General features: G+C 35.4%; 10 protein-coding genes across 14 annotated transcripts; 7 read left to right on the top strand and 3 right to left on the bottom strand.

Moving 5' to 3' along the window:
* The first annotated feature begins 237 nt into the window (after positions 1–237).
* LOC125212945 (late embryogenesis abundant protein At1g64065-like) lies at positions 238–1,074 on the top strand. Its single transcript, XM_048113258.1, has one exon. The coding sequence runs from the start codon at positions 330–332 to the stop codon at positions 885–887; it is 558 nt and encodes a 185-aa protein (XP_047969215.1). The 5' UTR covers positions 238–329; the 3' UTR covers positions 888–1,074.
* Positions 1,075–2,849: 1,775 nt separating this feature from the next.
* LOC125216060 (late embryogenesis abundant protein At1g64065-like) lies at positions 2,850–3,680 on the top strand. Its single transcript, XM_048117671.1, has one exon. The coding sequence runs from the start codon at positions 2,932–2,934 to the stop codon at positions 3,556–3,558; it is 627 nt and encodes a 208-aa protein (XP_047973628.1). The 5' UTR covers positions 2,850–2,931; the 3' UTR covers positions 3,559–3,680.
* Positions 3,681–8,868: 5,188 nt separating this feature from the next.
* On the bottom strand, positions 8,869–17,347 carry LOC125210397 (histone-lysine N-methyltransferase EZ3-like). The gene is made up of 17 exons (XM_048109956.1): positions 17,324–17,347; positions 16,923–17,024; positions 15,160–15,425; positions 14,263–14,412; positions 14,066–14,150; positions 13,843–13,995; positions 13,032–13,079; positions 12,879–12,950; positions 12,653–12,765; positions 12,050–12,203; positions 11,613–11,833; positions 11,291–11,422; positions 10,607–10,694; positions 10,479–10,526; positions 10,272–10,400; positions 9,137–9,214; positions 8,869–9,060 (listed from the first exon to the last, which is right to left on the bottom strand). Exons 1-17 carry the CDS (start codon positions 17,345–17,347, stop codon positions 8,869–8,871), a joined length of 2,055 nt encoding a protein of 684 aa, XP_047965913.1.
* A 2,116-nt stretch (positions 17,348–19,463) lies between these two features.
* On the bottom strand, positions 19,464–20,329 carry LOC125210396 (late embryogenesis abundant protein At1g64065-like). The gene has a single exon (XM_048109955.1). It carries the CDS (start codon positions 20,327–20,329, stop codon positions 19,613–19,615), a length of 717 nt encoding a protein of 238 aa, XP_047965912.1. The 3' UTR covers positions 19,464–19,612.
* A 3,908-nt stretch (positions 20,330–24,237) lies between these two features.
* On the top strand, positions 24,238–25,291 carry LOC125216712 (protein LURP-one-related 8-like). Its single transcript, XM_048118473.1, has 2 exons — positions 24,238–24,585; positions 24,822–25,291. Exons 1-2 carry the CDS (start codon positions 24,316–24,318, stop codon positions 25,191–25,193), a joined length of 642 nt encoding a protein of 213 aa, XP_047974430.1. The 5' UTR covers positions 24,238–24,315; the 3' UTR covers positions 25,194–25,291.
* A 6,714-nt stretch (positions 25,292–32,005) lies between these two features.
* Positions 32,006–34,205, top strand: LOC125216959 (E4 SUMO-protein ligase PIAL2-like). Its single transcript, XM_048118750.1, has 6 exons — positions 32,006–32,193; positions 32,503–32,575; positions 32,862–32,927; positions 33,316–33,381; positions 33,470–33,600; positions 33,860–34,205. Exons 1-6 carry the CDS (start codon positions 32,042–32,044, stop codon positions 33,933–33,935), a joined length of 564 nt encoding a protein of 187 aa, XP_047974707.1. The 5' UTR covers positions 32,006–32,041; the 3' UTR covers positions 33,936–34,205.
* A 5,767-nt stretch (positions 34,206–39,972) lies between these two features.
* On the top strand, positions 39,973–47,390 carry LOC125214025 (E4 SUMO-protein ligase PIAL2-like). 4 transcript variants are annotated; one of them, XM_048114864.1, is made up of 17 exons: positions 39,973–40,230; positions 40,622–40,694; positions 40,988–41,053; positions 41,387–41,452; positions 41,535–41,617; positions 42,297–42,348; positions 42,434–42,502; positions 43,522–43,589; positions 43,693–43,741; positions 43,832–43,916; positions 44,008–44,109; positions 44,251–44,323; positions 44,944–44,995; positions 45,139–45,255; positions 45,446–46,240; positions 46,437–46,502; positions 46,605–47,390. In XM_048114864.1, exons 1-17 carry the CDS (start codon positions 40,022–40,024, stop codon positions 47,166–47,168), a joined length of 2,589 nt encoding a protein of 862 aa, XP_047970821.1. In that variant the 5' UTR covers positions 39,973–40,021; the 3' UTR covers positions 47,169–47,390. The 4 variants fall into 4 exon arrangements, with proteins under 4 accessions (XP_047970821.1, XP_047970818.1, XP_047970819.1 ...); XM_048114861.1 differs by having other exon boundaries at positions 41,399–41,452; positions 46,437–47,390; XM_048114862.1 differs by having other exon boundaries at positions 44,272–44,323; positions 46,437–47,390.
* A 1,500-nt stretch (positions 47,391–48,890) lies between these two features.
* LOC125212764 (DET1- and DDB1-associated protein 1) lies at positions 48,891–51,417 on the top strand. Of its 2 annotated transcripts, none has more exons than XM_048113010.1 (4): positions 48,891–49,115; positions 50,570–50,630; positions 51,011–51,072; positions 51,151–51,417. In XM_048113010.1, the coding sequence occupies exons 1-4, from the start codon at positions 49,041–49,043 to the stop codon at positions 51,241–51,243; spliced, it is 291 nt and encodes a 96-aa protein (XP_047968967.1). In that variant the 5' UTR covers positions 48,891–49,040; the 3' UTR covers positions 51,244–51,417. The 2 variants fall into 2 exon arrangements, with proteins under 2 accessions (XP_047968967.1, XP_047968969.1); XM_048113012.1 differs by having other exon boundaries at positions 48,892–49,115; positions 51,157–51,417.
* Positions 51,418–60,249: 8,832 nt separating this feature from the next.
* On the top strand, positions 60,250–62,547 carry LOC125215090 (1-aminocyclopropane-1-carboxylate synthase-like). The gene is made up of 4 exons (XM_048116401.1): positions 60,250–60,554; positions 60,636–60,767; positions 60,858–61,018; positions 61,301–62,547. The coding sequence occupies exons 1-4, from the start codon at positions 60,384–60,386 to the stop codon at positions 62,286–62,288; spliced, it is 1,452 nt and encodes a 483-aa protein (XP_047972358.1). The 5' UTR covers positions 60,250–60,383; the 3' UTR covers positions 62,289–62,547.
* A 6,253-nt stretch (positions 62,548–68,800) lies between these two features.
* On the bottom strand, positions 68,801–70,068 carry LOC125215558 (heavy metal-associated isoprenylated plant protein 39-like). The gene is made up of 3 exons (XM_048117004.1): positions 69,908–70,068; positions 69,464–69,539; positions 68,801–69,304 (listed from the first exon to the last, which is right to left on the bottom strand). Exons 1-3 carry the CDS (start codon positions 69,914–69,916, stop codon positions 69,000–69,002), a joined length of 390 nt encoding a protein of 129 aa, XP_047972961.1. The 5' UTR covers positions 69,917–70,068; the 3' UTR covers positions 68,801–68,999.
* Positions 70,069–70,573: the final 505 nt, after the last annotated feature.

Raw genomic sequence — 70,573 nt, 5'->3', positions numbered from 1 at the left:
TCATGCCACAACACGTTAGTTCTAAACTATCCATTAATGACGATTTAGTTCTGACATTTGAGTTGAAGAAAGTCAGCAAACACGTTTTCGTTAATTATAATTAAAATAGTTGTCTAATGCACAACACGATTATATAAGTACAACAACGCGCATTCGCAGTATTACTTTGACATTTCAGGCAACCAATCTACTTCAACAACTTATTTTCTTTTCCTATATATACACTCTCATTTCTTCATTCCTAACACAAACACACCCAATTTCCTACTTCACTTTCACTTTTCACAATCAAACAAAAAGAAACACTATCTTTCATTCCACAAATTAACATGTCAAAAGGAGAAGGAAGAAGTGGCAAGAAATGCTTAGCATACGTTGCAATATTCGTGGTGTTTCAAGCAGCCATCATTTTACTCTTCGCCCTCACGGTCATGAAGGTGAAAAGCCCGAAGGTGAGGTTCAACGGTATGGTAGTCGAAAGCTTCAGCTCCAACAACAACACCGCAACTTCCATCAACATGAGGCTGCTGGCTCAATTCACAATTAAAAACACCAACTTCGGCCATTTCAAGTATGACAACGCCACGCTTGTCGTATTGTACAATGGGGTGCCACTCGGGGAAGCTGTGATTTCGCGGGGGCGCACCAAGGCTAGGAAAACGCAGAGGTTCAACGTCAACGTGGATGTTAGTACGGATAGAGTAGTATCCGATAGTAACTTGGGAAATGAGATAAACTCTGGAATTTTGAAGCTCAGCAGCCAAGCGAAGTTGAATGGAAAGGTGCATTTGATGAAGATCATCAAGAGGAAGAAATCTGGGGATATGAATTGTGATTGGAGTGTCAATTTGGGTAACAGGCAGGTGGAGAATTTGAGATGTAACTAGTTATAATGTTTTAGGACTTTATATGTTGGTTTGGGCTTTTATTTACTTATTTGTTGATTCCATTCTTGTTGATTCCATTGTTGTGGATTCTGATTTATTTATCTCTGTTTACATGTTAATTGTTATGAGTATAGATTTTAGCTCTGTTTCATACTACTATAATTTAGTCATATTTTTTTGGATTAAAGCTGTTTTATTTGTGTGAGCTTGCTTGACTGCTATGTGCAAAACGTAGACTTATAAAATTTCGAATAACTATAATTTTGTACTAATATCGCATGGAAAACAGAAATCTGGAACATTTGTTTTAATTATTTTCAATGCGCATCCAAGTTACTATAAGAGAGTAGTAATGATCATGTGATCATGTCTCTATTTTTCTTTTGCAAATGAACATAAATTTAAATGTTGTATGGTACAATCAACTCGAACCTAAGATATTGGGCTTTAAATATTATTATAGCTTTATCCTAGGTCAACTCACACATAAAAAATATATATAATCATGTCTTTTTTATTTATAGTACTCTATTTTAGTGAAAGTGGAACTCATATCATTGTGTAGTAGAGAAATTTTCAAAAATATTAGTAGTATAGGGTATGTTAAGATCCTTGTCATGTCTCTTCTATACAAATCGGACACCGCTTTTGATTCAGTTCCAACATACGACGTCGGCGACGCCAATAACATCAATTATCTCGGGATGACTTGTACTCCCTCCGTCTCGGATAATTCGTCCCAGTTTTCCATTTCGGTCCGTCCCACATAATTTATCGCATTTCACTTTTACCATTTTTGGTAGTGGACCTCATAACTACTCATATTTTATTATTTTATTATAAAACTAATATATAAAAGTAGGACTCATATTCCACTAACTTTTTCAACCCACTTTTCATTACAATTCTTAAAATCCGTGCCCGGTAAAGTGACCCGAATTATCCGGGACGGGGAGTAATACATATATGTTGGCTTGTGAAACATGCTTGAGGCCAACAGACAAACTGTTTCTTCTATATGTTTGGTCATTCTTGTGACATGTTTGCATCACTCTTTCCACTGATTTTTCATTTCAGATTATTTTATCGACTGTGATGTCAATACCTAAATCTTTTCATATCACTGAATATCCTCACTGAAGATGCCTGAAAATTAATTGGGAAAATGACGCACAAATGTGAATGTGTGTTTCTGAGCAGACGGCTTAGTTTTTCAGCCAAAATTTCAAGCCGCCACTAATAATAGCAAACACCTTTTTCTTCCATTTGAAATCGTCCGACAAGTACAAATAATCCACAAAATTCATTGACCTTTTCCATTATCTGTCCATCGTTTATCATGATGTGTTTTTGTTTTAATAAATCACTTTAGAATTAATTCGGAACAATATATTCCCCCTTCAATAATAACAAACTAATCGTACAAAAATGAAACTATCGAACTCCCCTAATTAATATCCATATATCTAGCTTTTATTTTTTCTATCGTTTCAAAAAATATCTTCTAGAACTCTAGCTACTATACCCAAGAAGGTTAAGAAATAAATAAAAAATACAATCAAAGTACTATACATTATGTTAAGCGCGTAAATTCAAATTAACGTATTTGAGAGAAGACGTTATTGCTAAGTCGTACACGAGTAGTTCCACTAGACCATCAATGGGTCCCTATTCACGATTTGAATATGATATAATCCCTAAAATCATTCCACATAGTCACAACACAAGAAAATAAGAGATGTATACACTACAAATTCAATGAGAAGCTTCTATAAATTAACTATTATAACAAAGACCGTTATGTCCGTACTCACCTTGTCACACACCAAGAAAACCTCAATCCATTTTTGAGGTCAAAATATCCAAACCCAATTACTCGTTTTCACCCCAATTTTCAAAGCCACATTTTCCAAGAAACAACCCATAAATAACCTATATATACCACATTCTCCCCCTCACTCAAATATCTCAATTTCTTTCACATTCAACAAATATCTTCGTGCCTTTTTTCCATATTCAAACCCTATCTATACATATATTGAAAATGACAGACAAATACCAGCCGGAGGTCCAGCAAGGATACCCTTTGGCCCCGGCGACAGTAGTCCCGAGGAGCGACGAGGAATACGGCCGCTACTCCAGCCAATCTGAGGCGGAGATGAAGAAGAAGAAGAGGATGAAATGCATTGCATACATCGCGATTTTCGCGGTTTTCCAAGTGGCGGTGATCCTAATTTTCTCCCTCACCGTGATGCGCGTGAGGACGCCAAAGGTGAGGCTGGAGAATATCGTCATAACCTCCAGCCCTACCTCCAGCGACCTAAGGCTGAGTGCGCGGATCACGGTGAAGAACACCAATTTCGGGCGTTACAAGTATGAGAGTACGCTGGCTAGTATTAGGTCTGGCAACGGAGGAGGCCCGGTGGCGGAGTTTGCGATCGAGGAGGCGCGTGCGAGGGCGCGTTCGACTAAGAAGGTCAATTTTGTGGCGGATTTGGGAAGCAGCGGCACTGGGAATGCGTCGGGGACGATGGATTTTGTGGTGGAGGCGAGGATGAGAGGGAAGGTGGAGCTGATGAGGGTGATCAAGAGGAAGAAGACGGCGGAGATGGCTTGTAACTTCACTGTTGTTTTGGCGAACAATGGTGTGCAGAATTTGACATGCAAGTGATGGACTTCTTTTATTTATTTGATTGTATATTGATTTTGTTTTATTGTGCTGTGTTGTGGTTATATTGGTTTTGAACTTTTGATCATGTTGTTTATAATAATAATTTCATCTATTTTTGCTTATTTAATGAGTTTGGTTTTGATGATGATTACTTTGATTTGTGTAAATAGGAGTAGTATATTTTTGTTCATGTTTGATGTAAATATCGTTTTCATGGTTTTTGAGATTTTTGAATTGGTACAGACATATTGTTATTTTCTTATGACATTTATGATGTTATTTTCAACTTGTGAAAAAGATTGTTTTGATTTTAATTTTATTCGCTATAACAGAGAAGAGAAGATGATGCTTTGAAAAAATTAGTTGAACGTGGGTCATATTTTTATATATTAGTTTTATAATAAAATGTGAGTATGAATGAGTTAGTGGAATATAAGGTCAACTGCTAAAAATAGTAAAAAATGAAATGTGATAAATTTTATGGGACAAACGAAAATGAAAAAATTGGACAAACTTTCAGGGACGAATGGGGTATATAATTTCACAAACACACACACGTCTATATATATATTTATATTATATATAAGGTGGATCATGTAGTATCCAAGCCTTATTTAGTTAGTGTAAGTATCCGATCGCATCCATTCATTTTACATATTCTACTATCCAAAATTTTCATATGTTTAAAGCTTATTTTGTGGTGGCAAGGGCTAGGGGCATTTCCGTAATTAAATTTCTGGTTAAATTCGTAACAGAAGGCATATTGTTAAATAGAAAATTACTACATAAATTGAACACAACTTCATATACTCACTTGGTCTATAAAATATTGTCCAAACTTGACTCGACACAGTTTAAGAAATATGAAGAAAAGTGAGTTGAAAAAGTTAGTGGAATGAGGATCCAAAATTTATATATTAGTGATACGCTCAGATTTTGCACTATTTTAAGGCCATTATTTGGTCCGTTTTTAATGTCAAAATCACTCTACACGTCCAATAATTGCATATTTTATACATTTTGGTATTTTGACGTGTTTTGTGAGAAATGTGCATATTTGAGCCGAAAAAGGGAGTCGAAACGCAAAGTCTAGAAATCTGTAGTTCAGACGGCGACCGTCGGCGCCAGGTGGTCAGTGATCTGTAGCGGCCCGCCTCGGAAATCCACGCTTGGAAACGAGTCTTGCCCGGCAACCGCCGAAGGTCATGCGGCGGTCCGCCGCCGAAGGTACCGAGACTTTGGACTGCAACGCGGCGATCACCGGCCAAGGTGCGGCGGCCCGCAGAAGAAAGGCAGCGAATCCGAGAGCCCTAGATTCTGCACCAAGATTTACCATATTTTGAAGATATTTTTCTTCTACAATGAGGAATGACTTTTTCCTATAAATAGGACCTCAAGCTTCATCAAAAGAGAGCTTCTTTTTGCAACATAAATTCCCAAAGATTAAAAGCTAGACAACGTCATTGTGCAAGGAGTTGAAGAAGGATTTCAAGAACGACAAGGATTCAACATACGGGTTTTATTTGTTTTAGTTTTATGTTCAAATTGTCTTCCCTTCAATCTATGGTTTAGCTTATTTCACTATGTGTAACTAAAATCATAGGATTACGGGGATGTGTTAGTAACGACTTTGGTTATACAATTCCAGTTTTCTATTTAATATCCGTTTTGTTTTTACTTTGTTTCTTCCCTAAGTAATCTTGATGCTACATGATTGAGTGACACAATTATATATGATTTAATACAACTTGTTTCATAACTGTGACAGAGTTCTAGCGAGTTAGGTCCACTTAGTAGACGCTACAGTTAGCTTCTCTTAAAACGGCAATTTCAGTTTTCTATTTAATATCCTTTTTGTTTTTACTTTGTTTCTTCCCTAAGTAATCTTGATGCTACATGATTGAGTGACACAATTATATATGATTTAATACAACTTGTTTCATAACTGTGACAGAGTTCTAGCGAGTTAGGTCCACTTAGTAGACGCTACAGTTAGCTTCTCTTAAAACGGCAATTCCAGTTTTCTATTTAATATCCTTTTTGTTTTTACTTTGTTTCTTCCCTAAGTAATCTTGATGCTACATGATTGAGTGACACAATTATGTATGATTTAATACAACTTGCTTCATAACTGTGAGAGAGCTCTAGTGAGTTAGGTCCACTTAGTAGACGTTACAGTTAGTTTCCCTTAAAACGACACTGTTAATTGAGAGTGATGACTTTTCAAGGGTCTTAGGAGCTTTTTGGAGTTACGTATTAGGATTGACAACCCTAAGATTGTAATCAACGTTTGTATCGCATGAGCATAAGCTAAGTGACTCGTCCTATCAATGTAATAATTGTGCTAGGATATTGTAGTTTGGAATTTGTATAACCATAACAGTGAACGCACATCCCTGGAATTCCCCTTATCTTTATATTTTATCTCCGTGATTTATTTGCAATCAGTTTTTATTTGCTTGCTATTGTTTTCTGTTTTCAAAAGTTTTCAAAATCTTTCGGTTTTCCAAATAGTAATTGAGTTTTAGTAGAGGATAGACACTTTGTGTTCGTCTTCCCCGTGTTCGATATCCGGTACTGACCTTTAGCTATACTATTCCTACTCTGTATACGTATTTATAGTGCTAGAAAATAGTGCATCAAGTTTTTGGCGCCGTTGCCGGGGAAGACAACTCACTTTGGAGTGATATCTTCAAACGGATAATTTTATTACTTTGGATTTTACTGCTTTCAATTTTTATTTATTGTATTTTTATTTTATTTTCGTTTTTATTTTTATTTTTATCTTTTTAGTAGTTTCTGCAGGCTTTGCAAACTTGCACGTTTTGTGGTGAAAATAAGATAGGGGAGTCTACCAACCATGATCTTATTGTCGCTCTCCGAAAGGAGGTGGAAGAGATGCGAGCAGAAAGAGCTCCGGCAAAGGTTGTAAAATAAAAACGTGTAAGGGAGGTAATTCCAATTATGAATATGTTTAGTCATGGTAACATTGTGGACAGGATTTTATGCATCTTTATTTTGTGTGTTGGGTGGAGAGAGGAAAGTAAAAGAGAGGGAATAAAGTAGAGATAAAGGCGTTTCTAATTTTAGTAATGAGTCATCTTGTTTGAGACAAACCAAAAAGGAAAGTGAGTCATCTTTAGTGGGACGGAGGGAGTACTATTCTGTATTTAATTTTTATGTTTGCAAATATGTCAAGCAAAATAAATATAAAAAGCACCACAAATTAAAGACAAATCCTACATTTACTTAATTAAAAAAAAAAGTTACAACGATAGAAAGAGGGGAAGAGTGGAAATAAAAACAAGTGCACTACAGATAAGGCTGGTCTAAAGCATTCCCAATTGGTGTTGGAGATCATTGATCATCTTCTTGAGGTATTGGGCTTCACCCGGGTCCTCGCACTGCCTGAGGGTGTTGTGCGTGTCCAACAACGTCCTTTGCATGGCGACCCTCACCAAGTCCCCGTAGGCATGTGCCGCAGGTGAAGCTGGGGACGGGATCAGGGACACGGTCGTGCCGGGTTCTGTGAGGTCGTCGTCTTCCCATTTCCCTTGTTCTTGGCAGCTTTGTTGCCAATGGGACGCCGAGTGGATATAGGTGTGCCAGAGCTCTCATCCTCGAACATCGGCTGGTTAAGGTCCATCGGAGGTGCGCCGCTGTCGCTGCTCGTATAATCACGGGCAGCGGTTTTCTTCGTCCTCTTCGACGCGGACAATATGGGCATAATCCCTCCTTGGAACTTCTGCTTATCCTTCACAGTGAGCCAAGCGGAGTAGTGCTTGAACTCGCCGTACATTGATAAGTATGACGCCAACGCCTTCGTGGACATCAGACACACTCTCGCCGCTGCCCTGCTCTCTCAAGCACTTCATATACTAAGCCGAGAACCAGTTGAGCTGCTTTTTCACCTAATCCCAGTGTTTACGGAGTTGCTCTCTCCTGCGCTTTTACGTGGCCGCCGACTTGGTTTTGTTGTAGCGCTCAGTGATGCGCTCTTAGTACGCGATTTGCCGTTGGTTGTTGGCAAACACTATGTCCTCTGAAATATCAACCCAACACTTTGTCAAAAGAACGTTTTCTTCGGGTTGTAGTTCGTCCTCCCAGAGGCGAATTCTTCGTTCTTTTCCGGAGGTGCGGCAACTTCTGGGCTCTGTACATGGTTCTCTTCTTCCTCTCCTTGGGGGCGGAGGCCGAGGCGGGGGCGCGAGCGCAGCTAGGGGACGGCTCCATACATTCCATATGAATCCGTGTTGAAATCCTCATACTAGGTGTTGGCCTCCTAGTTAGACTTGATGGGACCCAATGTATCGAAGGGTCAGTATTCGTCCGGGTTTGTACCCGGCTAACGTGCACCACCGGCGAGTATCGTCAATCTGTAGGGACTATTCGGATTTGGGAAATCACCCGGATTCATTAATTTAAAATAGAGAAAGAGAAGATAGAAGAGTGATATAGAAGTGGTAAGTGTGGTATATATATATACATTTTAGAAAAAATAATTAAAAAAAAAAGGAAAACGCGTTGCATCGTCCGTGTGACCCGCAATGGGGAGGACGATATCGCGGATGATGCGTGTTCTGAGGCATATCATCCGCGGACGATGCATCGTCCACCTTGCTACAGTGGCAGAGTGGCAGAAGATAGCACGCCCGATGCATCGGTGGACTATCGTCCGCCCCACTGTGGATGCTCTTACATTGCTAACGCTTCTTTAAATTGTTAACTACAACTAAATAATATGCATTAGATCTTCAAATCATAGGCCAAGATTATTCAACTCCGAGTATCAATACATTATACAAAAAATGTCAATAAGGGTATTAATTACAATTAACAACAAATTAGTTATAACTAACTTTTGAAAATTATCACAAAACTTTAAATGCATATAACTATCACAATTTAAATTATTTTTGCACACAACATATATCAAATGAAAGATAATTTTATAAGGATTCTAACTGGATCTCACTTGTATATATTCCGATGTCAAATTTTGAAAAAATATTATTCCATTTTCGTATTTTTATGGAGCGGTTTAATGTCAATGTAACTACCATAATATGTCAACATAATATGTAAAAAATATTATTTCGAAATTGTGTTGACATATTCAAGACATAAACGAAATTAAAAATACTGTCTAATTTAAATTTTAAACTACTTAAAAATATTTTCCAATTTAAACTACAGAAACGATGTAGTTATAGATTATGCATAAAAAAATTGTACTTATAGATTATGCATCAAAAGAATGTAGTTATACATTGTGCATAAAGAAATAATAATGACGACAAGACCGCCACCTTAACTAGATTTGTGCTTCTTTGCTCGGCCACGAGGAAGTGGCAAACCATCTTTCTTTGAAAGCGTGGGCTTTAGGGCCCAGGCAGGTGATTCATCAGGACCATATCGATAATCAAAGAAAATTTCTTCTCCAGCTTGGATTTGCTCATTAGCATAGATACCAACACGGTGATCACCAGCCACCAGCATTACCTATATATTAAATCCTATTTTAATAAAAAACAGAAGTATACATTTTTATAGAAAACAATCAACGGAAGATGAATACCCTCGCGTAGCAGTTTGGATTTGATGAGTGGTTTGCAAATTTCAACTTGTCTCCCTTGCGGTATGCATCAATGACATACTGAAACAAGACAACTCTATAAAAATGTTGTACACGGCCACCAAGATTTTTCATATTGCTTAACAGCAGTTTCTCAATCGAGAAACACACAACAGACATACTAAAAATTGTATTTCGGCCAAATGCTACACGCTAGGCTTGACACATTCGAACTAAGGTTCAATGGACATTAGCTGCCCTTAGCTTACAAATATTGAGTTTACCTAAAAGATTGGTTAGTTTATTTCTCAAAGAGTAGTGCTTCATACATTCAAATCAAGGTTCAACGGGAAATAGTTGCACCAAGCTGACAGAATCTATTTCTAAATATACATCCAGTTATTGTTTGTTTAAGCAAGATTTATTAATCATAAATAACCAGTTCGTTCAATTTGCTCATTTACTCGTGGTAAGCAAGGTTTTATGTTATCCTATCATGGATATTAAGAAGAGTACAAATACGAGAATAGTGATATGCAATCTTCCTCTATTACTATAGTATATCAGTGGAATAAAGAGGCTACTTGGTATGGTAGAATGAAATGAGTCAATGGAATGATATTCTTACCTCCATTCCATTCATTTTCTTGGTATTATTTTTTTTTAGGAATCACTATTCCATTCCACATGGGAATAGTCATTTCATCCATTTTGCTAATAATGAACATTCCTTTTCATTTCATTCTCTTTTCCTTTTATTATAGATTTTAATAAAATTATAAAATATATTATATTTTTAAATTCAATATCACTCAGGTTAATAATTTTTAAATTTTATAATAAAACTAAAATTTAAGATTTTTTAATTATTAAAAAAAATCCACATTGCACACACATTGCACACACTACACACATTGCACACACACGCACTATGCACACTATATGCACACTATACACACACTACATAAATTACATACACCACACACACTACACTTAATTTACCCACACTAAACAATCTTCCTTCCATTCCTTCCTTATTTCATTCCATCATACCAAGAAGCCCCAAAATGATTGAAAAAAGAAGTGGTATAGAGATAAATTAAAGCAAATGTGGTTTGGTCAAGAAGATGCTGCTTACCTTGTCATTCAAGTTAAAGAGGTATGACATATCGGCACGATCATATATCTTTCCTCGCCTATCTGCTTCTTGATGGGAGATCAATTCACCGGTATATTCTCCAAGGTAATCATCTTTGTTGACAGGATTCTGAAATTACACATCCCATTGTAACTAACCATAACACGACTACAATCATGATGATAGAAGGCTGCATTTATTTTGTACCTTAACAAATGCTCCCCAACCAACAATATCTGACTTTGCTAAGAGGATCTATCAATGGAAAAAGTAAGTAGTTTTCTAGGCAGAGTCAATTACATGAGAGAAATTAGATGTGATCTGAAATCAGTTACCCTTTGATGTTGCCTCAAAAGGAGCACCATGTTGGCACACTGACTGTTTCCTCGTCTTGGCGGCCCCCTCAACGAACCGTCACCACAACTGCACAAAGATTGAATTCTTTGCTCAGGGCAGCTAAATATTCTTATTTTTCTCTTTGGATGTATTTAACATACACACAAACAAAAGGGAACCTCAAAAGTATAATGTATGGGTGAAACGGAAGTTCAAAGAGCACACATCAATATGTACGTGCCCATGGAGGTTGAATGGATAATATTGGGGCAAGAATCAGTATCACAACAAATTTCGCAAAATAGTTAGTTTCACAAAAAAAAGTTACTAAAACCTGCTTTATAACTTTGAAAATGCACGAGCATCAGTAGTAGGTCACGAAGAACATAATACTGACATTATTTATTCAAAAGTTTCTCCATGAGGAAAATAACATATTTTAGTATCACAAATGCATTGTCCTTTTTCAATAAGACCATCAACACTTGTGTTTCTATCTATGTGAGTAAAATAACTTTGAGATGTGGGATATTAATTTAAACCAAAAAGAGATACTAGGGGAAATGCAAGCCATGGTGGAGTGGGAAATAGAGGTGAAGCCAGGGTATTCAACATAAGTGAAAAAATGGATGGTATAAAAAGATGTAAAAACGAGAGGAGATTATGACACTAAAACTCAATACCTAATCCAACAACTCCGGCAAACATCTGGATCACATTCACGTTTAGCTGCAAAACAGGGGCATTGTTGGCTTTTACATTGACCTTTAGCACAATAGCACCCTCTGAAGCGATTTTTGCACCTTTTTGAGCACCTGAAAGTAGATAATAAAAGAATAAATGAAGGAACCACAACGCAATAAGATTTTTGGATATTCAACATGTAGAGGAACACCTATGTATGAATACATCTAGTCAGCACAAATGTGTCGCATTAATTCCTGAGTATGGAACTATACACATTCGCAATGCTGTTGAATAAAATTGATATGGAATTTAGAGTACCCGCAGTATTTCTCACAACAAGCTCCATTCTGGAGGCAAGGACACTGCTTCCCACACGTTGGCTGGCAAATACATGGAGAATATTGCTTATATGGGATGTCCTTTCCCTCCACAATCATTCTCCACAAGGACTGACGGTACTTCCTTGAAGACTTAACCTTGCCCTTGCGCACTCTTCCCCTTTTACGACTTATTCTTGATTTGCCCGGCATATCTGGCTCCTGATGTATCCTCAGTAAAATCATTATACATTCAACAGCTCAACCCATGTTTCCAAGAATGGATCATCAAAAAAATTATTAAGTTGTTCAACCACTTTCAGAACACAGTAATAGTAGGTATAGTTCCTTTTTCATTTTATCTTCAAACTTAAAAAAGACCTCTTAGATGTATAAGGGCCATTAATTATTAGGAAAAGCTAAGAAAAGACTACAAACCATAAGATCCATGCCATCCCTCCCAGCTTCAACAAAATTTGAGTTTACCTTAGCTGAAGATCCACAAGGCATTACGGCTCCATCACCAGACATGTAAATAGATACTTCTTCGCAAGTTTTCAGACCAACGAGCAAATTCCGAGCTATAAAACAACTATATGAACAAGACATTTGTATTAACTTTTAACAATATTGCAAAAACAGATTCAGAAACGAGGTTTAAGAGTTCCTAAAAGTACAAGAAACGCATATACATCAAAATATTTGTAAATAGATAGATTAAGAAGTCTTAGAACTCTTAGAGCAAAAATATTATTAGGAAGCCTGAATACTCCCATATAATATATTCTAGATACGTGACTGCAATCTTGTTCCTCTGCATTAGACTCAAACTGGACCATGACTCACCTGATATACTCTAAATTTTTATTGGTATCAGATTAATCAAGATATTCTGACTTAAACGAGTATACAGTTGATATGTTGAAATAAACCTTTCTAAGCAAGTTCAAATTTAACTTCAAAGACCTCTGATCCAATAAATTCAAAATATCAGATACAATCAAGGTGATATTCTTGACCATAAAAACAATTTCCACATACCTATTTCTTCCAAATATTTGTAATCCCTTGAGGTATAAGTCTTTTTCCAAAGGGCTCCAATTGCTCCATTTAAGTGAAGCTTTGATTGAATTTCCTGTAGATTTGCATGTCTGCTTCACATAGATCTCAGTCATATTCGCATGAAATAATATTGAGATAAAAGATGGAACATAGTTAAGTCTTATATGGAAGATAATCTATTATACTGGATATTCTTTGACAATACCTGAAGATAACATTGATCTCCACACGGCTTATGGTCCACTTCTGTAACAAATTGACCAATTTGTTTTTCATTCTGCCAACCATAACTTATTCAAATCAACATATGAGAATATATCAAGCAACTGAAAATAACCCAAGCAAAACTTTTGCTTACATGACAAGTTGGAGCTTGGGAACAACAATGTAAACGACAGTTAAACACCTGCGACGAAGAAAATGTACATACATGTAATAAAAAAAATATAATGTGAAACCCAAAAGCTTATTAAGACCCATACATACTGCAAATTACATATTCTGAAGTTTAGCTTTAGCACAGTGCGTAGCCCGAACTGAACCAACTTGAATATTTATTTTTCAACGGTTAAAATTGGATGATACACTACTTGGTTTTTACAGTACCATTGAGCGGTCAATGATGGAGGATTAGTCAAACGATATTTAATGATATTTGTATGTGTATTCAATATTTTTTGCAACACATACTGAGTTAAACAATTTTCACATACCATCTATGTGAAATGAACCCCATGATTTATGTATAAAAAATTTTGATGGAAGAGTATAAGTGAAGTTGATATTATGTGGACTGGGCGTACTGACATGGGCATAAGAAGTCTGTGTTTCACTGTTTTGCATTCTCAATGTATAGAAAATATAAATAAGCTCTGTTTGGTACACAGAATTGTAGGTGTGAAATTGAAGTCTTTAATTCCAAATCTAAATCTAGTGTTTAGTAATACTTGAATTTGGAATTGAATATTCCAAATACTTTAATTCCACGATGTGAATTTCATATCAAAAGTAGTGGAACTCCAAATATTTATAAAATTACACAGGCACACACTGCACATATTCATACACTGCACACACGTTGCACACATTTACACACACTGCACATATTCATAAACACACACAAACTCACACATTTGCGCACACTGTACACACAAGGCAAGACCACATACCAAACAACGACGACAAAATAGATTGTCAAAAGAATCTAAAGCAGTACTGAGGCTTTGGCCCAAGTACATATTATCTCCAGATATCTTCTCCTTCAAAGGTTTCTTCTGTATCTCCATTTGTTGATCTGTTTCCATGAGCACAGTGCAACGCTCCTGCATATCACAGGAATGAATACATCACAACAATAGAAATTACGTGAAAGGTTTTGCACAGAGAAATTACTTGAATTTCCTGAGAGGATCCTCCAACAAACTGGGTCAACACATCAACAACTCCATTCCCTATCCCACACTCTGAAAAAGCCATGCTGTGATTCCAAATAAACATGCCATAATTTAGGAGTTCTTAAAGAAAATAACATGCTCACATCAACAAAAATAATTTAAATTTCTAAAAACATATCAGTATTAAAAACTGACCGAATAAGACGATCCTCCCCATCAGAAAATTTATGTTTCTCATCCTCCAACTGCACTAGATCATCTTCGTTGTCGCTACAGATCAGTGCCTCATTGCCATGATGATCATAATTAATGTGTCTACGCCGATCATCAGCCATTATCTTATTTCTGTGTTGTGTGAACAAAACTCAAGTAAAAAATAGCATGAACAAGTTTATGTTAAAAGACGAACAATTGCTCCAAGGTATGGCTCTTGTTAAACCCAAAAACTAAGGGGCTTCTTGTGCTTGGTAAGCGTAAGAAATACAAAAGGAATGGAATTTTTATTCATTGATTGATTCCATAAAAAATTATTTATTCAAAAATATTTTTGCCAAATATTTTGGATCATACTATTATTTTGTACTATACATGTAAATAAGTGCATGTGTGTGTATGTATGTGCGGATGTGTGTATATGTGTGCTGGTGTGTGTGTGTGCGCGCATTGTGTGTGTATATATGGTGTGTGTGTATTTGGTTCAGTGTGTTGTACGTGTGTGCATGTGTGTGGTATTGTGTGTACGTGTGCAAGTAAACCCTAAACTCATTTTTGGGGTAGACAATTTCTACAATCATACACCAAACCAAAACTCATTTTTGGATTTTATTTTTTTTTTCAATAGAAGAACACCATATTTGGCGTTACTGCAAAATTTTTGTGAGACAAATACCCAAAAAATAGTGTAAATTTTAACTATGGTGTAAATGGTTGGAGTAAAACTACTTTTTGTGTGACACATACTTAAAAATGGGTTTGAGTTTGCTGTAAATGGTTGGAGATGGCCTTATAGTAGTATTATGGAGTACTTGAGAAGAAAAGAAACACTATTATCGGCATTAAGGAAAGGAAGAGTAATGACGAGAATTTTGGTACCTATCCAAGAAAATCCACGTAGTATAGGAAGGTATCCTCTCGATAAGAGGAAGTTTGGTTGTTTCAGAAAACACAACTTCTTTCTTGTTATCGGTATCGTCTTCAGATCCTTGAACAAGTCCACTGAGTTTACTGAGAGGGTGGTTCATCCTCAAAGAAAGGTGGTTGCCTGAACTACTCGTTGTAGAATCAACCCTTGATGCAGCCAATTCTTTGAGGTGAGAAACATAAGATTCAATGTTTTTGCTATTGTTTTCAAGTTTTTCCTACAAAGAATAGTGGCTATCAATCATTAGTGCTCGCACAACAGACAATGGAAAAATCATCAAAATAATTCACTCAGTACATCTAGATTTAAGGATGATAACTCAAGATTTAAACATATTTTATTATGATAATAAAATAGAAACAACAATTAGAGCATCCACACGCTGCCACTCGGAAGAGCCCAGCTCATGCCGTCGGCACGGCAAGCGACCAGCTCACCGTTGGGCTTGTGCCGACTCGTGCGAAGAGCGTGCACTCTCTGCATCGGCTCAACGCGCCCGCCCACGTGTCGCGACGTGGGTGAGCGGTGACACCCACTCGCCCCAGCGAGTGGGCATCATTTTAATAGTTTTATTTTAAATCATAAAAAATCTCAAAATGTTTTTTTCCACTTTCCAAAATAGCTCTTTTTTATGACTGTTTTTTCAAAAAAAAATTAATTTTTTAAAAAAAATGTATCTCCAATCCATCCAGATTATCTATAAACACACCCATTCATCACTCATTTTTTTTTACATCAAATCAAACTATGCCTCACTCATACTTCGCTCACACAACTATTTTGCATCAATTCAAATATTTGGGGGCGAAATTCAGCAACGAGTAGTCGGTTCATCTAATCGAACATATATCGGCTTGTATTTTAAATTTTTAGGAGTTGAAATATGTAATTACTCCCTCCGTTCCGCTTAAGATGACACGTTTTCCTTTTTAGTTTGTCCCAACTAAGATGACACATTTCCTTTTTTGATAACTTTCTCTCTCCAATTAATACACTCAACCACTTTTTCTCACTCCTATTAAAATATTCATCTTTCTTTATCTCTCTACTTTAATACTTACACCCACTCTCTCTCTCCAATTAAACACTTTAACCAATAACTCCTAAAATCTCGTGCCGGCTAAGCAATGTGTCATCTTAACCAGGACGGAGGGAGTATTTATTTTTTTAGAAATTTGTACTCCCTCCGTCCCAATTTAGGAGTCCCGATTGAGTTCGGCACGAGTTTTAAGAAATATAAAGGAAAGTTGATGAAAAAAGATAGTGGAATGCGGGTCTTACTTTTTTAAATTAGTTTTTTAATAAAATGTGAGTGAAAAAATGTTAGTGGAATGTGGAGCCTAATGCCATTCATGGAATATTCTAACCGGGACTCCTAAAGTGGGACACCGAAAAATGGTAAACCGAGACTCCTAAAGTGGGATGGAGGGAGTAATATAATTTGGAATTTTTTAATGAAATTTTATTATTAATGAAATGCTTTTAGTAAATGTATTTAAAATTGAATAATAGAATAGTAGGACCCATGAATAGTGAAGAGCATGCTATTGGAGAAGATCATGGTGGTGGGTATTGCGCCTTAGCTAAGAGCTGAGAATAAAATATGAATGAGTAGGGGCGGGCACGGGCCCATGAATAGTGAAGAGTGTCCTCTGTTGTGGATGCTCTTAGATTAATATGGACTTGTAAACAAGAGAAAATAGGTCAAACTTACTTTAATTGAGACAAATCTTTCATTTTGAATTTGCATTTTCATATATGAGAGTGACGAAGCCAAGTTTGCTTTAGAATCAATCCCATGTTCCCCGATCTGTTTCTGTCAAAGAATGAGTATAATTAATACACAAAAAATAAGACACACTACAAATTCACTAATCAAATCAAGTATTCAACCACACATTTCGATCGTAATTAAGTTACTAACAAGACTAATCAACATAAACGAAATTAATTCCTACAGGGTACACATATGTTACAAAAGACGTATCGCTCTCCTGCACTCAACACTCAAAATAGAGGAAATAATCAAAAGATAATTCACCTCGTACATTCTTCCCCACTCTCAGTAAAAGAGTACAAAATAAATAAAAAACATGAAAAAAGACGAAGTCGAACCTTGAATTTAGATATGGAGACCATGACTCTGCTTTGACGATGATTTTTTTCTTAGATCGAGAAACAGAGAGTGCGATCGAGAGTCAGAGTGTAATAGTGAGAAATAGAGAGTGAGATATTAAAAGATGAAGTGGCGATGAAATTCCGTTATATAGACAAGAAAGTATAATTATCTTAGTTTCACTTTTATTATCTTAGTTTCACTTTTTTTCCATTTTTACGCGTCCTCTGGTCATAAAAAGGGCGTGGAAATTTTTTAACTCCCTACTATTTTCCTTGGTAAATTAGTGTGAAATCACTTATTTAGAATTAAAAAATTAATAAGATTTTAATTGCCAAAATTTTAAAATAATAAATGAAACATAATTAACATTTGACTCGTTAAAGAAAATTTTAACTAATTCGTAAAACATAGTAGTTTGAATCAATTAATGATTAACCACTAGTATTTTTATTGTTAAGAAGATAAGAGAGAAATAGTAAAAAAAAAATTATTACTACAGCCCATATCTTTAGTTTGGGTGTATTCAAATTTCAATGAAAAAATATGTTGGCATTATCAGATTGAATAAAAATAAATTCTAGTAAGAAGTGCGGTGGCTTATTAATACCCATATCTTTAGTTTGTATATATTCAAATTTCAATAAAAATATGTTGGTGTCATCGAATTGAATACAAATAAATTCTAGCAAGAAGTACGCTGGCATTGTAAATGTGAAAAGCATATTTCAACGGAAAGCAGTTTAATGTAAACAGTGAAAAGCGTGCTGGCATATTAAATTGAGAAAAAGAACCTCGCAAAGAAAAGCACAATGGTTGAGAAAAAGAATCTCAGCGGAAATCACAATGACATAGATATTTAATTGAGGAAAAAGTTTAGAGTTAGTCTCGTGCATCTCACTTAAAAATAATCAAATTAAATTATGTTTAAATACAATAATTAACTTCATAAATATTGCAATTAAAGTTTCATCATTCTAGAGATATAACAAATTTATAGAATGTCTCAATAAAAAGTTTCATAATTCTAGAGACCGTTATGTCCGTACTCACCTTGTCACACACCAAGAAAACCTCTTTCCATTTTTGAATCCAAAATACCCAAACCCAATTACTCGTTTTCACCACCATATTCAAAGCCACATTTTCCAAGAAACAACCCTTAAAAAACCTATATATATCCACATTCTCCCCTTCACTCAAATATTTCAATTTCTTTCACATTCATCAAATATCTTCGTGCCTTTTTTCCATAACTCAAACCCTATTTATACATATATTGAAAATGACAGACAAATACCAGCCGGAGGTCCAGCAGGAAGACGAGGAATATATAGAGACTTATATTGTTGAATGAAAACAAGAATAAATACAAATATGCATATAAAAATAAAATAAATGTTTACGTTTACAAACACCAAATATAGACGACTTTGACTAGCAGATGAGGCCCGGAAAAAGTGCCTTGAATAATACTTGAGGAATTATATAATGTGATGAAGATGTATGCATTCATCATATCTAGCAATGAAAACGTGGGTGCAGTGGTTAATGTTACTACTTCTCGAAAGTTAAACGTAAAAGCATCATTCATTAAATGTGCGTTGGGTTTGAATTGTTAAATGCTGAGATGCTATTGGAGGGTGGTAGCCCGCCATGCATATAGTCACGCCTTGAATTATTTGTGTTTTAAGGAAATAAAATAATTTATTTAAAAAATTGATAAAATTGTACGCCACTATATTTAAATTTTGCATAACACCTTCTTTTTATATCTAGTTGGCATGAAAGTTGTCAATTTAAATAAGACAAGTGTGAGTTTGAAAACTATTATCAAGCTAATCTTAATCATTCTTTGCGAATGAATTTAGAGCTCATCTCATTAATTTACAATATATATACCGACCCATATATATAGTCCAAACTTGCCAGACTAATTATAATTATCATTTGGAAGTGGCTGCCTTATTATTTAATTTTCATTCCATACGAGGGTGGGCTCATGTGAAGTCATTCACATGGTGCACATAAATCTGACATTCTCAATTTTGTTAAATATAATCGACAATATTTTTCTATTGATCTTTGCAATCATTTTCAGAAACGAAATGAAAAAGGGAATTGGGAGGCTACCAAATGTAAATCAACGTAAATAATGAATAAGAGATCACTAGTTACACAAGTAAAAATACAAATGTAAAAAACCTAAACTATAAAAAAATACAAACTCAAATGAAAGCAAAGAGAGATCAAATTAAACTTGAAAAGAAAGTAAAATAAATTAAATATCAGTTGCAGTTCAAATTTTCCACCTGCCTAGTGCCCAAATTGACATCCCAATCACATTTCATTTCACCAGATTTCTTCTTCTTGATAACCTTAAACAAATGCACCTTCCCACTCAATTTTGCTTGGCTGCTGAGCTTCAAAATCCCTGAATTGATCTCACTCCTCAATTCACTACCCGATGCCTTGGCCGTGCTCACATCCACGGATATCTCAAACTTCTGCGTTTTCTTGGCCTTGGTGCGCCCCTCGGGGATGACATGCTCCCCGAGTGGCACACCCTTGTGCAGTATGACGAGGGTGCTCTCGTCATACTTGAAATGGCCGAAGTTGGTGTTTTTAATTGTGAGCTGCGCGCGCAGCTTCATGTTGATGGAAGTGGCGGTGCTGTTGCTGGAGCTGAAGCTTTCGACAACCATAGCGTTGAACCTCACCTTCGGGCTTTTGATCTTCATAACTGTTAGAGCGAAGACCAAAATGACGGCTGTTTGGAACACTATGAATGCTGCAACGTATGCTAAGCATTTCTTTCGGCTTCTTCTGCCTTCTCCCATTGATATTTCTTTCTTTTTTTGGTGATTGGTTTTGGAATGAATTTGTGAGCTGTGATGAATAGAATTTGATGTGTGTGAATGAGATGATGAAACTAATGGATGGTTTGTGTATGTATATATAGAGAGTTGGGTAGCTGAGTATTGAGTAGTGGATACATCATGCATTATAAAGAAATACAATTTGAGACACCCAAAAACGTGGTTAACTAACGTAGAGTGAAGACGACTTTGACTGCCATGAAGATTCCTAGAATATATTGTAATCTTCCTATTCTAGTATTAAATTTGGATACCATGTCACAATTTTGACTTTAAGGTCCAATTTTCTATTCACTGAAATGATCAATTGCGCCAATGCATAAGCTTTAGAAATTTACATGTCACAACGAAAACACAAACGCAGGAATGTTCGTGTTTTCACGTAATACAAACTGGACTAATACGCTGCACAAGTACACAGATTTTTGCATGCATGTGTACTTGCGACGAGGGAGGATTTTTTGGTTTTATTAAATTTTGTAATAATAATTTGGTTGTTCATAAAAAACGAATATTTTTAGGGATAATAGCTGGTATATTATTGAATTTGACCAAATTCGAATTTTGTAAGAATTTGCTTGAAATTATTCATTTTTATCTGATTATGCTTGAAACTATGTATTTTAGATAATAGGAGTACAATTTCAAACACCCAGAAACGTGGTTAACTAATTTAGACGACTTTGCGTAACAAATGAAACGAGGTGCCAGGAAGGTTCCTTCACTATTGTATGCTTAAAATATACTGTTCCATTTCGGGAATTAATTATACCATAAGCTCGTGAAAATATCTGCATTCGTATCTTTTCAATAAAATACAATGATTGTGAATTACAAATGAAACGTGTTTATTTTTTAAAAAAAGATCTTGTCGAAGTTATATGCTCAATTTCCACAATTATAGTGCAAGTAAGGACGCCTACTAATTTCCACGATCGAAGTTTATCAGCTGTTCTAAATTTCAGTAAACAACTAGGATAATAATTTTAGGAATACATTGAATTTAGAATTTGAAGGAGATACTGATTTATATCAAAATTATTCGTTCTCTCAATTATTAATCCTTTTTAGCCATGAGTTGCTGTCATGCTTGTTTTTTAGCTGGTTGTTATGAATCTTATGATTATATTTTATTTTTGGTTTAACATTTGAAAATAATTAAATTCCATCCCGATATTCAAGTGGATATATAGAAATATATAAAACTAATTTATTGTATGATTGTTAATTTAACGATAAACTTCGTTCCAGAAAAGTGTTCTCTGTTATGATCGGGTTATATAGTTAAAATTAAATCGATCATATCATAGGATAAAATTTAAAATTTTAATTGAATCGATCAAAGTGTGCGGTTCGACTCGAATGAATTCAGTTGTGATTCGGACTGCACTCAACTTTATTTTTTCTTCCCCCAAATTTCCTCTAATATATAAAAAAACAGTATAGTAAATATTTTTGGCCCAAGTTTACAATACACGATATCCAAGTTAGAATTTCGGCCCATTTACAATAGACGTGATGGGGCCTATCAGTATTCAACAGCCCATTTTCAGCAAAAACATCTATTTTTCCCACTGCATAATCGGCCCACGAGAGACCCACTGGTGACAGCAAATTTGCTCGACGCAGAAAAATATAGAATTTCTAATACTATGTTGATAAAATAAATACAAAATGAAATTAAATAAGGATTTTTTTACGTTCTCTATATTATCCTCATTAGGTTATTATAGTTTAAGGTTTCCAAAAGATTAAAAAGATGGATATACGACCTACGAGTTCAAAGTTATCATGAAAACTACTGTAAATAATTGTCAAGAGAATATATTTTAGCAAGGTTGGCAATAATCAATATCTACATATCCATTAATCTAAAAATATGTGCGTGGTTGATACGGATCCTCATATTTTAAATGCAAATATTTCTATTAATTCATTAGTTTTGTAGCTAATAAGTACCCAACAAATAATAAAGTAACCTTTGTTTTTTCAAAAGTCACATGTGTCAATCCAAGATTTGCAGACAAGCATAAAATTTGCAATAAATTTCCGACCTCTTTGTCTTATTATACTAAGAGTCTTGATTCACTAGATATGCGACAATATCTTGTCACCAATTTCCGAAGATGTGTTTACTATTTTTTTCATTTACAGATAGATGTATTTATAATTTATCTACTATTTTATTTTATTTAAAATGATTAATAATGGTTTTATCTATTCTTGTGTTGATTTGAATCTTTAATTTATTGAATAGAAGATAAATATTTTACCAATTGACTGTGTTTTATGGCCTACTCTTATCTCCAATATCAGAAGATGCATGTGACTACAGTGGAGTACTATTTTCTTTTCGTTTATAGAAAGATTCATTTAATCTAGTTTAATTACTTTGTTTGTTTATTAAATCAAATTGACGTGCGTGTATACTGTATAGTAAGCTTTTTTACGTTGTCTACAGTAAATGTGATTTTTTCTCCCCTTTTTTATATTTATAAAGTTCTCAATTTATAACCAAAAAGTCTTGATAACTACGTCGTGTTAGAATGATTTAGCCACGTGTATATTATTCCAATTAAGTCCAACTACCAATAAAGAGAGGAGCGTGTAACAATTGGATTGGGGACTATCCTTTTCTGGTAAGTCCAAATTCCGTTTTTTGACCATTAATTTTCTTTTTAGTGGATTTGATTTATAGAATTTTCTTGTGTAAATAAAATTATTTCAGAGAATAATGTAGTATGTAGTAGTATGAGTTTGATCAAATTTGTGATTTTCTACGCTCCATTTCATTTATAATGTGTCATTATGATTTTGTTACCACCAAAGAAACGTCAGAATTGACACTACTAGCTAGTATTCTCACCTCAACATACTAGAAAAGTTCTCGGACAAAATAATCAAATGATTTTCTTTAATTATGATTGTTTGTATATAGTAGAGTATTTTATTTGCTGCTGTGTTATCCTCACGAAGTTTGATTGACATAAAAAAGAAAGTTTAACTTTCTTGAATTTCACCGCCTTTTCCTGTTTATGTAGTTAATTGTTTTTGTAATTTTCTTGAATCTGTTTCCCATATCCAAACAAGTGGCAATTCCCATACACTGCTAATAATGGTACACTTAATCTTGTATTAAAATCAATGTCCAGCTCATAAGCCAATTTCATAGTTTAATTAATATCGCATTCACGTGCATATTATATTATTTTTGCATGTCAATATTTATATAGGGTAGGATTTGGTAGTTTCTTAAACCTTCGATGACAATGCAAAAAATAATCAAGTTCAATTTCTTGAATCGCCAATTTTGTGCTATATCTAATAACCGGTCATTGAATTTGAAACGATGGCAAAAATCCCTTGAAAGGTCTTCCTCAAATTAATTTTCTGATCACATCAATGACATCGAAATCAAAAACTCCAATCTAACTGTCATTTATATCTCAACTCCTATCCAAAGATGTTTAGGACATTTCGGATTGTGGTCTCAATTCTAGCTACTGCATGGTATATTGTATTCTTTTTATCTCACTCTAATTGGTAGTATATTTTTTTTAATGTTCTACTTTAAATGACATATTTTTAAAAATAGAAACATCACTTTCTCCACTCTCTTTCTGTTATTTTATTTTCTGTACTTGATTTATAAAATAACATTATATAAAATCAAATAACATTATATAAAATCGCGTGTCAAAAAATAAATATTCAAAAGTCATAACAAAGAAAGAATTAATTTACAATTTCGCAATACATCATACTTCGATAATGAAAAATTAACATTGATCGAGGTATAAAATGACATCTTGTTAAAGTTTTAAACTATAGATATATGCATCGATAGTAAACAGAGAATAGGTGGCCAGGTGCCACGTGTGCACAAAATCATGCACTAGTCACTTTGGTGGTAGGTTTATGGCCAGGAACCCCACACAATAGCACTTTTAATTTTTACTATAAGATATACATATCATAGCTTGCTAAAGTCGGTTTGATTACTATAAATATACATGTAGAGAGAGACAGGGAAGTGCTAAAAATATACCAATTAACTCCTCTGTCTGTCTAAGTGGTATCATTCAACAAACAGTCAAACTGCAAAAAAAAAAATGCCTCCTTTCTTGAAATCTAGATCAAGAATAGCAGCCCACCATTATCATGAGCAAGACCAAGACTGCGACACCAATATTGATGAAAAATCAGCATATAATTCTCTCACAGTTTGGAGAAAATCACTTATTTTCAGCTGCAATGGCTTCACAGTGATTGGCTCCGATGGCAGCTTAGTCTATAGAGTTGATAACTACTCCTCTCGCCCCAACCAAATCATGCTCATGGATGCCCATGGCTACCCCATCTTCACCATATCTCGTCCTAAGGTAATATATATGTCTTCGTGTTGACATCTATAACATAGACTGTTCGACATAGTTAACAATTAGCAAATAGTACTAGTTAGCAACTGATCACATCAATATATATATATATATATATATATATATATATAAAAGATAATCAAATAATCCTAACTCATTCTTATTCTCATATATGAATCTCCTATGTTCATGATGAAGGCTTTGGTTTCTTACAATATAAATTATTTAATGATGTGCAGAAGTTGAGGTTAGTGGGCAACTACTGGCTTATATATGAAGGAGAAGTGGGCAAGAAGAGTTCCAACAAGCCTATATTTTGTGTTAGGAAAAACATGAGCATCATCAAAGCCAAACCGAGTGTTCTAGCGTATGTTTATGGCGGCGGCATGTCGGGAGAGGGGTTCAAATACACGGTGGAAGGGTCGTATGCGCGTCGATCGTGTAAGATTATGGATGAGTCGAGGAGGGCTTTGTCTGAGATCAAGAAGAAAGTGGCCATGAAAAAAGGTGCATCTTTTGGTGTGGAGGTGTTTAATCTACTTGTTCAACCAGGGTTTGATTCAAGATTTGCTATGGCGATTGTGTTATTGTTAGATCAGATGTTTCCTTGATTTTTTTAAAGGGACTTGTTTCTTGAATCTGATCTCGTTGCTTGTCAAGTGGATGTTGATATTTATGGAAATATATACAATCTTGTCTTGTGCTCTTATCATATGTTCAAGATAAATGGTAGTAGTAGCATAGTGGCACAAAATTTAAGTTCAACAATTTATTGACTCACAGCTTATGCTCCAATACACGTGTAGAGAGCAACAAATATTAGAGGACAACATATTCATTAATAAAAAAGTGAATCACTGACGGCATCCACAGTGGTGGCTCATTTGGACATGCTCGAGCCACCATTTCTTGGGCATGTCCAACAAACTTGATCCTTGTCCTCAAAACTTGGCCATTACAATAGTGGCCCTCTGGCCACCATTTTTTATTATATTTTAAAAATTAAAATTATTTTCATACATTTTTTATTATATTTGAATATTACTAAAATAAAAACTATAAGCTCAGATTAATTTTTAAAAAATGCATAGTTTAAAAATGAGTGAATTGAAACCAAATTTTCGTTGTATTATAGATAAGGGAAAATGTATACGACGAATTTTTTTTAAAAACATTAAAAAAAATGATGACACCGCCCGTCTACTTGGTGTCGTCATCGGAATCCATCACATCTTCTTCACCACCGTCGTTGCCGTCGCCACCGCCGCCGTCGCCCCCACTGCCGCTTGCGTTTCCCGTCTGCGACCTTTCGCCCCACCCCAACTTCGACTTCAGTCGAATAATGAGGTCGTAGTAGAATCTCTTGGTCTCCGGGTCAGTCGACTTCTCGTACAAGGCCAAGCTATCCTGAATTTGCTTCATCATCTGCACCTCTAGAGTATGAGCCAACGCCGGGGACACTTTTCAGTATTGAACAACTGATACGACAATGCTTGTACGTCGGCTTCGGCGCGACCGCTCTCAGCAAGGCGGAGTTGGGTCTCGTATATGCCACTGAACCTCTTCAACGCTTTAGTAATCCTTCCAAACTTCTTTCGGATCTGGCTATGTGTACGCTCGACGCTTCCATCTGGTTTGAATCCATTGTACACGTCTAGAACGCGCTTCCAGAAGCAAACGTCGGTCTGATCCGTACCGATTATAGAATCCGTCGTGACCGCCACCCAGGCCCTGGCTATAGCAAGAGATTCTTCATTGCTATAGAAGGTCGCCCGCCGACCTCCACCTCCATCGCCACCTCCACCGCGTCCGCCTCCACCGCCACCGCCACCTCGACCGCCACCTCCGCCGGGCCCCTGCTGTCCGTCACGGCCGGCGCCTTACCCACCGACTTGGCTTCGCCCCCCACCCCCGCCGCCATTTTTCCCACCGCCTTGACTTCGCCCGCCACCGCCGGCTCCTCTCCCACCGCCACCGCCTTCTCTCCCCATATCCACAGTACCGGATGTCGGGGTATCTGGTGGTGTCCCCATCAGTTGTTCCAACGTGAATCTATCAGATTCAGATAAAGGAGATTGGGTGTAATGGAATTGGGAGGATTGAAATTGCTGAGAAGAATTGTTGATCGCGTCCATATTGGGCCGGTAGTCGCCGAATCCCGATTGGGGACGACCCACGTTCCTCTGCTGGCGGTGTTGGGCTGCCTGTTGCCACGGCGGCGGCGATTGCGGACTCCATATCTGGTTTGGAGGGGGGGTAGGACTCGATCTCCACGGTTAAGAAGACGAAAAGTTGTCAAATCCCAAGTCTCCATAGCCGGGAGAATCATCTCCCCCTTACATTTTGTAGAGTACGAAAATGGTAGAGATTGCAATTTAGGGTTTAGAATTGAGAATGATAAAAAAATGGGAGGAAGGAATATTTATAAAACAATTTTCAAAATAAAAAAAATTTCGAAAATGGGGGAGGGCCGCGGCTCTCGGCCCGTGCAGTCGTGAGCCGCGCCTCCCGCCCAAGGGCCTCGGCCAGGCCGAGAGCTCGCCTCTCTCTCGTCCACCCCCCCTGCCCGACTCCCTCTCTTGCCTCAGTAGTGGGGGGCTGCGCCTGGGCCAACTGCGGGAAAGAGCCGCGGCCCTCCCAATGTGGATGCTCTAATAGATTAGTAAATACATTTGAACTGAAGTGCGTTGTTCTCAAATTTCATGACAAGAAACTTGCACAACTAAGATGACAAATTAAAACATTTCAAAACTTTAGTTAGATTAATGTTCTGTCAATTGTTAGACCACTTTTTTCATGTTCAGCAAAAGTGTAAATTACGAGTGCTTTTTTTAATTTACCTTATTCCCTTAAAGTTTACTACTACTACTTTTTCTTAAAAAGATACTACTATATTCATCTTTTTTTCAAAAAAATAAAAAAATATATCTCAGTCTTTAGGCATTGCTCTAATGCTCTTATAATATAATGGTCATTAACATATCTCACTAATTGAAAATTTAAATACTATGAAACATAAATTTTAATTATATAAAAAGAAAAAAAGGAAAATTAAAAACAAAAGAGAATGGAAAGTGAATAGTACTCCCTTAGTCCCACAAAAGATGTCACACATTCCTTTTTAGTTTTTCCTACAAAAGATGTCACATATCCCTTTTTGGAAAAAGTTCTCTCTTACATGAATATAAAAATTATAATTTTTCTCTCCATTTAACACACAAAATAAAACCTCCTAAAATATCGTGTCGTCCCACAAGTGTGACATCTTTTATGGGACGGAGGGAGTAGTAAACGTCAAAACGATCAATTGTGATCGAAGTCACTGGAAAAGTAAGTTACTCCTCCTAGTCCGATTTCCTATTCATGGAAATATGCAATATTTCTTATACTCAATGTTTAAAAAATTATACTCCTTCCGTCTCATTTTAGGAGTCCCGGTTGAGTTTGGCACGAGTTTTAAGAAATGTAAAGGAAGGTTGGTGAAAGAATATGGGGCCTAATACCATTTATGAAATATTCCAACCGGGACTCTAAAATGAGACGGTCCAAAATGGTAAACATGGACTCCTAAAGTGGGACGGAGGGAGTACTAGTAATACAGAGTATAAGTATATATTTTTCGAGTACATTCATACTTTACTTTATATTCCAACTTTATAAACTCTTCTATTTAACAAAAACACACACGATGTATAGATTGAGATTTATAATAATGCATTTTTTAAATGTGATCGTTTTATTCGTGGATGGCTTATTTTACTTTTTTGCTCCATTTTCTCTCAAGAGAACAAAATGAAAATTTAATTTGATTTTTACATCGGGACTAATCTTTTATATTTAAACTAGTGTAACGTTACGATGATGCACGACTCATTTTATTTTCTTACATTAAAATTATATTGTAATATTTCGTAAGAACATTAGCAATGGTGACCTATCTTCGAAGTTCATTCAGAGTCTATCTCTATTTTTTCCTGTCACGTCAGCTCAGAGCTCATCTCATTTCTACATCATCACTATTTTATTTCACTTTTAATTGTTGATGTAAATTAAAAACAACGTAATATACGGCAAAAAAAATATTTCATTTTAAAAACTAAATAAAGCATAAATGTCTAAATAATAGTAGTATAAATAAAATTACATAATAAATTCATTCTTTGATGCATTACAATATTGGAAAACAGAATACAACGAGAAGCGAATTTAAATAAAATTACAATAAACCATATGTGAAATGGGAGTGAAATTAAAAAACATTTCTAGTGAGAAAAAAATGTGAAGTAGAGAAGGATGTGGGTGTGTGAAATGAAGGAGAGGAGATTAGAGTATTTATAATAGGAGAAGAAAATTAAAAAATTAATATTAAAAAAAATATGAAAATGAGCTTGGCCATCGGCTCGAGCCTCTGCAATAGAGACCCATCGCAGGGCCGATGCGGAGCCGATATGCCATCGGCTAGGGCGATTGATCGGGCATAGGGCAGAGGCGTTGGGGAAGGGCCCGGCGATTGGCTCTCTCCCCACAATGGGAGCCGATTGGAGGCGATCCGGTGGCAGATCGCTCGGCCCTTGCGATCAGCCACCTGCTGATGCTCTAAAGGCCATCCGCATCCATGTCTCTTATTCGTCTCTTAACCGTCTCTTAACCGTCTCATCTCTTAACTATTCATGGGTCCCACTGTACTTTTCAGCTCATCTCTTAACTAAGAGACAACACCTGCATCCCTCCATCTCTTAACCATCTCTTAACTATTCATTCAATTTCATTTTTTATTTTTAATTCCAACAAATTCAATTAATAAAAACACACTTCATTAAATAAAATAAAATTACAATTTAAATACCTAAAAAATAAAAAAAAGACATAATTTAAAAAACTAGAAATTACAAATTGCACACTTAAACTCAAACAAAAAAAAATGGAGGCAAAGAAGCAGAAGAAGGAGTTCTCTAGTGACGATCATCTAACGGTTGCCAAATTTTGCCCAAATGTGCTCCATTAGATCCTCCTGGAGTTGGGCGTGGGCGGTAGAATCACGTGTCCTTGCCCGAATAGACAACCGCTCTTGCAAAGACGGATGCACTCCCGTTCGAGGCGGACTACTTGCGGTTGAGCTTCCCGGGGTTTCAGGGTCGAACCAATTTCCCGCCTCAGGTCCTTCGTCGGCGACAATCATGTTGTGCAAGATTATGCACGTATACATGATGTCGACCATATTCTCCATAAACCACTGTCGAGCCGGGGCTTTGATAATGTTGAATCGAGCTTGGAGAACCCCGAACGCTCTCTCCACATCCTTGCGAGCAGCCTCTTGCTTCTGCGCAAAAAGAGACTGCTTTTCGTTCGCAGGCCTGTTGAACGTCTTCACGAAGGTTGGCCACTTCGGATAGATGCCGTCGGCAAGATAGTACCCCATTTTATACTGGCGATTGTTAGCGATGAAGTTGATGGCCGGCGCTTTACCATTCAGAACTTCAGCGAAGAGGTCGGAGTTGTTGAGCACGTTGACGTCGTTGTTCGAGCCGGGGACCCCGAAATACGCATGCCAAATCCATAGCCGGTAGTCGGCGACGGCCTCGAGTATAACGGTGGGGTGGGTGCCTTTGTGGCCGCTCGTGTATGACCCCCTCAACGCCACAGGGCAATTCTTCCATTGCCAATGCATGCAATCGACACTCCCGAGCATCCCGGGGAATCCGTGCACTTGTTCGTGAAGTCGGAGCAGAAACTGACAATCTGCGGTGGTTGGCTTCTTCAGAAATTCGTCGGTGAAGGCTGCCCGGACGCCTTTGCAGAAGTTCAACAAACAAAGTCTCCCAGTGGATTCTCCGACGTGCAGGTATTCGTCGAACGAATCCGCCGTTTGTCCAGTAGCAAGCTGACGGATCGCCGCAGTACATTTCTGGAGCGTCGTGTGGCTAGGACGGCCAACAGCGTCGAACCCTTCTCTGAAGTACTCTTCCCGTCCCGCCAATGTATTCGCGATATGCAAAAATAGCGCGCGTGACATACGGAAACGGCGACGGAAGTAGATATCTCCCCATACCGGGTTCGGACTGAAGTAATCACGTTCCAACCTTGCGGCGGCTTCCTCCCGGTTACGATGGATGTAAGTCCGGCGTCGCCTTTGAGGAGGCGCGGCGGCTTCCTCCTCCCTACGTCGATCTTCTTCTAGCGATTCTTCCATTATTCGACGCATTTGCTCAAATGGATCCATAATGGATTAAATTTGGGAGAAGAAAAAAAATAAAGGAATGATTTTATAGAAGTGATTGGAGAGGAAAGAAAGAGAGATGGGAGAATAGATGTGTGTTTGTGTGTAAAATGGAGAATGGAGAAGAGTATTTATAGAATAAAAAAAAAATTAAATATGACTGTTGAACGGCCATATTACCGTTTTTTTTAAATCTTTTTTTTTCAAAAAATTGATTTTTTTTTTAAAAATGAATTATAACGTCATAATTCCGACGCCCACTCGCGGGTCGACGAGTGGGCGTCACGCCAGCCGCCCGCGCGCGCCATGTGGCGCGAGGCGCGTGTCTCGCCAGCTCGAGGCCGACCTCGCTGGGACGCGTCACGCGTCGAGACAGCCCGTCTCGTCAGGACGAGACGGATCCCGCATCGCTGTCTGGATGACGAGACGAGATCGAGACCGCATCGCGCAGTGATGCGGATGCCCTTACTCAATCAAATCTCAAATCCCTCCGTTCCTTCATAGTTGAGTCATTTTTCCATTTCGGGAAGTTCCCTCATAGTTGAGTCATTTCCATATATAGTAACTTTTTCATCTCTCTTACTTTACTCTCTCTTACTTTATTCTCTCTACTTTATTCACTTTTTACTTTATTCTTTGTACATTTTTTCTCTTTCTTACTTTTTTATCTATTTATTTAACCCACTCAACATTCATTTCTTAAACTCCGTGCCGAAACCCTAAACCCTACCCTAAACCCTAACCCTTCCGGCTCAACTATGAGGGAACGGAGGGAGTATTTTGTCTTTCATGAATCATGCCTATGCGAAAATGAATGGAATGGATAAGACTCATGCTTTTTACATCCCAAATTAAAGTAATATGATCACAGCTATGTAGTAGTCACGAATATCAATATATCAGAATTTGTACTACTTTAGCAAGACACCCTGCAATATATGTAAGGGATATCAAGCCTAGCCTAGATTAGAAGATCTTGTGCTGTGCAAATCAGCTACAAAATGGCAAAGGAGATCGCTCGATACCCAAAGTGGATAGTGGAGTACTACGTCCTTGAATGATTGATTAAAATCCACCAGTCACTACCAAATTTCAAATGATAACAACTTTATTTATTTCGAATCTATGTTTTAACATGAATTAAAATTATTTTCATGATCTGGACTTCTTTTAAATTTACATATAAATATCCGACATAGAAAAGAGAAACAGAGGCGCACAGACACAGTAGTAATTGGAGGAATGGCAGCGAATGGCAACATCGGCGCCGCCTTGACTCAGTGGGGTTTAAATAACTTCCGAATTTCGGCCGTTATCGATCGTTTGAACCTTCAATTCTCCAACAACATTGCAAACCACACAGGCTTCAAAAATCTCTTCCTCTCTCTCTCCAGGCATTCCATTTCTCCTTTGCTTATGCCTTTGATTTTTCCATTATTTTTTATGAAGATGAGTTAGTTCACCTTATTACTCCATTTTTCATGTGCTTGTATCTGCTCTGTGTTGTATGTGTTTTGCCTATTTTATTTTGCAAGAGCATTAAGAAAGAGGTTTGGCATGATATATTCCCCTTAAATGCATATTCTTTTGGAGAATTATTTGTGAAGAATAGTGCCTTTTGCTTCTAGGATGTCCATGGGGTGTTTGTAGATGGATAGTTTTGGTTTATCACTGTTGATTTATACATACTTTTGCCAATGCAGAGGGATTGATTTTTGCATAGCAAACAATTATGTTCCAAACACATCATCCGCCTTACCTTCTCTTATAAAGCAGGTGATCATTTTATACATTGTTTGCTTAAATTTTCAGTGAAATGTATGATCCTCATTTGGAAGTGTAACTAGATGGGATCATTCAAATGGGGACCTAAAGGGATCTCATAGGCTATTTACACTATTATCTCCATCTGTGAAATGGGGACACATATATGATATGTCATTATGTGTTCTGTCCATGTACATATGAAGTAGAGCTGGTCCAAGGATATTTTGGATTTATTTTCTTCATATATTCCATTAAGTGATGATATCTGATCATGTCTGAAAAATTATGTTGTTAGGTGGTTCAAATTCAAACTGATGCCCAAACACAATCAGCTATTATGGTCCTGATGGTTTCTTTTAAGGTAATTTCTTCAATCACCCAATTTTTTAGTTTTTTCGTTTCAGTTATGCATTGTTAGATCATTTATTACATGTTCTATTGCTCTTATCATATGCATCATTTGTTTTATTGTCTCACTTGTTGAAAATGTGGCTATAGTTCTTGCAAGCTTTTGAATTTGTAAAACAAAAATCCCCTTTTTTCTGATACATGTCTAAAGACCTCTAAGTAATCACATTAATGCTTGATATTTTACAAACCAAACTAGTTTATAAATAGTCATAAGCCTTTGCACCAGAGTAACTTGTCCAGTTCCCTTCTATAAAACAAATGAACATTGCTGTTGAATGTACATCTCCTATTCTTCACTAGTTAAGAAATTATTCATCTCGATCCCGATTTTATGATAGAGAGCTTGTCAGCATGGGTGGTTTCCCGATCAAGACTCTGCAGAGCTCATCAATCTTGCAGAAGAGGTCTGTTGATATTTGTTATTATTTGATGTGATCTATGTATCTTTCAATATATTCTGTATGTAATTTTGGAATGTGATAATATCTACAGGTTGCAAGCAATTTTTCTAGTGCATCAGATCTCAGAAATGAACCAAACCCTTCTCACTCAGTTATCTCAACAGCTATGTCAAGGATGCATCTCAGCAATGAACCAAACCCTTCTCAATCAGTTATGTCAAGGTATAACATGAATTTCCTTTCATTCCAACTTGATGGTTTCGAACCAAAATTTTCAACTTAGTATGTCATGTTGCTAATGCTGTAAAATCTCATTTATTTGGTAGCCTATCAATTGAAACTGGTTCTGCAGCCATAAAGGAACCATGAATTGATTAGATTTCGATTAGGCGATTCACGAGAGATGATCACTTCCTTGCTTTGTTCCTTTGAGATTGGTTTCTAATTCATTTTTTTCCTATAAACCCAATGGTCGGTGCAGTGATACGACTACCATCAAGACAGAACTTAACGAAGAAGGCCCAAAGACTGCAGCCACAATGCATGGGTTGAACTAAACCACTACCCCAGCGTCAAACGAGGCCTCCGGACTGCTATCAAAATTATGTTCGTCATCAGAGTAGTTATCTTATTATTACTAGGTAGAGAGTAGAGCGTAATATAAGCTCTTTTCCGGGTTTTCTTTGTTGGTTATTTCCCGGATCTTAAAAAAGAGTCGAACCAACTAACCAAGGGCTGTAACAAGATCTATTTTACTTTTACGTATTCATCGCAGGAAAATCCTAAACCTACATCCTCCGTCAAAAGGAACTAGTATTTCCCAAGATCTTAAAATTTAGTTGCAAAAGTTATGAACTTATCACATGTGATGAATTTCCACGAATTGAGGACCAGATTTGAAGTTCATGGAAATACTAAATTTCAATAATTTTAGGGATCATTATTTCAAGAATATAGTTATTCTTTTTAAAAGATAAATGAAATATACTATATATTTTTAATTTATCTATTTCAATCGGAATTGCTCTAATGCCCTAATTAGATAACCATATTTTTATACATTTCTCACTAATTGAAAATTTTAATAGAAAGCGTCAAGTTTAATCATATGGAAATAGAAAAGATAAAGAGAAATAGAAAAGAGAATGGAAAGTGCAAATTAACGGTAAACATCACAACGTTCAATTTTTATCGAGGTCACTGGAAAAGTAAGCTCCGAGTTCGATTTCCTAGTCATGAAAATATTACTTAACATTCAATGTTTAAGGAGTAGTATAATACAATAATTTTTCTTTTTTAATACACTCATACTCCACTCTATACTTATATTCCAACTCTATAAACTTTTCTTAACAAACGTATATATTGAGATTTATAATTATGCATTTTTATTTAAACTAGCATCACACCCGCTAATTTTATTTTCTTCGTACTAATTTTATGCTGTGAAATAATTTTACGAAATAATGGATTATGTAAATCTAAAATCGTAAATATAAATAAACGAAGCATGGCTAAGGTGTAATAATTTATAATTCAAATTTACATATTTAAAAAATTGAGGTAAACAGAATACATTTTAGTTAGGTAATAACAACTTCAAAAGCTTCCATGAGCTATATCATTTACAAACTCTCAATCCTTGTTTATCCCTCGTAGAGTCATACCAACTCACCATTTACACCACATCTAAAACTAATTTATAATACATATCATACTTATAAAACAATTTTACTTCAACCATTAGACCAATCTCAAACTCAAAAAAATTTCTCTGTTCACTTATTTTTCTATGCTATTTTCTATTATAAACTATAATAACATAACAATGTATCAATAATTTATATAAATTAATTATTATAAATTTGATTATTGTTATTATATTTACAAATTAAATATACTATCTATTATATATCTACTCATATTGAGGGTTTATTTTAATTTTGTTATATTTGAAATGTCAATCCAATTATCATTTTATTGAATTTTATCATATATATCAGGTATGATTTTATGCAAATAAAATCAATTAAATTCATTAGTCCATAAGGGATTGGCTAGTTAATAACACTAATAATTACATGAAGCAAACATTCATGGATTACAAATAATTACTAATTAAAATTCATTAAAATAATTGGACCAAGTCCATATAATTTATTAAATTAATAAAATAGAGGTAGCTAAATCATCTTAAATTTGAACCTGGAAATCGAAATTCTCTAATTAATAAAACGCGAATTACTGCATAGTAGAAAATATGAAATACAATTGCCTTCACAATGAAATATCATCACGCAAAACTGACTCCTTCTCCAACAACAGCACCATTTTTTGACATATTTCCTGCAAGTGGTGAACTTTTACTAATTAAAATGCAGTAGCAAACATGACAAAATACCATAACGCATGTATTGGCTTAACTAATTTGCCAAAAATATTTAGTTGTCTCATTAAAACCACAACAAAATATTCTAAAGCATTCTTATTTTTTTCGAAATTCTAAGTGATGAATCTTATATAACATACTCACAATGAGAACAACAACAGTACAATTCCAACAATGACTCCTCACTTTTATATTCCTATATAAATTTCTCATTTCTATATTAACCCCTACGTTAATGAGTGTTGATTGAAAACAAAAAATTACTGATTAATTATAACACCAAGCAATGAATAGTTAATGCCATTTCAATCAATAAACAATCTATAGCCAACAACAGCTACTTAGCCACTCTTCAATCTGTTAATGTTTACTCACAAACTCCTAGCAAGTTTGGATCAACAACAAATTATCATGGCAAAAGCAATCAATTAGAAACATAATAAGTCACAAACGGTAAATCAACAAAAAATTTCAGGAACATACTTCACTCAATGGTGGCCTGACAAAGCGCACTGCTCACCAACCCCATCCTACTTATCAACCTTCCACTTCTTAACTCCATGTACAACAACTTTCCACACATTCTCACGCATCTTCCTCTTCTTTTTACCCCCTACATTCTCACTCTTCCCCTTCTTATCCCTCACTTTCCACACATTTTTCTTCCGGTACAACAGCCTCTCAAACTTCCATGACTCGTTAATTGTACATTATAAAACCTCCCACTCACTTTCCTTTTAATTTTAAATTAAATGGCATTCTTTTCACATGTATAACCGACGCCTATTAATTAAGTTGAATAAATATATTCAAACAAAGTTTTAATTAAATTATAAAATTTAATATAAAATGACCAGTTTTGTAAATATCTTCAAAACTCCCCTTTTATATACTGTATAGATTGTATAGATGTGTTAAGGATCAACTTCCTTAACGATCAATCCCACGACGAGAAACGAAAACCGTAGACAATCCGGCGCCCAAGAGGTTTGGGTCGGCGGTGTTTTCCGGCGAGAGGAGCTGAGCGCGAGTGAGTTACTCGACCCGTAGATAAATCCGGCGCCCAAAAGCTTGGGTCGGCGGTGATCTCCGGTGATAGAGCTGAGCGCGAGAAAGATCTCGTCGGCAGCAAAGGATACGAAGAAACGTAGGGTTTCTTCAAGCCAAATAATTGGACAGTAAAAATGATTTCATTCATTGCCTTCTCATGTGCAAATACTCCACATATTTATAATATGTGGGATACAATGATATCCTACGAAAATAGAGTAAATCAAATCTAATAATAACTAAACAAATATGATAAAGATATGGTGAATCATAATTAACTAATTAATTGGGATATGGAAGATACGTGATCGTAACAACTCCCCCACGATTGAAATCCACCTTGTCCTCAAGGTGAAAACCACAAACCAACGACGAGAGTTGAAAGCAAAAGCTTTAGCGAGGCGTTTCCTCCTGGATCATACACATATCGACCAACTGAATGTCTTCCTTTATCACCTCCAAGAATGCTCAAATATGGCATGTCATTCCGCGGAGGGATCAACCTTACATCGGAGTCGAGCAATGTTGATCGATGATTCATACTTGGTACATTACCGACACAAGCAATGACGGGCAAACCAGTGTAAGCACCATCTCCTTTCTTGCTCCAACAGTTTCCAACAACATTTTTGGATGACACTTGAACAACATTGAGTGAAGCGACGACCTTCATCACTTCATTAGTGGAATCGTCCTCGTCTACATCGTTCAACAATGCCTTTTCCTCCTTCTCTGTACTCATATCGGGATTGCGCGGTGGACAGACTTCCACAAAAGACGAAACTTGTTGGTCTTCGAGTCTGCCATCTCTACCTTCCCTAGATCCGCGATTCTCACTAAGCAAGCCATGATCCATGAGTTTCTGTACTGATGTCTCTAATATGGAGTTCTCTGAATCACAAAGCTCCTCCTCTAATATGGAGTCATCTGAATCATAAAACTCCCCATCGCCGTTAAGTGCTGGCGAATGCATGTGAGGAACGACCTCTCCATAACATCTGTCCTCATCAACCTCCCTCCGGTAGCGATGCGGCTGTGGTGGCTGCGGCAAAGGTTGGAATCTGGCACACGCACGGTCAAGGGGCTCCACAAGCGTTGGGTATCCCTGTTGTTCCAACGGGTCCCAGCAGGTAGGCTGACACACGGGCGACGATTGTCGTCGCGGAGGCCAGCCGGTCGGGGCTGGCGGCTCATAAGCCGACGCACGCTGCTGAATACAAGGCAGATTCCAACACGTGGATCGGCGTCTTGGGGCTGGCAGATCCCAGCAAGTCAGATTTTTTGCAGGCAGAAGCTGCTGCTTGGCTTTGCGTACGCAATGTGGCTGTCGGAGTGGCTGTTCCTGCTCTAGAAACTGATCCCCAGAGGTGGAGGCGTTGCGCGGCGGCTGGTGGGCATTCTGTCGGGCAGAATACCGCCTGGAATTAGAGCGCTCGTGCAGCGGCTGGTAGGTGTCTCTAATCACGCTAGGCGGGTCCCAATACGATTGTGGGCTGTACATATCTTCGCTGATATAGAGTGACGGCCCGGAGGTGTAAGGCTGTGTTCGACGCGGCAGCTGACTGTGGGGCAGATAGCTGCGGCGGGTTTGCGCGTACGACGGGGCTGGAGTCTGATGTGGCGGTGGCTCCGGCAGCGGAGGCGCACGAGGATCGCCAAAGAAGCGATTGGCCGCAGCCTCCGGATGGCGGCTGAAATACCCGTCGGGGATGTTGCGTGACCGCCTAGATTGGTGCGGGCTGGGGTATTGTTTCCGACAAAGGTTATCCAGGCGCCGATCTGCTGCGTCAATACGGTATTCCATCATGTCCAATAGGCAATCAAATTTTGCAATAATAGGGTTCATCTAGTGAGGGGGCTGATATCGCATATGATAAGGAAAAGATTGAAGTTGGAGTGGCTTCTTTGCGAAGAAGGGGTTCGGTGTTCTTGTTTTGGTGAAGAACGTCTCCTCTTTTGTTGATTGGTGAGAAATTGATATGGATGAAATAAGGTGATAGGTGTAAGAGAGGGAATTGTAGCTTCTCTTCGGTGGAATATTTGTAAGTGGAAGTATGGAGGAGTAGGTGGCCTATGATAATGGTGAATAATTTGGGGGATATGGATGACAAAGATAGAGGAAGAGTACGGGATGAAAGCACCAATTTGTTAAGGATCAACTTCCTTAACGATCAATCCCACGACGAGAAACGAAAACCGTAGACAATCCGGCGCCCAAAAGGTTTGGGTCGGCGGTGTTTTCCGGCGAGAGGAGCTGAGCGCGAGTGAGTTACTCGACCCGTAGATAAATCCGGCGCCCAAAAGCTTGGGTCGGCAGTGATCTCCGGTGATAGAGCTGAGCGCGAGAAAGATCTCGTCGGCAGCAAAGGATACGAAGAAACGTAGGGTTTCTTCAAGCCAAATAATTGGACAGTAAAAATGATTTCATTCATTGCCTTCTCGTGTGCAAATACTCCACATATTTATAATATGTGGGGATACAATGATATCCTACGAAAATAGAGTAAATCAAATCTAATAATAACTAAACAAATATGATAAAGATATGGTGAATCATAATTAACTAATTAATTGGGATATGGAAGATACGTGATCGTAACAAGATGTCAATTTCAATGTTAAAGGCTGAAATAATGTATAGATACTACGCATGAGGTATTAAAAGTTAGTCAAAAATTTAATGTCATATACTAGTATTTAAACGTATTGAGAATTGTATTTATAAACTTAATTATTTGCACACAATAATGGCAATTCAAATTCAAATACTAATTAAATGAAATAATAAATCCAATATACGTTGATTCATTCCAAAAATAATTGTAGATTTTCATTTTTCACCCCACTTTCGGTTCATCTTATGCTTCAAAGTCATGTTTCTACATATTTTATAAATAATTTACAAACTTGCCTACAATCTCTGTCATAACTTATAAAAATTTAAAATATGGCCAAAACTCACATTTTATACGGATAGATTTTCTCTTATATTATGTGTTCGTAATTTGTGAATGGCTTACTTTAATTTTTATACTCCCATTTTCTCGCAAGAGAATATATCCAAAATTTTGGGCACGGCGATTTGAGATATTTACACCTGGACTTGTGTTTATAATTCAAAAATAAAATCCTCATAAATAGCCGACATAGTAAAAGTGAAATATTCCGATTGAGGAAAGAGGCGCATAGTAGTTAACTGGAAGAATGGCCGGCATAACAGCCGCGCCGGCGACTGGGTTATACACGAATGAAGCCCAAATCGGCGCTGGAACTGCCCTCCAGATCACCGCCTTAACACAGCGGGATTTGAATAACTTCCGAATTTCAGCCGTAATCGATCGTTTGAGCATGCACTTTTCCAGCAACAACAAAAACGACAAAGAGTTCGATAATCTCTGCCTCTCTCTGTCCAGGCATTCCTCCTCTTCGTTTTCTAGTTTGCTTTTGCTTTTGATTTTTTGATTATTTTTTCTGAACATGAGTTTGTTCAGCTGATTTTTTTTTCATGTGTTTCTATCCCTAGAGATAGGTTATTGTTTCTATTAATTCTGTGGAATTTGCTTTTTATGTGCTTATATCTGTTCTGTGTTGTATGTATTTTACCTATTTTATTTTGCTAGAGCATTAAGAAGGTGTCTCTGAAGAGGTTTTGGCATGATATATTGCCCTTTAATGCTTATTCTTTTGGATAATAATATGTGAAGAACAGTGCCTTTTGTTTCTAGGATGTCCATTGGGTGTTTGTAGCTGGATAGTTTTGGTTTAATACTGTTGATTTATAGTAACATATTTTTGCCAATGCAGAGGGATTGATTTTTGCATAGCAAACAATTATGTTCCAATCAAATCATCCGCGTTACCTTCTCTTATAAAGCAGGTGATGATTTTATACATTGTTTGTTTATATTTTCAGTGAAATGTATCCTCAGTTGGAAGTGTAACTAGATGAGATCATTCAAAAGGGGACCTAAAGGGATCTCATAGGCTATTTACACTATTAGCTCCATCTGTGAAATGGACACATATATGATATGTCATTATGTGTTCTGTCCATGTACATATGAAGTAGAGCTGGTCCAAGGATATTTTGGATTTTTTTTTCTTCATATATTCCATTAAGTGATGATATAAATCGTTTTTCTCATTAAGTCTGAAAAATTATGTTGTTAGATGGGCCAAATTAAAAATGATGCCACAACGCAAGCAGCTATTATGGTTCTGATGATTTCTGTTAAGGTAATTTCTTCTATCAGCCAATTTTTGGTACGGCATACTATTTTTTTTGCTTCAGTTATGAATTGTTGGATCATTTATTACATGTTCTATTACTTGTATCATATGCATCATTTGTTGTATTGACTTCTGGTGGTGAGACATGTTGTATTGTTACAGTAATGCTTCATTTTTTATGAACCAAAATAGTTTATAAAAAGTGATAAGCCTTTGCACCAGTGTAACTTGTTCATTTCCCTTCTTTGAAATGAAACAAATGAGCATTTCTGTTTCATGTACATCTCCTATTCTTCACTTATTAAGAAATTATTCGTCTCGATCCCGATTTTATGATAGAGTGCTTGTCAGAATGGGTGGTTTCCTGATCAAGACTCTGCAGAGCTCCGCAATCTGGAAAAAGAGGTTTGTTGATATTTGTTATTATTTGATGTGACTTATATTTCAATATATTCTAATGTAATTTGGATTGTTATGATATCTATAGGTTGCAAGAAATTTTTGCAGTGCATTAGATTTCAGCGCTGACCCCAACCCTTCTCACCCAGTTATCTCAACAGTTATGTCAAGGTATAACATGAATTTCCTTTCATTCCAACTTGGTTTAAAATTCTCTTTTATTTGCTAACAGTTATGTGCTAAGGCTGTAAAATTCTCTTTTATTTGGTAGCCTATCAACTGTAACTGGTTCTGCAGCCTTAAAAGAACCACGAATTGATTAGATTTTGATTAAGTGATTCACGTGAGATGATCACTTCCTTGCTTTGTTCCTTTGAGATAGTTTCTAATTCATTTTTTTTTTCTGTAAACCCAATGGTGGTGTCAATTAAAAAAAATCAGAAGGGATACATTGTCGAAACAAAAATGCGGGCTTAAGTTATGCTTTGTAGATTTTTCAATGTTTATGGATTTTTCTCATGTATCACCCTTCCTTAATAGCATGAATAATTTAGTTCTGCTCAAAAGATTTATTCGAATAAATTGTTCAAGTTTCTTTTGCATGTTGAACTTTTTTCTTCTATAGTTTTTTTTTAGATTAGATAAGAGCATGATATCTAACGTTTCTGAATTTTCACTTTGTTCGGATGAGAAAATTTAAGTATTCCTATTATCCTATACAATGTTCCGATACACAGTCCTTGCATCTTGGTTTTCCATTCTCCCTTTATAGCAGCAATCCTCTCTACATTATTTTGAGTCATGTTCCTTCCTTGCAACTAACAGAGTTGGGTTGTAAACATGTCTGCAGATTCTATCCAAGATTGAGAATGGGTCATATATTTGTTTTTCTTGAAATAAAGGTTGTTATTTCCCTTCCTTTCTGCTGTTAAAGTTCTCATGTAATGTTTCTATGCTGATAGAACTGTTGTGTTTTGTTCAATGTAGCCTGGATTTGAGGCTTATGTCAGTGACTTCCAGATATCAAAGAGAAAGTGTGCCCCAGGAGATAGGATTGTAAGCTTGCAAACCATAAACTCGTGTTATCAATTTCTTATAGCAAGTGTCTTATGTAATAGCTCTGGACATACTTGACTTTGCAACTGCAGCTATTCTTTACTGTATCTCGTCGTATTCCATAATTTGTTGAATTAGTTAGGATCTTTTACTCCAGTCGATGACAATGGGGTACCTAGTGTAGCAACACCTGCAATTAACTTTGAGTGTTGTGTTGGCCGTTGGTACCAGCTAATCATTTGATGTTGTTATATTTAGTTCGTCATATGTTATTACTTCTTTCCCCAAGTAGAATGAAGTATAGGTTTAAACGTCAGTAGAACGGCAAGAATTCAAAGAACTTATTTCTTAAAGTTTTATATGGATCATTTAAATGGTGAAGAACAGACAGACATACATGGAGTACCTAGGTAACAAGTAAATAGGTTGATTCCTGGTTACTGGGTTGCTGGACCCTAACCTGCTACCATCTTGTTGCTCATTTTCCCCCATTCTTACTGGAAAATGGTGTTTGGTGGATCATGTGCTTGCTCATTTTCCCCCATTCTTACAAGTCATTTGTATGATAAAGCATCCAATAATTTCATTTGGCTGAAGAAACAGAAAAAAATGGTGTCACTCTTGCTACAGTAAATATGACCATGTTCAATCATAAATTTATTAGCATGAATGCATAGATTGATTCTTGCTACAGTTTGTGAAATGGGTAATGATGCAATTTGACTTGGCACATTTGAAACTAGTTTACTGCCTATGATGATGCCCTTCATGATTGTCATCCTGTATCATGAAATGAATATGTCTGGTAACTAGCAGCTCTTGGGAACACTAGGTTTTCCTTTAATCCTTTCCACAATTTATCCATGTCTCATATGAGCTGATAACTTATGTGAGGAAATTGATATTAGTTTTTAATGTCTATGATTTCAATTTACTTTACTAACTCATGAAATGATAGGTGTGGATAGGACCTCTTCATGTTGTGGTCTTGTAAATCTAATATTTGTTTTTACCTGCAGAGGTTGTTAGTCGTCCAAACGGATAATATTGACACACCTTCCTGCCTTGTTACTCCCGCCAAAGTAAAGTAAGTTATTCATTTTCAAAAACTGACTAAAAATTGGGATATCTTTTCTTTCTTTTAGGTCAGTTCACACCACTTCCTCTTTTGTTGTTTTCTCATTCTGCAGCTTTCTCTTGAACGGAAAGGGAGTGGAAAGGAGGACTAATCTTTTTGTGGTTTGTTGCAAAAATAATTACTTACAATAGATGTCACTTTGCCTTTGCTAATGGTTTAAATTTGACTTTTAACATTTTATTGGCACTTAGGATACAGGCCCTCAAGTTCCAACAGTTGTGACACCTTTGCTAAAGTATGGATCTAATCTGCTTCAAGCTGTGGGTGAATTTAATGGTATCCTTGACTCATGTCCCCTTTTCTGATATTTTGGGTTTGATGTCGACTGTTTTGAAAGCTGCTTACTTGGAAATTTGTGATTCTGAAGGAAATTATATAATAATAGTTGCATTCATGAGTGAAGTGCCAAACCTTGATAGTAACACTCTCCAGGACTGCGAGCAGTATGCTCCTGCAACTGTGGATGCAGGTGCCCATTCAATAAATCTCCTGAATTGGAGAATATTCATTTTTTTGCCTCTTACCAAACTATAGCTTGATAAAAACATTGTATATAAAAGGTTATTCTAGAGTCAAATGTTTTCTAAATCTTCTTTTCCTTTTATTTTGGTTTCCTTTTTGCTCTATGTAGATTCTGAGGTAATTGAAGGGTCATCACGGATATCACTGAATTGTCCTATTAGGTAACTGTTCATCATATCTTTCCTCAGCGAGGATTATGTAATTTACTGTTAAACTCTGATTTAATTTTGTACCATAAGAAACTTTCATTATTTACATTCTCTATTTATGCTGCATGATAATGATTTGGATGCAAAAGATGACTCATCTGTTACAAGACGAAACCGAGTTAATCGACAACCATATAAATTGCTATATAGTAGAGTACTCCCTCTGTCCCAATATAAGCGAAGCTCTTCTTTGGGTACGGAATATAGGAATTGATATTTAAAGAGTTAAAATAAAGATAGTAAGGTATGAGAGAGAGAAGTAGAGAAGTAAAGAGAGAATAAAGTAGGTGGAGAATAAAGTAAATGAGATAATTTTTTCCTAAAAAGGGAAATGACTCACTTATAGTGGGACATCCCGAAGAGGATATGACTCGCTTATCTTGGGATGGAGGGAGTACTTATTATGACTCAGTTCTTTCATGTCTATCGCCAGACTTGAGGTTACTTTACACCCTCCTTATATGAACTGAACTAAATCTGAATTTTGTTTTGTCATCATTCATTCACATGAAAACTTTTTATTGACCTTGATGTCCTGCTAATTTGTTTATCCCCATTCTTGATCCGAACAGCTTTGCACGTATTAAAATTCCAGTAAAAGGGATTTCATGCAAGCATATTCAGGTAATAGCACAAAGTTGAAGCCCTGAGGACTCTAGAAATAATACTAGTGTGATTTTCGAGCATGATGTTTTTGGCAAACTTTCTTAAGGCTAAATTTTTGTTCTTGAACTTTACCACTGACATACTTTTTGTTTTGTCTGCAGTGTTTTGATTTTGACAACTATGTGGACATGAACTCAAGAAGGCCGTCATGGCGCTGCCCCCATTGTAATCAGCATGTGTGCTTCTCTGATATACGCATTGATCAAAAAATGGTTAAGGCGAGTACCTCTCGTCGTTTATGTTGGGGTTTGCTACAACTTGGAAATATGCAAATTACTCTTATCATCTTTATAGCTAGTAGAATATAACACGATTATTTATACACTCCAGCTTCTAAAGAGATAGATAGGCACATGCTCACCTATACATCAAAGGTTCTGATGTGTGAATTTGATTTTGACTTCTCAGATTTTGAAAGAGGTCAGACCCAATGTCTCCGACATAATTGTCTCCTCAGATGGGTCATGGAATGCTGCGGTGGGGAGTGAAGAAACAACAGAGAAATCAGAGGATAAAACCTTAAATACAGGACGGGACGAGTCTCCACAACCTGAAGAAATACTAGATCTTACTCTGACTGATGACCCGATGGATGTTTTTGATGCTTCTGGAAGTGAAGACAGAAAACATTTTTCAATGGCTAATGCTCATTCTACATCAATCAACCCTCATCTGGCCAGCGCAAATGATGCCAATCAAAGCAGGACCCACACTGAGAGTGACGACTTCTGGTCTGGGGTGCATAGGTCAAGTTTTGGTCAGGGTACATTAGATGTTCGATCAAATGCACAGACTGTCAGTCCCTCTGCATCCACTTCAAATCTAGCCAATGTTGGGGCTTTCCATCATAATGCTGTTGCTACAACTTCTGCACCACAGATTGGAACTCCTATGCCCCAATATCAGCAGTATCAACTTGGGAACTCCCCTGTTATTAGCGACTATGGTAGGCCCTCAGCAGTAAACCGGCATATAACTAGAACGGCTAGTGCAGTTCAGGGTCTTCCTGCCATATCTTCTACTCCCATCCTGCAACGGAGTTCTTCGGCAAATGCAGCGAGCAGCCCCTTAACACCAAATGGTCTTTCTGCAGCTTCACAAGCCTCACTTGCTACATCTAACTTGACATCAAATCATGCCAGTTCACATCAGGTGCCACCAGGCTCATATTCATCTACATTGCCCCAGTATCCCAGCACACAGGTAGTATTTGTTCTAGTTCAACAAAGTTTTGATTCTTAAATATATGAACTTTTCCCCTTTCATTTTTGTTTTCTGCCATTCACTATATCTCTGTGCTTCCTTGCCTGTCTATGTTTCATGTTTTATTGTCATATGTAATGTCTCTGCCCCTATACTCTGATCAGATTCTCAATATCCTTTCTTGAACTTTTGGCAGCAAAATCGTCCGTTCCCCTTTGCTCAATCATCTCCGCAGAATACTGGTTTCCTGGACCCGAATCAGGTGCCCAATATGTATACAGTTTCAAATGAACACCAAAGTTTTAGTCAGCCGACAAATTTCAGGATTCCTCGATCAATGAGTAACTTTTCATCTACGCTCCAGCCATCCGTGCAACCTTCAACCAATGTAATGCGTCACCAGAGCCATGCAGGAGTAGCTAGCACCCAACATCTTAATGTGCCTAGAACAGGTGTAGCTAGTAATAGCACCCAACAAGCTCAATGGCGTTCAACCGCAAATAGAACTGCACAGATGTCTGTTGGTGCATCACGAGCTGTCCCTTCGAACTCCAGTTCGCATAATATCCCTACTCCGATAGCTGATCAAAGGGTCAGCGACAGGGCTATACCTCCACCACAGCCAGTCACAACTATTCAAGATTCTGTAGATCCAAATTGGCGACCTCCTGGCCGGATGCGTGGAGCATTATTAGGGCAGGCTTATGAGGATGCCATGAACCAGTACATCATACAGCCCACTCAGCAAGCTCAAGCCCGACCAATCTCAAATCCCATGGCTCTTCCAAACATCCGGTCAACTTTACCAGCCTTTATGGGTGGTGGAAATGCTCAGGGTTCACGTGCTCCAAACTCGACCTCTGCAGCTCCTTCTGGAAGACCGGCAGGGACAGACATTTTGCCCAGTGGCTCAACAAAGATGCACTGACTTTGACATAAGGGTAGGTTGTGTGTTTGAAACCTCCCCTCTAATTCTCTAAATATTATTTACATATATGGAGCAACATTTAGTATGCGATGAAGTTTGCTGGATGTGGCTGTGGAGGTTTTCTTGTGCACTAACTAACATGCTCAAATTTAACGGAAAATTGCTAGACTGATGCTTGTTTTCCTAATTTCTGCACAGTAAAATATTTTCATCCGTGTCTTATATGTGAGTACTGTTTAAAAAAAGTTTGTTTAGACTTTAGATCTTAATCTTAAACTTATTGATTTATCTATTTATTTTATGATGGAGTGCAATTTATTTGATTAGATAACTCTTTTAGTTAATAGGGCATGAGTTTGAGACTTTGAGTCACCGTAGTCATGGCAAAAAAATAGGGAATATTATTGATTCTTTTAAAACAAACTATTTTTATCCCTGTGAGCCACCCCCTCCAAATGGCCGCCCTCTGCCGCCCTGTGTTTTCTAGTGTGCGAAGGAACGAGATGTTGGAATAGCCAGGAAGATAATGAATTGGCGGTTAGGTTTGGGGCGTACCGGGTACCAAAAATGATACTGTATAAAATAAAGATCAGGTACCATTTGCATGCGAAAGTGAAAGATTAGGTACTATTTATGTAGTTCACTCCTCTATATATATATATATACATGAAAATTGATCATTTTATAGATAGAATCGGCAATCATCATGTCCTATATAATCAAGATATTGTTAATATTTAAAATTCTGATAATATATCATTGAAAAAAATATTCCAAATTTAAGGAATATTGTTAAATAGTCAACATCAAATACTCTAGAGTCTATATAATAGTAGTATTCCATTTCAATTCAGAATCTGATGGTTAAAAGGAAAGAATCAATCTTGCAAGCGAGAAATTTTCAAAATATGATATTGAAACTCTTTTTAAAAGGTTTCATAAACAATTATTGCAGACAGAAAAAAGTATTGACTATCTCTATATATAAAATTGAATATTTTATACTAATATTTAATTTTTTAAAATTTTCAAAAATGAATTATTGTAAGGGTCACAACTCACAAGCCACTAGTGGCATTGGTAATAATAAAATTATCAAAATTGGATTCTAACAACATTCCGTAAGTTAAATTATGACCATTTCAATAAAATTTGAAAAAATAATAAAGAGATATATTTTGGTGATATTTAAAATAACTTTGACTTACTAAAATAACTTTATTTTTTATTACACTAGTATACTTCATTTTGAGCATACATCGTGATTTATACGGATAAAATAATTAAAATAAATTGAAACAAAGAAACAAGTGAAGGATGACAAAAGGGAAGAAGAATGATAATTATGAAATAATACCAGATTTAGTACATTACTAAAATAATATCAGATTTGAAATGTAAAAAGACCAAATTTTTCAAACTCCCAAAATGGTATTTTCGTCACGAAACAGTAAAAAATGAATATTTTTAAGATAAACGCTTAGTCCAGGGTTGTCTGGGAATATTTTAAAAGTCCAGGGTTCATTGGCGAGATAAACGCATAGTGTATTGACTATTTTTTAAGTTCAGTGTTTAATTTAATTCTTATATTGATGATGATTTAATTCAAACATCACGATCTTTACATAAAAAAAGCAACCAAATTATTACGACTGCTATTACGTTAATTATTAACTTAATAAAAGCAAAATCATTAAAATCCTTATTACAAGAAGAGGTATCTGCATTTTCACAATCCAAACGCTTGGAAAATAAATAGGATGAATTGGTGTGCTTTTGTTATGTTGATGTCAGCTCGATCGCCCTCTAGTGTTGCCTAATTCCCTTTCTTCCAAATTTCCAATTCTCATTGATAATTCTGCTGATGATTCAATGCTCGGAAGCTGGCCCTCTCTCGACCCTCACAACTTCAGCCAGTTCAAGTCCAATGATCCCTCCAACCCATCGGTATGCACTCTATTTCTCCATCAAGCTTGCATTTTTATTGCGTTTCTGCACGCCCATTTCCCTCTTTGAACAACTCTTCCGAGATCTGGCCTTTTCAAGTCACCCCATTCGTTAGAAGTAGAAAGTTTGGTTGGGGATTTTGTGTGATTTTATATTAGGGCTCAATGACAATGCTTTAGGAATAATCAGTTGTGGGAGAAATTCATGGATTAAGATGGGATGGGAAGTTGTGCTTTCTCGAAATAGGGATTGTGTTTTATGTGGTAGAAGAGAATTGATTTTCAAATTTTTAAAATTATAACTATAATTAGTGAATGGTAATCAGCTAAGGTTGTTCCTTACATTTCCTTTTACTTATAGCCATTAGATTGTTATGAAAATTTCAGGCGAAATTTGAACTCCACTCAGTGATTTTCTCTGTTTATTTGAAGCAGTTGGTTGTGTTTTAGGGTGTTATGTATTGAATCTCTGTGGCTCTGTAAGGGATAGTACTATATTTTGTTGTGTAACGAGTATCAGTAGCCGTATCTATATAAGGGGAATGACACGTGTACAATTAACACGTCTAGTTTTGGATGTAACGGAGTTTACAAAGCCCTGTTGCTGCATTGCACTTCATTTGTGAGCAAATGGTTGCTCCAGACTTAATTGATATGTTAAACGCCTTCACCTTTATTGGTATCTACATCCCTCTAACTAAAGAATTCAATGATGGAATTCTAAAAATAATTCCGTTGGCACGAAGGAGAAAAACAATAGCTGGCTTGTTAGGCTCCATAAATGATGTTTCTGTCATTTATAAAATGCCGGAGTTGCCTCTTTGTCATATTAAGAGAGTAAATGCAAGCACATTGTGCCTTGTGCTTTGCCACCACTCTTATGCTGTTCCTACTTTTCTGAGATTCTTGTGTTTGCTTATGTGATGCCATACATATCGGACCAACAGATATATGCATGTCAAGACTCAAGATGCTTGAAACAATTAAAGGACTTTATCGCCTATTATGAGTAGAAAAACAGATACATGTCACGATGCTTGAAGCAATTAAACTTTAAGTAGTGGACAGCAATAAAAGATAGGAAATTATGGAGTGGTTACCTTCACAAAATGAAAAGCCTTTGTACAGTTGCACTCCCTTAGGCCTTAGCATTTTTGTCGTTATCTGCGTTAATGAACAATAATGTACGGAGTAATACCTATTGTTACCACTAAAACACTGAATCTTAAACACGTGAGTTCTAGTGGACCTGCCTACCTCATTAGCTAATTTGATTCTAGATTTATTTCAAAAACTATACTGATCTATCAGGAATGAGAGAACATTTGTTTTGTAGTTGTTATATTTGGAGATCTATATGGATTCATCTTTTGTTTGTTGCAAGTTTTGATAAGAACATAATGGTTGCTGACTGCTGTTTCACATCCTGACGCTGTATCGCTTGGTATCTTTCAGAAAATGACACCTGTTACCTATAATCCTACTCATGACCGCACCCTCTCTCCACCTGATCAGGGTAACATAAGCTCTATTTCTTCGTTTAATTTATTCTCCATCAACGTTTCTCTGCTCATTATCAGTTTGATGAAACATGCTCATCTGCTACAGTTAGAAATATGGTTTTCAGCATTAACTTCATATGCATCTCAATGAAGAGAAAGACGTTGGATTATTGGAATATATGTGAAAATCTGATCAATGACAAACGAGAATTGATAATGATAAATAGCATCTACAACATAACTAAACCCTGAAACCGAAATCATTTTGCCTATATCACATCTATAATCATCGTATTCTCTGATGTGAAAATCATTGTGTGAGTTGGATTGTCACAAGAGATCTTGCTTGATGGTCTTGACCAAGTTTCACGCGTTTACTTTTCTGATATCTCAGTTATAGTCCCAGAGGCGAAAAATATTCTTCTGAGGCACTTCTATCAACAGACCGAAGAGAAGGTTAGCACCTATCATAACGTTTTCCCTCATACCAACTGAAAATCCTCAAGTCATATTAATCTATCTCATGATTTGTAGCTGCAGATGAGTGCAAAGAGAGCATTGTCCGATAATCCGATGCCGGAGCGCGCATCGAAGCTTCCTAGGGCTTCGGCTTCTGATAATGTCTAATGTGAGCTTCACAAAAATTGTGAATATATCAGTCCCTGCAGGCGCTAATATAGAGTAGGTGTGCGCTGAAAAGCTCATAACCATGTTTGCTTGTTGTATACTTGCATAAGCCTGCAAAGGGTGTATATTTTGAGTATTTTATAAATTTATATATTAGTATTACTTTATTCTACATTTCGATCAAGTAAAAGATTGGTTGTGTATGAAAATTTGTTTAATTTGGACAATGGGAATGCTTGACTGATTTTGGATTAAAAAAGCAAACCTATATAATAATATAGCTTTTGTGTTTACATGCATCTGATTGTAAAATCGAATTCAATCCTGACGGTTATGTAGAATGAAAATCTTAATTTTTTGCACAACTGGAAACAAAAGCATTCTAGTCATAATTTTCAAATTTACTATACACAATCATTATTTAATCTTAAAAAACACTAAATGACGCAAATAAGCTAATCCTTCTTTGACTTTTATCACTTTTATTTGCCTCGTCCATAAAATCAAACGTCACTTAATAGTAATTAACCCTTGAAGGGAACCAAAGATGAGCTTTGCTACGAGGGGACATTCATAAGATAATAAAATAAATCGATACTAAGTATTCCCCTTGCTCCCCAATAGATGATATACAATGACTTCGGCGGATTTTAAGGAATTGTTTGACTTGTTAAAGAAAATTTGGAATAAAAAGTTAGTAAATGTGAGTTTTACTTTTATAGTATTACGTTAATTTTATAAGAGCACTCACAATAGCTCCGATAAACCTGACCGCTGCACTCGGCAAGTTTATCTGACGCTATTGCACGCGACCGCAAAAAAATTAGACGTGGCGGCCGACCTAGGGATCGACTGTTGCCTGGTCTCGGTTTTCTGGGACAGCGATTGATCGGTGGCTATTGCAGGGGTGGTCCGCCGTGGATTCCACCTCAGATTTGATATTTTTTAAAAATTATTCAGATTTTCTACTCTATAAATACCATATTTCTCCTTTCATCACCGTTTAGCAAAAAAAAGATTAAAATGGTAAAATATGTTGGGATGGATTTTAGGGCGACTTCGGAGCGGATGCTATTGCAGGTGTTAGGGCTGGAATTTGAAATGCTGACAGTGGTAGGGGGAAAATGAGAAAATGTAGATATTTAGGGCTGAGTTAAGGGCACTATTGCTAAAAATCTAATAATTATGAGTAGAATGAGTTAATGAATATGGAGTCCATATCCTGAAAATAGTGAAGAAATATTTTACAATGCCCTTGTAGGTAAAGAAATATTTTGTGACATTTAATGGTGCTGACTGCTGAGGGAGTATTTTACAGTGCCCTTCTCCTAATCTGTGGCTTCAATCTAACCAAAGCTTTTGCTTTACACTCTTTGATTTAAAGATCAATGATTCAGTTTCTGTGTGGATTATAATTTTATTTTATGTGAATAAGTTCGCACTAATTTAGTTATAGATCGATTTCTTTTTTATAATTCATTATATAATGTGCATATTATATACATAATATGATGATTACCGAAGGAACGATGATCAAAGTTTTTGAATTTAATTTGTAAAATCATGCGCCGAATTAAATTATAGTAGATGCCTGCCTGTGAGAACGTACACATGCGACAACAGGTTGAGAACAAAGTAACATTAATTGAAGTTGATAAATTTTATTTGAGTTTGGTCTGTAGTGTCCAGATATATACAACCGTAATGTCTCATATTTATCTGGTACATATTTTTATAATTATAAAGGAAATTAGGTGAAAAAATTAATGAAGTATAGTACTCCATCTTACAATTTTTATGTTATAATAAAATATGATTAAAATAAAATTAGTCAAATGTATATTTTATGTATAAAATAATAAAAAATAAATAAAATATTTAGTAGTGGATATCCCAAAATAAATACTAGTACTAGATAGGTCATAGGAGCATTTAGTGTGTGAGGAGTGGGTCTAGTGGTAGTGCGATAATATATGAAGCCAAATAATTCTGATCCGGATCCACCATAACGCGTTCTTTAATAATAATAATAATAATAATAATAATAATAATAATAATAGATATTTAATATAATGGTGGATACATATCTTATTGATTGACAATATAAAACAGATAGTAGTGTATAAAAGGAACTAGCTAGGTAGTTAGGACCACAAATATTTGTATTTAAATTAAGATGTATGGCATATAAGACTGTATAGTGATTCTAACAAACATATAATGTCATTTAAAAACAGCCTATCTCATCATATTATAAAAGAAATAAATAAGCATATTATTTTTTGCATATAAGTGACGAAACAAATCTGAAATAAAAAATTAATAAAAAAAACTTGTCTCTGACACATGAACTTATAAGTGAAGAAAGTATTGTTAACGGAGAATGAGTCTCACCTCATTAGAGAGAAATTTTTTTAAAAAATTGGAATGTTCATATTCTTTAGGGACGGACAAAAATGAAAATAGTGCACACTCTTTAGGGAAGGAGGGAATATTAGTATTCCCTTCGTCTCATTCAAAATGTGCACATTTCCTTTATAGTTTGTCTCATTCAAGATATCTATTGAAAATAAATCTCTATTTTTTCTCTCTCTTCAATAAAATATTCAATTGTCTCTTTTTTGTCTATTTACGTCTATTAATGTGAACATCTTGAAAGGAAAATATTTATTGTTGGATGATAACCTTATTTCTGGTATCTTGAGTAGGGCAAAGGAAAATATTTATTATTGGATAATAGTCTTAGTTCTGGTCTACAAAAGGAGTGATGATAAATTAACAAAAATTGTATATACAAAATAGGATATTTTAGGTATTTTACATTGTAATAAATTTATAATGACTTATGAATTTGATATATTACTTATTTATCCTAACATGACCATTTAAGAAAGTATAAGTTTCCAATCTGAATATATAGTGATTTAGGAAAAGATTAATATGTCTTCCTCATTGTATCTAGAGATTAATATAATTGCTTAATTTACATGAAGGGTGTAGGCAACAAAATTAATTTTCTGCTTCCTTTTTTCAGTATACATGGTCTTTTTAATTATTTATTATTCATTATACAACAGTTTCCTCATTATCTCTATATTTTATGATACAAAATTAAATATGTTACACAATACTAGTAAAAAATTATTTATTTTATTATTAAATAATTGTTATAATTAAATTATTATAAAATTGACTAATGCATATATATTTTTCTCATTGCTATCCCCAACTAACTAATTATGATTATTAATCGATTTACTTGTATGCTCTATATCTCCAATAAAAATTTATGATACACAACTAAATAGAGAGTATACAATAGTAGAAAATAACTTAAAATGAGTAATAGTTATTCATATTTTATTTTTAAACAAACCTTAAGATTGTAAATTATAAAATAATATATGTACATATGCTACTACTAATTAATTTCTCATTATTAGTATAATCTAATTAGTTGATGATCACTAAGTCGATTTCATTGCATATACTACATCTTCACATAAAAATCATGAAACAAAATTAAATATTAAATATAATAGTGAATTTTTTTTTAAGTGATAATAGTCATTTTCGTCCAATTATTTTATTTTTCAGTAAATCTTAAGATTGTAAAATATAAAAATGACTACATGCGTATATATTTAATTTATGAGTGATCACACAACTAATTGATGATCATTAATTCGATTTAATTGTATACTCTGCACCTTCTTCACGCAAAAATCATGAAACGAACTTAAACATGACATACTCCATGATGGTGAAAAAACAAATTAAATTGATAATAGTCATTCGCTTCCAATTATTTTATTTTTAAATAAATCTTAAGAGTGTAAATTATAAAAATGACTACATGTATGTATACTTAATTTTCCATTGCTAATATCATCCAACTAATTGATGATTATTAAGTCGCTTTTATTCACGCAAAAATCGTGAAATGAAATTAGATATGATATGTAATAGGAAAAAATAAAATAAGTTGATAATAATCATTTTGTCTAATTATTTTTTATTTTTGAAAAATCTTATGATTGTAAATTATAAGAAAGACTACATTTATTATTTAGTACTGGTACCTAATTTCTCAGTGCCAATTCGATTAAGTTGATCGATGATAATCCAAAACTAATGATCATTAAGCGTTCACTTTATACTCTAAAATACATGAAATTAATTGATAATAGTGAAAAATAAAATAAATTGATAATAGTCATCTATATCTAATTATTTTATTCTTAATTAATTCTTAAGATTGTAAATTATAAAATTAATTGCATGTACATATACGAGTACTTTGTTTGTTAGTACTATCACTCAAATACTTGATGCTTATTAAGCCGATTTCTTTTTATACTCTACATCTTCACACAAAATCTAAAAATAAATTAAATACGGTGTATTGTACAAAATAAAAAATAATTTTAAATATAAATTTTCATTCGCATCCAATTATTTTTTAATAAAGTATTGATTATAAACTATAAAAGTGACTACATGAACGTATAGTTACTCACTTAATATTGTCATTTAACTAAATGACTATCATTAAGTCAATTTCCTAGTATACTATACATTTTCATGTAAAATTCTTGAAACGAAATTAGATATGACATAGAGTAATACTAAAAATTAATTTAAATTGATAATAATCATTCTCGTTCAAATCTTTATTATTAAATAATTTTTAGAATTATAAATAATAAACTACATGTATATAAAGTTACTTTCTCAATGTTATCACCCAACTAATTGTTGATCATTACGTCAATTTCCTTGTATACTTCACAGCTTCACACAAAATTCATAAAATAAAATTAGCTATGACATATAACAGTTATACTGACAATAGTTATTTGAGTCTAATTGTTTAATTATAAATAATTATAACAATTAAATTGATAATTGTTACTATAATTTAAACTTAAATTTTCTTAGTGATACCACCCAATTAATCAATGATCATTAAGTTAATCTTTTTATATTCTACATCTTCATGCAAAAAATGACTATAGTATGCGTACATTTATTTAATTTTCAAATATTTCTCGAATTGTAAATTAAAAAATGACTACATTTATATATAATACTTATTTTTTTAGCATTATCGCCTAACTAACCGATGATAATTAAGTCGATTTTCTTGTATATCTATATCTTCACCCATAACCTTTACGAAATTAGTATTACAGTATATAATAGCAAAAACATAATTTAAAAATAATAATAGTTATTCTTGTTCAGTTATTTATTATTATCATCATTGTCATTATTAATTTATCTTTAATATGGAATAACTTATTGATGAATAATCATTCTTTTATCCTCTAAATTTTCTCGCGAAAATTATGAAATAAAATTAGATACGATATAGTATAAGAAATTAGATATGATATAGCAAATTAAAATGATAATAGTTAGATATAAATTTAAGAAATTTAACGGTATTACTTCCAAATTTTAAATGATAATATTAGTAAGATAAAAATTTTACTAAGTGAAGAAATTCTATTTATGAATGCCTAAATAATGGGACGTTTTAATTCCCATGATTGTTTATAATTTCGTACTATATATAAGTTTTGTAATTTAATAGTGATTTGACTTTACAAATCTAATAAAAGGGCAATTTAGTACTGAAATAATAGCTAATGAGATAACCGATTTAAATAAAAACTGCTTTAAAATTTGAGGGCATTTTATATATACAATTTTTGTTAATTTATCTTTACCCCTACAAAAGTAGATGTAAAGTAGCCTAACTATGGTAATTAAATAGTGATTTTTTAATTTACTAATTATAGTTGTTGTGTAATGATATCAATATATCTACCCAACCAAAAATGTTCAACAACTGCTATAAATGTATTATGTAAATCAATCAAAGTAGTGTAATGTTTGTTTTTCTTAAAAGAGAGTTATATTGATCCCTTACCATATTTACACTCACATATAAATGCCTATTCATAAATATAAGTAAATTAGTAATATTTCGCAAATAGCTATACATCAACTAAAAAGATTAAGCCATGCTTGGTATGATAGAATGAAATGAGGGTGGAATGGAATGGAGGTTGGAATGGAACGAAGATAGAAATGAAATGTTAATTTCTTTGGATTTCCTTTACATTTTCATCAATTCACTCATTCATTCCATCACACTAAGCAAATGACTAGAATGGAAATAGGAATCACATTTCATTCCATCGTACCAAGAAGCCCCTAAGTTGTCATTAGATCAATTAATTAATACCAATTGAATTAATTCAACATATATGTGTTTATGTTACAGCTCAATGTCAATAATCTCTATTCTAATAGACTAGTCTTTTGGAATGAATTTCCAAGTTCGATTCGTAGTATTGATACTTTTATTAGAGCCGAAATAACTCATAGCTCTGGCCTGTGGAAGACAACCGTGACCAATGTGTACATTTCAGAGTCGAATTGAAGTGATGGTCCGAAAGAACCCATTGTGACCAATTAGAATTTGGAGTGGTGGTCTGACAAAGAATCAGTCTTGACTAACAAGGACGTTGACCCTGAGAGGATTCGATGTTACATACTGTATTTTGGAGTTTATAGACTAAATAAATTCTTTTTTCTAGTAAATTAGTCTTTTAAGATGAGTTTCTTCTATTTTATTTTTAACAATTTCTGTGCTGGTAACAGAAATAACAGAAACGACAACTTGTAATTAGTGTTTAAATTCAAGAAATGTTGCAAAAAATGAGTAGTTTTTAATAGCTCGGTAAAAAAATTGTTATGGCCCACTGGAAATTACACAAAGAAGTGGGGAGGATTCATATGAAACTTATTGTATTTTTACACGTTGAAGAGGATTCATCCCATTACCACATGCCCCATTTCATACCTCACCTGTCATGTTATAATTCCTCTTAATTTAAGTTTGTTAAATTATTTATTTTAAATAAGGTGTGTACATCTCAAATTTTTTATTTTACAGTACGTAATTGATTGTTATGTATTGATTTAAAATGAATATTTAGATTATATGATGTGAATCAGTTACGTGTCATTTGATATCTATGGTGGAATATAATATAAATATATAGTTGATATAATTAATATATACTGTATTTTTTTAAACAACTATGGAGCTTATAAAGCACAAAAAATTGCTTATTAGATAAAACACTCGTTCACACACGAATATATGAAATTAACTTATAAATTCAAGGAAGATGACAAATTATATATAGTTACATACTGTAATTTTTGTAACAACCATAGAACTTAATTATATAGTGGAAAAAATTGCTTATTAGATAAAACTCCCGTTCACACACGGATACACGATAACTTATAATTAAATCAAGAAAGATGGCAAATCATGGAGTATATATAACTTATACTTAAATTTGCTATACTTTTTTTTATTTCTATAATGATTTTAAATAAAATTTTTATTTTATTATTTTTATTTATTATAATCTATGATATTTTCAATTTGTTATATTTTAATTTGAGTGTTGTATAACACATGTATTACGAAATCAGTACCCACCCACATGGGCTGTAAAAGCAATTAATATGGGATTAATAGATTAAATATGCTCTATTTTCTAACAGACTTTTATGATGAGCTCTCAAGTTTGATCTATAACAGCATCATGAAGAAATTGGTGAGATTCGAATCAAAGTGAGACAAGTAATTGCAGACAATAGATCAATAATAATTTATGAGTATTTAATAAAAAAATTTAAATTAAATTAAAATATAAACTGTTATTCTATTTTATTTTTAATTTACCTATCAAAAAACATAGAAATCAATCAATCAATCAATACTAACTTTAATCATCCCTTCATCAATTCAGCTCATACTAATTGAGCTCTTACAATTCTACCATTTTAGGGACTACAATAGAACAATAATTTTGAAATTGTAACAAACACTATAACTACAAATCACACACTATGTTACGCGCATGTAACAGACACTTCAACTACAATCACACACGTTGCACCTATTTTAGCTAAACACAATCAACATGTTTGATATTATTGGCTTGCAACAGCTGAATCTGGACTATTACATTCATTAAAGCCTAAAACTGAATAGTTATACATCTTCCATAAATTGCAATGATTTTGGTGGAAATTAATGTAATAAACCCCACTAGATTTAATGGTTGGGACCAGAGACATATGACATGGTACTTACCTTTCGTGCCGCGTATACACTCCTAGTGAAACCCGTGTATGTCTCAATCATATTAGTAAAACTTAATTATAAAATAAATAAAAAGTTATGATCTAGCTGAACTGTGTAGGATTTACATTACAAATTATGCAATTTAATTGGCTCAACATGACAACATAGATTACCTAAATTCACTAAGATTTTCAACTTCCATCACTTTCTTAATAGTAGTATTTCATTATTCAAATAACAAGGTTTAAGATTTCAACTTCCACATCACTTTCACTCCCGTAAAATAAGTTTCATGGTAATTCCATGAAAAATATTACTACTACATATATTATATCATCATAAATAAAGTTATTTTATTTTAACGTTTTTTTAGTATACATAATTGGTAGTGATAATAGATATGACTCATCTAGGAATTTTAAACTTTCAAAACTTTGCCAAAATAGTCTAACAATTACCTAATTTTCGGGATGATGGCTTTTGACATTTTTAAGGTCTCTCTTGAAGGTTGAATGAATAGAGTCAAATTAATTCACGTCCATTATTCCCGTAAGAATTGTGTGATAAAAATATGTGTCAAAGCTAATTTTAACTTCAAAGAAGCCGCCTATTGGCTGTTACACTTTTAAAATGCTTTTTTTTAATCGAAAAGTAAAAGAAATTCAAGTCGAATAAAGAATTCTCCATTATTTAAATTTCTTTTCTTAATTTGGAGGTGGGTAGGAAGGTTCAGTCATGTCAAAATGGTCCCCTCTTAGTACCTTCTCATGCTACAGTATTCTAAACTCTATAAATATGAGCTCATATTCTTCACTTCATCATCAACACACTAATCTCATAATTCAACATCTTCTCTAGCTAACTACACCTTCATTCTTTCAATTCTTTTATTCCTTAATTTTTTGTGATTCTTTCATCTTTTCTTCCACAAAAAAATCAAACAATTTCAACCTCAAAAATGGAGTTCAAGTCAAGAAACCAAGGCCAGCTTCTGTCCAAGATCGCAACCAACGACGGACATGGCGAAAACTCGCCTTACTTCGATGGATGGAAGGCGTACGACAGCAATCCTTACCACCCCACCGAAAACCCTCATGGTGTTATCCAAATGGGACTAGCAGAAAATCAGGTAAAAATCATTTACAATAAAATAATTAACGAAAATTATTCACAAAATCTTAGACTGATCTTTTATTTTCAATTTCTGCAGCTTTGCTTTGATCTAATCCAAGAATGGATAAAAAACAACCCCAAGGCCTCCATTTGCACAGCAGAAGGAGCTGCTGATTTCAAAGATATTGCTATCTATCAAGATTATCACGGCTTACCGGAGTTCAGAAATGTATATAAACTACACTTTTACTATTCCATTTTTATCATATCCTTTGATAAAGATCGAATTCTTACACCTTCTTTTACTTATTATTGACAGGCTGTAGCAAGATTCATGGAGAAAGTGAGAGGCAACAGAGTCCGGTTCGACCCGGATCGCATCGTGATGAGCGGCGGCGCCACCGGAGCTCAAGAAACACTAGCCTTCTGCTTGGCCGATCGCGGCGAGGCATTATTAGTCCCAACTCCATATTATCCAGGGTCAGTATTCATTCCCTTATTTTCATCATATCATAATGAATAATGCACCAACTTTCTCCTAATAATTCCACATGAAACGGGGCCCACGGAAGTCTCTTCCTAGTCATTTTATTATAAATCAAATCTACCTAATCATACATGATATAGTAGTACTACTACTTACTACCAAAAAAATTTTAACTTATTATTATGGTTCACATTTCCTAGAACCATACACACTCGTATTAAAAATTGACAAAGTCCAGCATATACTAACCAAAGTCAAACTCAAAAATCTTGCAGAAACGACAGAGATCTGACGTGGCGCACGGGTGTAAAACTAGTTCCGGTCGTGTGCGAGAGCCGCGACGCCTTCCAGATCACACGCGCCGCCCTCGAAGCCGCATACAAGCAAGCTCAAGACTCCAACATAAGAGTAAAAGGCCTACTCCTCAACAACCCTTCCAACCCACTCGGCACCGTCATCGACAGACAAACCTTGCAACTATCCCTCGACTTCACCGCCGACAAAAACATCCACCTGATCTGCGACGAGATCTACTCCGCCACCGTCTCCGGCCAGCCCGGCTTCACCAGCATCGCCGAGATCGTCCAGGAGAATCCCCACTGCAACCTCGACCTCATCCACATCGTCTACAGCCTCTCCAAGGACCTCGGCTTCCCCGGCTTCCGCGTCGGCGTCGTCTACTCCTACAACGACGCCGTCGTCAGCTGCGCGCGCAAGATGTCGAGCTTCGGGCTCGTCTCGACGCAGACGCAGCGCCTGATCGCGGCGATGCTGTCGGACGAGGAATTCGTCGATGAGTTCCTCGCCGAGAGCGCGCGCCGCCTCGGGAAGCGGCGCGCGGACATGTGTGAGGGGCTGGGGCAGGTGGGGATTTGGAACTTGGAGGGGAATGCGGGGCTGTTTTGCTGGATGGATCTGCGGCGGCTGCTGAAGGCGGCGACGTATGAGGCGGAGCTGGAGCTGTGGCGGCTGATTGTGAATGAGGTGAAGCTGAATGTGTCGCCCGGGGCGGCGTTCCATTGCTCGGAGCCGGGGTGGTTTCGCGTGTGCTTTGCGAATATGGACGACGAGACGATGGAGGTGGCGATGGAGAGGATAAGGAAATTTGTGGTGAGGAAGAGGGAGGAGGAGGTGGCGAGGAAGCAGAGGAGGAGGAGGATGGAGTTGGAGGTCAGCTTGTCGTTCCGGCGCCGCCGGGATGAGCTTGTCATGATGTCGCCGCATTCGCCGATGGCGTCGCCGCTTGTTCGAGCCAGGACTTAATTCAAAAACTGGAGTTGTGAGTAATTAAATGACCTGACTGTGTCTCTAAATACATGAATTTTAAGATGTATTGATATTTCATACTCTCTTCAATTGTGTTGAAATTAATGCAGAGAGGGATGAATGTAATGTTTACATAATTTGAATAGTCATGATAGTGTGTAAGAGTTGGTTTGTCCAACAATGGAAACCATGTAATAAAGCAAAACAATTGAATTTGAAAGTATAGTTGAGTGTAAATTTGTCTATTTTGACGCAATGACCTCTATTAATTTTAATTCTTTGAACTAATTTAGTAATTTTGCATTAGTTTACGGCTCTATTGTGGTTTAATATCTTTAACAACACTCACGGATGAAAGTGTGTCCATTATTGACAGAAACTACAATATACTATTAAAATAAACTTGAAGGGAAGTGAATAAATATGAATTCGACTATTCGAGTATGAGACAGCAATGCGCACAAGAGAACAGCTCTTTGAATTTCTTGGTGTGACAATATATTAAAAAAAAAAGTCAAGGAATTTAATTAGTGTAGAGAGTGGAAATGTTCTTAAAATATATTTCATGTCGTATTCCATTGGTTTTGAATTTTATCATACTTAAGTCATAATTTGACTTTTACAAGAGGCCATTTTATCCTTCTTGGCTGACTTTTTGTAAGATTTCATGTGGCCTAATGTTGACTGGACTTTAAGATAGTGCATTACTTTGACGAGCTTAGTTAGAAGAATATGATATCGATCGAAAATTTCATAGGTCAATATCCAAAATTCATCAATAAATTGTAACACTGATAACGACCGAACTCAATAAAATATATTATCGACCCAAAAATTCTGAGAAATTGCAAAACCAAATCACAACTTAGATAGGAAAAGCGGGCAAAGTAGATGAAGTTGATCCGCCAAACTTCCTTATACAAAAGCAGTAATAAATGAGTGTATAGAAATTAGAGGGATGCCTCTCGACATATCACATTGCTAAAATGCTAAGAGTAGCGTTTCGAACAAACAAAGGCCATTAAAGGTAGTAGTGTAACACCGTGTTAGGTCTACTATAAAGCAGAAAATTTATCTGAAAACAGATTGAATTCCTACATTAAAAGATTCAATACTGAAAGGCTTTCCATATACTGGCTCCATCTGAATTTGCGAACAATTAATATAAAAAATACTATTAAAACAACTTCGCTTTGAAATTGGTCGGGAATGCAAAGACGAACTTGGCTTCAATGAAAACAAACTTGGACTCGGTTAAACTGGGGTGGATCCGGATGCCGACAGAATTTTAATTTTTGTCATTAGAGGTTATAGTGAAAGAGAAAGAAAAGTTAGAGAAGTGAGACTTATTTAAAATTCAAAGCGACGTCGTTCTAGTATATAAATATTTTAATATTAAAAATCAATCACCAACTTAAAAGGACTCAAAATAAATAAAGTCCATGTGACATTGGTCGTACTTGTGTAATTGCGAAAGCGAATGATTTGGGTTAATTGGGTTATGGGCTAAGAGCTAATAAAGTGTAGTCCGATTAGTGGGATAAATTTCAAAAGAAATCGAATTACCGAAAAATAGCGTGAGTGCGTATTTTACTGAATACTCCTTCTATCCCATTACAAGTGACCTTTTTTTTTTTTGCTATTATTTTGCAAAGATAATAATAAGTAATTAAAGTGAAGAGAAAGTAAAATAAGTGGGAGAATAATATAGAAGAGAATCGTGTATATATTATTATCTTACTTATTTTATTTTATCTCTACTCTTATTACTCTCTCCGTCTCATAGTAGATATCACACTTTCCTTTTTAGTTTGTCCTACAAAAGATGTCATATTTTCTTTATTGAAAATAATATAAATATATTAATTTATTTTTCCACTTAACACACAAAACAACACCTCATGGAGTATTATTTTTGCAAAACAACGTTAGATTTGAAGCGCCTCATTTATAATAAGACGATGTGCTAACAATTCAGGTATTAAAAGCCTGAACATGACATAGATATTAAGAATACGGATAATATATAGTTGTATCCCAAATCATGACCACATATTTAAAATTAAAATCATTCAAACACTTCCAATAACAAAATATCCAATGTATTAAAAATTAATTCGAATCTAATATTAGTCGATTTTCTTAAGCTTGAAAATCTTAATCCAGCCAGGCGATGGATGACTAGAGATGGAGAATTATACCGAAATACAGGAATAATTGATTTACCGCCGAAAAATAATAATTTTTCGGTATACCGTAGTTTTCGGTATGGTACGTGGTATACCGAATCTTCGATATACCGATATATATGCTGCTGGTTTCTGGATTTACAAGAGATAAACTAGCCGGACGTAATACAACCCAAGAAGAAATACAAAGGAAACTGAAATTACAACTTGAAAAAAGATCGAAACAAATAGACCGTGAAAGAATTAGCCGAGCCGAGGAGGCCTTTTTCCGCAAGACGAGATACGTCCCGGTAGCGCTCTTCGGATTGGCGTTTCGTCCCCAAAGATAAAACGGCTATGTCTCTGGTGAAGCAGCACCGCTATCAGCAGAGCTCCGGCGAACGGGATGGAGGAGAGGGCAGAGCTTTCGACAGAAAAAACAATGCAGAGAGAGAAGAGTGTATGATGCAGATTCTAGTTTTCAGTGTGTAGAATGCTAGAATGACTAGCCTATTTATAGGCTCAGTCCACTGTAGGGGTCAACGCAGACTTGATGGCTGTCATCAATGCCAGACCGTAACGGTCGTCGGTTACGAGGCGTTACAAGCCGTTACGAGCTGTAACGGTCGGGCGTTACGAGCCGTTACAAGCTCAGAGCTAGAAAGGTTGAATCTAGACGCTTCTAGATTCGATCATGACGTGGACTATCACGTGTCAGCCATGTTGGCTTCCCGCGTCATACTGACGAGGTGTCATCTCGCTTGGCTCGCTGATGTGGAAACGGTGGTGGTCTAAAAAGAATTAGACCCACTAGCCTTGGGTCGAGCCCAAGGACAAGGACAAGGACAAGGACACGGGCTCGCGGCGGGGCGGGCGGCGCGCGCGTGTGGGCTCCATCTTAGTCCACTATAATTATTACATGTAATAATCCTTCTTATTAAATACTAGTTTAATAAGGTTGTAACTTACAATGTGGGATAATTAACTCTCTTAATTATTCCCTAAGCTTCTCTCATAGCTCATTTAAGTTTGCAATTTTGCACAACTTTAATCCATTATTTCTCACTCACCGAGAATCGGATTTGAGAAAATGAATATACCACGGTCATCTACTCCGAACATAGATCGACGCTATATCATTTAATTTCACAAAATTAAATGTCTCGTTGAAATTACAATTGGTCAAAGTCCATTGACTGGCATAGATTCCAACATATGCCAGTATATACCGGCATACCGAATCGTCGATATATACCGACGCTTCGGTATACCGTGGTATACCCAAAGTTCGGCTCTTTCGAGCCTCTTCGCCTCGCCGACTGCGTCTGCTTGTTGGAGGGTGACCAACTGAGCTATACGAGCTCGTATGAAGGCCACCATCATGCCAATACTTAAAATTGGTCAAAATCACGTCCCACACCTTCAACTTTTCAACGACGTCACTCGTACCCGTGATACCTCTAATGCAATCGGCTATGTGCGTGTGTCGATAATCATCCTGACAACAACCTTGATCCCAATATCCTCTAAAACAATTGAATGCAAAAATGTGCCTTGGCTGTTACACAGCTCGTAGTACTTCAACCGACAATCTAGAGGTACTTCTCCGTTGATTGATTCGTCAGCAACGAGGATGTTGTAATCTTCGAAATAAACAAAATAACAATTAAATTATAGCTTTTGGATGAAACACATTGAATTAGTAAGAGTACCTTCTTGGACTGGATTGTGTCTCACAATGTACACCTTTGAGAAAGAAAAAACAAAGAGTTAGATTTGAGTTCGTGCGATTCAAGAAACAATAAATGAAAACAAACTTAAACTTGCAGAGATCAACAAGTTAAAAAACTAAGTAATCTTGTTCCAACAATGCATGTGAAGTCGAGAAGGCTCTCCATCCTGCTCCACTTAGAGAACTAGTATCCAACATGTAACTCGTTTCGTACTGGTCGTCATTGTCATCCACCAAGACTACTTGGCTATTGTGATTAGGGGTGGGGAATTATACCGAAATACCGGACTTACCGTACCGAAAAAATATCGAAAATATCGATTTTTTTGGTATACTGTAGTTTTCGGTACAGTAACGGTATTAGATTTCCTATACTGTGGTATACCGAATCTTCGATATACCGGTATGTATGCCAGTATATACCGGCATACCGAATCGTCGATATATATACCGACGCTTCAGTATACCGTGGTATACCGGTATACCGATTGGTTATTACATATATAAACACACATATATAGGGGTGATATATTCATTTTCAACATGCAAATATTGTTCAAAATCAAAACACTTGTTATCCATTGGATCTTGTGATCTAACGGTTAGATTAATGCCACGTGTTATCTAATAATGTAGATTATTAGTCTAATAATGTAACTTAACTAATAATGTACTGTTTTAGTCAAATAATGTAGCATTTTAGTATAATAATGTAGCTTGACTAATAATGTACTAACATTTTAGTCTAATATGTAGTTTATCACAACCATCCAACCCAATGATCCAACGGCTGTGATCTGTTTGATGTTTAACACTAAGGAAGTAGTAAGACCTTAACGTTCCCCATATATATATATATATTTATGTTATATTTATACTAAAATTTAAAGAGAATGACTGTGTGAACAAGATTTGATTGTGGTGAAGTTTAATTGTTTTGGACTTTTTGAAGTAGTTGAACACTAGAATTGTTTTTTCGAATATCTTAGGTATAATAGATTTTTTTTTCGGTATAACGATATGTTGTACTGCATTTTGGTATATCGCAAAAAGTACGGTATACCGAAAACACGGTATGATAACGGTATAAAAAACTACCATACCGAATTTCTGGTATACCGAAAAAATCGATATAGTATCGATATGCCGTTTTGTTATACCGTAACTTTCAGTACGGTATACGGTATACCATACCGAACCACCTCTATGGACAACTGGCTACATTGATTGAAACGAAATTAATCTGCGGTATAGATACAAGTGGGGTAGATTTTCTGAGTAATTGCCCAAAAACTGTGGCAAACAAAGTTTAACACGACTGTACCAGATTAGGAAACTTTTCGCTAGATTTTTTCTAGAAGAATCGTTAAATATAAGATGTTAAGTTGGAGTCTTGGTGGCATTTTACATGTAACAACTAAAACAAGTTTTTAAGGATTATATTTCCAACTAGAGGACCGACAGCTTTTGAGAGCTAGTCAAAAATGACTATTTCAATTTCACAAATTCAATTACACCTTATATTCTATATAGGCGTGAGGTAAATACATTAAATTTGAATATTCAATCCAAACTAAATCAAAATTTAAAATTTCTAATGGACTTCGGTTCAAATCGGATTGAATTTTTTGTCTAATTTCAAAATTTTGGATTAGATATATTAAAAACAAAAAATATCTAAAATATGATTATTTGATGTATTTGTATTTGTTGATTGTAACTATCTAGTTGGATATATTCGTTGATATACATTGTCCCGCACTATTCCCTCCGTCTCAAAACAATATGCATTTTGGGTTTGGCACGAGTTTTAATGTAAAATTAGTAAAGTAAGAGAGAGGTAGATACAAAAAGTAATTAAAATATTATTAGTGGTGAATGAATCCCACCAGAAAAGACTTTCCAAAATTAGAAAATGCATATTCTCGTGGGACGGAGGGAGTATTATTTAAGATCAAGGAAAAAATGAGTTTATGACTTTAGTTTTCTTTTGGATATTTTATGAAATTTCTAGTTTTCTGGTTCAAATCGGATTTTGGATTTGCAGATAATCCAGTTCAATTTGGATTTATCGTCATATATTCAGTTTTCGAATGTGACGGAATTAGGCAAAATACAAATAGGAATTTAGATGCTCACCCCTAATTCGATATACTTACATATTCGTTCACTCGAGATTTATACAAAACCATACATATTTTTTATTTGATGTGAAAAATCAAACACGGCCAGTTATCATATAAGAAACCATTCATGTTTTTTTATTTAGCTGGAGTATGATCTCGTTAGACAAATTAAATTGGGACGGAGGGAATATCACTTATGAAATACTCCTACTTTAAGAACTGCGTAAGAGGTAATCATACTTGGGGGTGATATTCTTATGAGCTTTGTTTTTTTAAATCTCCAAGACTCTCCATTATTTGTCGACAGGTCAGGCCTAGATACATATCGCTATAGAGTTAACTCTAGAATTTTTGAACTTGAAAACTTTGAAAAGTTAGAAGATTAAAAAAAATCGAAATGCGAAAATTGATTCGTGTGTTTGATCTTGATTAATTACGAATGATCCTTACCTTGTATAACACATATTTTCTTATGCAAAAGTGTTTGTATAACTCATTTTGTAATTCATAACACTGTAATATAGTACATCTACAAAGTTCTACTTAATACATCCAAATCCTTTATTAATTCTCTATTCTATGCACTCTCTATATTCCCTCTGGATTATCATACTCGACACCAAAATCACAATATTTTTGTTGTGTGATCATGTGATGAATATATATACTATGACATATGAATTCAAGAAATAACACAAGCATTAGGATTTTCTTCAGCACTGTAAACACGGTAAGTCTGCGTGTAGTAAGGATTATGTTTCTTGTAGAGCTCCAAAAGCTCTTCAATTTTCTCAGCCTCTGTTTTCTCCTTTTTGGGTTCATCTTTCTTAGGCTCATCCTTCTTCTTCTCCTCCTCCTTGGCGGGCCCCACTGTCACAAGCTCTGCAAGGCAATGTTTCTTCAATTTTCCAACTATATCAATTGGATCCACTACTCCTACTACTGTCAATTTCTTCTCCTTCATGTCCATTGACAGAGACTCTATCCCTGCATATGTTGCAAACACAAAATTGCTTTAAAAAATTATCTAAAACATACAAATTTTTTGACATTTGAAAGCATCCTACTTTTAAAATTTGAATTTAATTTGCAAAAATGTTTAAAAGAATTTGGTACAAGTGTGAAGAGTCCTGATTGATTGGTTACCTGTAAGAGAAGAAACTGATTTGAGGGCCTTCCTCTTCTCCTTTTCATCATGAACTCCTAGTTTTAACACCATTTTCTGCAGGGGTAAAAAGGATCCATAAATTGCCAATCAAATGTAATTTCACAGAGCAAGAAAGCAACAAAATTATGATTGTTATAAACAGTAACAACAAAAAGTGGATGAAAAAAGACTATATATTTGTATCAATTTTTGCCGGCATGAGCTATATATGTGGCACTATTTCATATGTTAGCAAGTGTAATCGAGATTCCAATCGTGACATAATAATATTATATAGTATGCTGGTTTTGCAAGGAAAATGAAAAAAAAAGTATGTTAAAATCGTGCTATAATAGTATACTGATACATATATAAAATAAATGTGCATCAATAAACTTTGAAAACAAGGCCGAATCGAGGAGGGAAATGAATGAGATTTTCACCTTCGTCATCGGGAATTCTTGATATGGACGTGAAATAATATTAGGAATTATAGAATGAAAATTTCGTAGAAATGAAGAAGGTGAAGTGTATGTATAATAATATGAAAGAACAGAAATGATATGGATTTATATGCTAGTTTAGTGAGGAGAGAGAAGGCGAGAGGGAAGTTCCTTGCATAAGAAGGAGAGTGGAAGAAGTCGTTACACATAAAATAAAATAAGTTAAAGTCAAACTTAGGCTAAGCCAATTAATCAAACAGCCAATAAATTCCACTCGTCTGAAACAAGGAATTTGGTTTCTCACTAGTTTCATTTTCGTTGATAATGAAATAATATTAAAACTTAAATGTACAATCATTTGTATTTTACTATGGCTGCTCATGATTAATTATAAGACCATGACTCCCTCTGTTTTTCTAAAAGTATGAACTTCTAAAATAGTACGTATTTTATTATAAAATTAATAAAGTAAAAAAAAGAATGGAAAGAAAAAGTGTGTTAATGGAAAATAGATTCAACTTCATAAAGAGCAAGAACTTTTGTAAAATTGAGTGATTCTATTTTTAGAAAACGGATGAAGCATTATAAAGAGAGTTTTCAATGTGCAATTAATTATTAATTATAATTGATTTGAATGACAATTTTGTAAATAGAATAAAATTCTAC

This window comes from Salvia hispanica, chromosome 3 (genome assembly GCF_023119035.1).
Source record: "Salvia hispanica cultivar TCC Black 2014 chromosome 3, UniMelb_Shisp_WGS_1.0, whole genome shotgun sequence".
NCBI lineage: Eukaryota > Viridiplantae > Streptophyta > Magnoliopsida > Lamiales > Lamiaceae > Salvia > Salvia hispanica.
The sequence above is the reverse complement of the archived record's forward strand: the minus strand, read 5'-3'. Positions and strand labels throughout refer to the sequence as shown.

Excerpts from the sequence above, each read along its gene's own strand:
- LOC125212945 (XM_048113258.1), top strand. The coding sequence starts at position 330 with ATGTCAAAAGGAGAAGGAAGAAGTGGCAAGAAATGCTTAGCATACGTT.
- LOC125216060 (XM_048117671.1), top strand. The coding sequence starts at position 2,932 with ATGACAGACAAATACCAGCCGGAGGTCCAGCAAGGATACCCTTTGGCC.
- LOC125210397 (XM_048109956.1), bottom strand. The coding sequence starts at position 17,347 with ATGGTCTCCATATCTAAATTCAAG. Across the intron at positions 11,423-11,612 it reads TGTTGTGAGAAATACTGCGG|GTGCTCAAAAAGGTGCAAAA; the intron begins GTACTCTAAATT and ends ATCTACTTTCAG. Across the intron at positions 10,695-11,290 it reads TGCCGGAGTTGTTGGATTAG|TTGTGGTGACGGTTCGTTGA; the intron begins GTATTGAGTTTT and ends ATCTTTGTGCAG.
- LOC125210396 (XM_048109955.1), bottom strand. The coding sequence starts at position 20,329 with ATGCATGATGTATCCACTACTCAATACTCAGCTACCCAACTCTCTATA.
- LOC125216712 (XM_048118473.1), top strand. The coding sequence starts at position 24,316 with ATGCCTCCTTTCTTGAAATCTAGATCAAGAATAGCAGCCCACCATTAT. Across the intron at positions 24,586-24,821 it reads TCACCATATCTCGTCCTAAG|AAGTTGAGGTTAGTGGGCAA; the intron begins GTAATATATATG and ends AATGATGTGCAG.
- LOC125216959 (XM_048118750.1), top strand. The coding sequence starts at position 32,042 with ATGGCAGCGAATGGCAACATCGGCGCCGCCTTGACTCAGTGGGGTTTA. Across the intron at positions 32,576-32,861 it reads TACCTTCTCTTATAAAGCAG|GTGGTTCAAATTCAAACTGA; the intron begins GTGATCATTTTA and ends TTATGTTGTTAG. Across the intron at positions 33,601-33,859 it reads TCTCAATCAGTTATGTCAAG|TGATACGACTACCATCAAGA; the intron begins GTATAACATGAA and ends TGGTCGGTGCAG.
- LOC125214025 (XM_048114860.1), top strand. The coding sequence starts at position 40,022 with ATGGCCGGCATAACAGCCGCGCCGGCGACTGGGTTATACACGAATGAA. Across the intron at positions 44,996-45,138 it reads TTTCATGCAAGCATATTCAG|TGTTTTGATTTTGACAACTA; the intron begins GTAATAGCACAA and ends TTTTGTCTGCAG. Across the intron at positions 46,241-46,436 it reads CCCAGTATCCCAGCACACAG|CAAAATCGTCCGTTCCCCTT; the intron begins GTAGTATTTGTT and ends AACTTTTGGCAG.
- LOC125212764 (XM_048113010.1), top strand. The coding sequence starts at position 49,041 with ATGCTCGGAAGCTGGCCCTCTCTCGACCCTCACAACTTCAGCCAGTTC. Across the intron at positions 50,631-51,010 it reads CCTCTCTCCACCTGATCAGG|TTATAGTCCCAGAGGCGAAA; the intron begins GTAACATAAGCT and ends CTGATATCTCAG. Across the intron at positions 51,073-51,150 it reads ATCAACAGACCGAAGAGAAG|CTGCAGATGAGTGCAAAGAG; the intron begins GTTAGCACCTAT and ends CATGATTTGTAG.
- LOC125215090 (XM_048116401.1), top strand. The coding sequence starts at position 60,384 with ATGGAGTTCAAGTCAAGAAACCAAGGCCAGCTTCTGTCCAAGATCGCA. Across the intron at positions 60,768-60,857 it reads GCTTACCGGAGTTCAGAAAT|GCTGTAGCAAGATTCATGGA; the intron begins GTATATAAACTA and ends TATTATTGACAG. Across the intron at positions 61,019-61,300 it reads CCAACTCCATATTATCCAGG|AAACGACAGAGATCTGACGT; the intron begins GTCAGTATTCAT and ends AAAATCTTGCAG.
- LOC125215558 (XM_048117004.1), bottom strand. Across the intron at positions 69,305-69,463 it reads ATCAGTTTCTTCTCTTACAG|GGATAGAGTCTCTGTCAATG; the intron begins GTAACCAATCAA and ends CAACATATGCAG.